General features: G+C 56.4%; 1 protein-coding gene across 1 annotated transcript; it reads left to right on the top strand.

Moving 5' to 3' along the window:
• Positions 1-31,323: 31,323 nt before the first annotated feature.
• CEP72 (centrosomal protein 72) lies at positions 31,324-66,437 on the top strand. Its single transcript, XM_069492868.1, has 13 exons — positions 31,324-31,405; positions 36,668-36,795; positions 37,634-37,826; positions 39,981-40,089; positions 49,878-50,056; positions 52,031-52,213; positions 53,574-53,876; positions 54,505-54,510; positions 54,887-55,003; positions 56,042-56,259; positions 59,281-59,407; positions 62,530-62,641; positions 66,007-66,437. The coding sequence occupies exons 1-13, from the start codon at positions 31,324-31,326 to the stop codon at positions 66,167-66,169; spliced, it is 1,920 nt and encodes a 639-aa protein (XP_069348969.1). The 3' UTR covers positions 66,170-66,437.
• The last annotated feature ends 3,135 nt before the right edge of the window (positions 66,438-69,572 follow it).

The raw sequence follows: 69,572 nt of genomic DNA, 5'->3' as shown, positions 1-69,572 counted from the left end.
CCGGCGCCGCGCACCTCTGACAGCCATGACAGTGGCTTCCACCAAGGTGCTGCCCGGCACCGACAGGCTGCCCTTGGAGCAGGCTGGGCCTGCCCCGGGGCTGCCGCTGCAGACGGTGGCCTCGAGGGCTGGCCGGGCCCCTCTGAGCCTGGGCTCCAGGGGGCGGGGGCCCCTCCTCACTGGGTCAGGGCTGCACCCCACACCCGGAGGCCCCCGCTTGTGTCCGTGGCCCGACCTCGGCCTGGGCTCTGGGTCCCCGCCTGGCAGCCCCTGGCTGCTCTCCACATGGTCCTCCCTCCAGGGCCAAATCCATCCCCTCCTCCCCCGCCCAGAAGCAGCCTCAGCCCACACCTTCCGTCCTCCCACCGACCTGCTGTCCAGGCTCAGCAGTGGCCTCCACGTGGCCACGTCCCAGGGCTGGCCCCTCGGCTCCTACCTCCCCTCCCTCCCCGGGTCCGGCAGCCTCAGTCCCGACTTCCTGGGCACTGTGTCTCCACCCCGGGGTCCTCCCTTCCTCGGGGGTCTCAGCTCAGAGTCACCTCCTCTGAGAAGCCCCCCAGCCTGCCCCATCCCTTTCCCCAAATGACATCACCCTCCTGGGCCCGCTGTCCCTCCCCTCCTCCAGGACCACTTTGAGGCCTCCCAGACCTGCCCAGTGGCCGAGTCTTCCCAAGAGCAGACGGTCTGCAGGACGGGCAGGGGAGGGAGAGACCCTGCTGGGGGGGTCGCCCCTGCCCCCCAGGCCCAGATGGGCTGCCCGAGCCCCAGTCAGGGGCTCTGTCTTCCGGGGGCCCTGCCCCCGCCCCGCCTCCCCCCGGAATAAGTCTCGTGGTCCTGGTGGGGCTGCTGGGTGGACCCCTGCGCTGCCCACCGAGGGGCTCACTGGTCCCTCTTGCAGGGCCAGCCTGGGGCATGCACCTGTTCACTCCCAGGCCCCCGCCAGGGCTGCGAGTCAGGGTTAGGGGTGGGGTCGAGGAGGGGGTGCCGCCCCCATCCCTGGGGGCAGGGTGTGCTTGGGCACCGGGGCTGTGCGAGGCTGAACCCGCAGTGTCTGCGTGCACACGGGCCAGTGCACACAAGGGCGCCCAGGGTGGGCCCCGCGGGGTGCGCACAGGACCCTGCGCGAGCTCGTGCCCCCGCCCTGGACCCAGCAGATGCCCCCAGGACCCCTCGCCGCCCTCCCCTGCCCAGTCCTGCTCCACCAGGGCCCTCAACCCATCGCAACCGTGGGGGCCGCGGGGGCCGGGCCTGGGCAGGTGGGCGCGGCCTGCAGGGCGGGGGCGGGGGGGGCCCCAGGCCGACCATCCCTGGCGTCACTGCCCACTGCAGGCAGGTGACTGAGGCCAAGGATGGAACCGCCCAGGTGCGACCATGCTGGAAACCGGGGCACGCTGCGTCAGTCGGGAGGCCTTCTCACTGTTCACTGCGTCGGTGCGGCTGCTGTGGCCTCACCGTGTCGGAGGGGCACAAGAGCAAGGGGCACTTTGGAAGTCTGGGTGGCCAGGCCTTCGCTCCCAGCCCCTGAGCAGACGGCCAAGGAGCCTCAGGGGTTGGGGCCACTCGATGCCGCCTCCGGCCCCTTCCCCACTGTGGCGTGGGGCTGCCCCGGCCGAGGCCGGTGACGTCTGCTCGCTGAGCCTGTGCAGCCAGCAGTGACGGCCCCCCTTTCCACGGGGGGCGGGGGTGGCACTGTCAGCCCCGGAGTCACACCTGCCCCCTGCCAGCCAGGCTGGGAGTCCCCGGCCCAGTCCCCACGGACAGGTCACACTGAGCTGTGCGGGGCCAGGAGGGCCCCGAAAGGCTGCTTCCCCTCATATCTGCTTGAATCCTTTCCTTTTCTTGAAGTTTTTTTTTTTTTTTTTTTTGGTCAACTAACAAAGGATGTTCCTGGACCTGCCTCAAGAGCCCTCGGCTGGCCCCAGATGTCCCCTGGGAGCACAGCCCCCGTGGTGGGTGTCCGCTCGCCGGCCCTGCTGGCCCTGCCCCTGCTGCAGGTGACCCTGGGGGGCGAGGCCCACCCGGCTCCAGCCCCACCCGGGCCCTCCGAGTTCGCAGCTGCACAGGTTCTCGGCCGGTGGACCTGGAGTCGGCCGTCTCCCCGGGGAGGGTCGGCATGTCGGCAGGGGAGTTCAAACCCGGGAGGCCTCGGGGTCTGGGTGCCCTCAGGTGGGAGCACCCCGAGCCCTCACGTGACACCCCAGCTCCTCCAGCCAAACTCCTGGACCCCAGAAAAGGCCAGAGGGGGCGGCTGTGTCACGACAGCGGCCCAGGGGGACGGGGCTGCAGGGACAGGACTGCTCAGTGCAGCGGGGCAGGGCCAGGGACCGGCAAAGGCAGGTGCCAGGTGCACCGGGCTCAGGCGTGACGCGACAGGGGCCGTGCGACCTGCACCCTCAGCACCGTGCGGCCGCCTGCGGGAGCCGGGTCGCGGGGTCGGGCGTGGCGCGATGTGCGCCCGAGCTGTCTTGTCAGGGGAGCAGGGCGAGCGCTGGGCAGGCGCGGAGGGTCTGCTGCCCGCGGACGTGAGGGCGACGGGGCCCCGAGAACAGGGAAAGTGGGGACCCCACGGAGCCCCACAGGCTCCTCCCGGTGTGGAGGCTGCCAGGGGGTGGCCCGGGAGCAGGACACACAGTTTGGGGCTTTCTGTTGAGGGTCCCTGAGCCCAGAACTCCAGGGACAGCAGGTCTGACTGATGCTCTCAGGGGACCCTGGAGCCCAGGGACGGCCCCGTGGCCACCGGCCCGTGCTGTCCTCCCAGGTGCGGGGGAGGGGCCCAGAGTCTGGGACTCCCGGCCCGCGGGTCCCGTGGGGGCTCTGAGGGGGCCCCCTGTCAGGCGCGCTGGGGCCGGGTCCTCATGCACAGGGGAGAAAGGACCGATGCCAGGAGCCGTCCCCAGAGCCTGGTCGGCCGTCAGGGCTCCGATGGGCCCAGAGGATCCTCGGATCATTTTACAGCCGTCACCTTTAGTCACCTGCTCGCTGGCAGGAGGTGAGGGGTTGAGGAAGCGTAAACAGCCGCGAACGGGAGCCGGGCGCTCCTGCCCGCGAGGCCGTGGGAGGGGCGGGTGCCTGGCACTTCCACTTTCGCAGCTGGTTTCATTTTTATGTGTTTTAACTCACGCAGTGGGCAGGGCGGGCGGCACCCGCGGCGGGGGGTCAGGTGCGGGCCTCCCACGTGGGGCCCTGCTGAGCGGCCTCTCCCCGGACCGGGAGCGGCAGAGGGCACCGCTGCTTCCCGCACACACGTCCTTGCCGCTGCCGGGGAGGGGCGGGGGCTGGGCCGGCCCCCCAGGAGGGCCCCCGGCAGCACACGCCACCCTGGAGGGTGTCCGGCCTCGGGTCCAGGCTGCAGGAGCCCCCCCTCCCAGGGCCCGGCCCAGCACGGAGCCCACAAGGGCCGGGACCACTCAGAGCTGGGGGGGCAGAGCGGGTGGGGACCCAGGGCCGCACCTGCTGGCCACGTCCGGCGCCCCTTCTGCGTCCCGCTCTGGGCAGAGAGAGTGTCCGTGGCCCTCGAGACTCCCCAAAGGCCTTGCATCTCAGGAGTGGCCAAGGAGACCCCGGGGAGCCGGGCCGGCGAGCACCTGCCCAGCGCACGGCCCTCATGGGCAGCCGCCTGCGCGTCACACAGCTGTGTGCCTGCTGGTGTGACAGAGGCCGTCCCACCTGGCCCGGCGTGTCAGCAGCCACACTGGCCTCGTCTGTTGGAAAGCCCTTCCCGCTGTCTGCCTGGTCTCCCGTCTGTGCCGGGGGCACCGAGGCCACGACTGGGTGGGCACTCCAGGCCCAGCTGAGTGGGCGGAGCCCGAGGTCAGAGGGCACTGAGGGCTGCGTTCTGTGGGGCCACCGGCTGCTGCGAGACCAAGACGTGACTTTCCTCGGGTCAGCCAGGCCTACCCAAGGGAGCGTGATGTCAGGGTGGGGAGGGGAGGCTCCTAACAGCCGATGGCCCCAGACCCGCTTGCGTGATGTGGGGGTGAGGGGGAGGGGTTGAGGGGAGAGAGGGCCTGGGCCGGTGGGGGCGGCTGGGCTCCCCCCAAGGGCTGTGGCACGTTGAGCCCGAGCTCCTCCGGCCATGCGGGGTCCCGTGTGCGCTGGGTGTCTGCGCCGTGGTTGGCACCGGGCATGCCTGGTATCCACGTGGGACCCCACCGCGGCGTCCTGGCCGGGGCCTTTCCTAACTGCTCGTTGGTCTGTTTCTGCAGCCCCTGCTGCCCCCACGTCCTTCAGGGGCTCCACTCCAGCGCCGTGGCGGGCGCCTCCGGCCCGTCCGCTCCAGCATCTCTTCTGGGGGTCCCAGAGCGCCCTGGCCCTCTCTGGGCCGGTGTCTGAGGACAGGGGGTCTCAAGCCTGGCACGCAGAGCCTGCCACAGCCCGCGTGGAGCCCGGCCGGCGCCTGTGCCTGGGCGGCAGCCATGCACCTACTTGGGCACGGCCGGGGCCTGGTGGCCCCAGGGTTGTGTCCCCTCTCGTCCTGCCTCTGTGGCCCTCGGTGGCTCAGGCAGCTCTGGGAAGGTACCGGGAAGCAGAAGGTCGGGGAAAGTGACTTTGTTCTGCCGTGGCCTGGAGCGGCTGCCAGGCCTTATCAGGAGGAAGGTCTGCCCGAGGTCACACCCGCCATGCTGACCCCAGCGTTGACATTGCGGGCCCCGGGGCATGCTGGGGGCTGTGCGCTCAAGCGTGGGCTCCCGGTAGGCCGAGGGCCTTGCGGCGCCTGTGTGCTGGCCCTCGGGGTCTTCCAGCAGCCTTTGCTGCCCTCTGCCCTTTACCTGGCCGGAGGCCAAGGCCTCAGTGTCTCATGCCCTGGACAGCCTGGCTCTGGCCTGGTACGCCACGCACTTGGTGCCAAACCAAGTTTAGGATAGGGGTGAGCGGGCCAGGAGATTGCCCCTCCTACCAATAAAGTCCTTAGCGTTACGGGGCTTGGACTTTGTGACATCCGAGTATTTCTGCCTCTCAGACCTGTGTGTGCACTTCCTGCTCCCGGGGAACTGAGGCAGGACGGGGACTCCCCAGCTCAGGCCTGGCTCTCTGGGTCCTGGGTCCTCCGGGGAGGCCAGTTCTATGGCCAGAGACTGGGGCTGGGGCCGGAAGCCTGCCGTAGCAAACTGTGGACCCAGAGGGCTGAGGGGCCCCTCAGGCGCACCTGGAGCCCCCAGGCAGGAGGAGGAACAAGCACAGGCTCCGGAGGTGGAGGGGAGAGTCCCTGTGGGTCTCCCAAAAGCCATGAGGACCTCGCCGGGCAAGGGGGCTCCTTCCTGTCCACCCCGCCCTGCGGGAGCAGAGCATCCTCAGGGCAGAACCGGTCAGCGCTGTGGACCCCTGCTCCTGAGACCCTGCCCCTCCTGCCCCCAGGACCCGCCCGACTGGGCAGGGTGCGAGCCACCTGCAGGAGGGGCTTCGAGCATTTCGTGGGACTGGACGTTTGAGTGGCGGATGTGGGGTTTTTGACAGCAGGAGCCACTTTCTGTCAGCACCCTGGGTCTCCCCTACGTCCCCAGGCTCAGCCCGAGGGGGACGTCCAGCGTCCACACCGGCCGGGAGGGGCCAGGCTCTCGCCCGCGGCAGCTCGAGTCTGTCAGCGGAGGGACAAGTCTGGGCTCTGGCCGGCGGGGGGATGTGCCAAGTGGCCCTGGCATCAGATCTGCCTTCAAGTGGCAGCAACAGCCCAGAGGTGGAGCCCTGTGCCCGGCGTTGCCAACATTGGCTCAGGCCGGCAGCAGGCTCCTTCCCGGGACCTGCACGACAGGCTGCCCCCCAAGGACCCAGGGGGTGCGGCTTGTCGGGGGGGGGGGGGGCGGCTGCAAGCTGTGAGACCCAGAAGCCACAGGCAGGATCCGCTGTGCCACAGCCCGGGGTTGGCCCAGGAGGTGAGCAGGGCCACAGGGGCCAGGTGGCCAGACCTGCGGGCTCAGGAGAGGCCTGGCCAGGACGCCCCTGGCCCTGCTGCCCGCACCCACCCTCCCTGCTGTGGCCTGGGGCTGCTGGCCCCGGGGGCCGGTGGGGCCTTCTCTGCTGGGCTTGCCTGAGGCCGAGGCTCCAGGAGGTCAGCAGCCCTGGCTCCGTGCTCACCCCGCGCCGACGGCTCCGCTGCCTGTGCCGGGCTGGTGTCCCGCCTGTCACCGAGACCGGGCCGGGAGCTCCTGTCCGGATTAGAGGGAGGGACGTGCTGGGCGGCCACAGGACAGACGCCTACGAGGGGTCTGTGCTGCATCCGCTGGGCGCGGCGGGCAGCCAGCTCTCTGCCCAGACAGGCCCCACCAGCCCCGGGGCAGGCCAGGCGCGGCGGGCCGCCCAGCTCTCTGCCCAGACAGGCCCCACCAGCCCCGGGGCAGGCCAGGCGCGGCGGGCCGCCCAGCTCTCTGCCCAGACAGGCCCCACCAGCCCCGGGGGCAGGCCAGGCGGGGCGACAGCCCGCGGTGTTCATTAGCAGTCAACGCACAGCGAGGAGGATTCCATTTATTCTGAGGAACAAATACCATGTTTTGTGACAACTTCAATGATGCCACCCAATAGTCCATCTTTGGATTGGGCTGCAGTTTACATGCAGCACCTTGGTACGATTAGGACTCTCTGACGCTTCCGGTGAGTTCAGATCTGACAGTTCTGAACCAGCAGACACAGCCTTGAAATCACCAATGCTGCCGTGAGCAGCCCTGGGGGCCAGAGGACCCTCTGCCTCCTCGCCAAGGGGCCTGTCTGCTGCGTGTGTTCAAGACACAGCCACACACCGGCACACGTCTGTGCCCGGAGACCGCCACGCCCGGCAAGGCCCTCTCCCTGCCAGGCAGCACCGGGTGCTGGCAGCGGCCAGGCGTCTGCCTTTGTGGGTACGGGAGGCACAGGGAGACACAGCGAGGTTCCTGCCCTGCGGAGCTCCCGATCAGGCCCCCGCGGTGCAGACACGTGTCAGCTCCCTGCGGGGCCCACCCAGGCTGTGGGCCCCTGTGGGGGAGGCCTGCTGGAGGGGGTGACGCTGGGGTGCGTCCTGGTGGTGGCTTAGCTGGCGAAGCAGCCGAGAAGGTGGCCTGGCCGTCCGCTGGTTTCAAACTGCTCATTTTCCGCCATGCACGCAGCGAAGGGAGGGGCCTGTGCCCCCAGCCCCCCAGGCCCCAGTGCCCAGCTGGGGTCACACACCCTCTGGTGTGATGGTCCCTTTCCCACAGACCGGCAGCACTGCCTCCACGCGGCCCGTCCCTGCGTAACCCGGTCCGTTTCTGGAATGAGCTGCCCCCCTCCACCTGGGGTCTTCCTTCACACCGCTCCAGTTTGGGCCACTTACCTGAAGTTCTACCGACTAAAATGGTCAATCATGCAAACCCAAAAGTGAAAATTTATACAGGGAAAGTGGCCGGACGAAGACGCAGGCAGGTCTTGCCGATGCTCTGGGCAGTGAGGTGCAGGGTGGGTTTCGCTTCGTGTCATTAACTTTCACTTTTCTGTGGCTCCCGCCTATTCCCATGCTGCACACACGTGGCACACAGACAGGTGAAAAGTCATTTTCACAGGTGGGCTGGCTTCCCCTTCCAGCCAGGATGGAGCAGCTGGGCCCAGACCCACCGTCTGCCCGACACAATAAACCACGGAAGTAACAGTGAAACAAAGGCTTTCAGGCCACTGGAGACCAGACAACACGGCACCGTCGTCCCTAAGCCAGGGGACGCGAGTGAGCACTGTGGGGTCATGTCACACGCAGAAAACACACGTGAGGGCTGGGAGAAGTGGCAGTGTGCTGTCGTGAAGACACAAAGATTTAACACAACACACACCACAAAGAATGGCCAGAAACTGAACAGAGAAGATAAAATGGACTCATAGAAAAATAGTCCAAAGAAAATAGAAAAAAAAAAGGGAGAAAGGGAACAAAGACCAGGTGGGAAAAATAGAGAACAAATAGAAAATGGTGTGTTTAAGCTGAGCCTGTCACTGATCAAATTAAACATAAATGGTCCAAATATCCCAATTAAAAAGCAAAGGTTGTCAGATTGGAGAAAACCAAGACCCAACTATGTGACCCTCCAAGAAATACACCTTAAATACAGAGACCAAAAAAAGCTGTAAATAAAAAGACTGGGAGAAAAATGCACACACTGACCCTGGTCAGTGAAAACTGCAGGGACTGAGGTGAAGGTCAAGGTTGGAAGCGACTCGGGCGTGCGCCAGCAGCTCTGGGACACGGCCCGGCGCATCCACACGCTGGCACACACCGAGCCCGAGGAAGGACACGGTGGCACACGCGAACACATACGACGCTCACAGTGATTGCTCGGAGTGAAGTCAGGCAGGCCATAAACAGGCAATAACGCCGCCTCATTACACTTCCATAAAAGTTCCAGAAAGTGCCAGCAATTGCTCCTGGCGGAAGGCAGCGCAGTGGCTGCGCGGAGACCGGGCGGAGGGAGGTTTGCGGGGGCAGGAGGGAAACGCCCCCGTGCTGTTTATGGTGGCGGTTTCGCCAGTGTGGGCTCGTGTCAAAGCACATCGAACTGACACTTCCAGCGGTTTATTGTCTGCCAGCTGCATCTCAGTAGAGCTGTTAAACACAGAGTGGACGAGTGAGACATTTTATGTCAGTTCTCGTAAAACAATGATCCCTAGATGATGCTCGGTTCTGAGTAAAGGCCCTTTGCGCCGGGCCTGGAGCCGGGCCCGCACCTGCCACCGTGAGAGGCAGGCCCAGCACCGGGCTCCCGCCGGAGGAATGAGGCCCCGTTGGGTGTGGGAGGGACCGCAGGGCGCCCGGCTCTCGCGGAAGCGCGCAGTGACGGCAGAGAAAACACTAGATGAGCAGAGAAGGTTTCTGGCCACAGCGGGTGAGATGCATCGGCCTGCGAACGCGAAAACGCTGCTGAATCCTGCGCTTCTAGCAGTTTCCTTTTTTGTCTGGGATCGCGTGAACAGTCTTTACAAAGTGCCTGTTTCACAGAAGGAGCCACAGGCAGGGGCCCTACGTGTTCAAAGGAAGCAGCAGAAATCAGATAACGGGGGGAACGTCAATGCCCGGCTCTGCCATGTCCAGCCCTTTCCTTGCCGGGTGCGGCTGGCAGGCAAGTCACCTGGCTGCCTCCCCAGGGCCCCCCAGGTGTTGTCACAAGCCTGCTGCCCGCCTGGCTCGCACCCAGCATGACACCAGCAGCTTTATGACCCGGGAGATAAACCAGCGCTACCTTTCACCAAATCACACTGCGTTTTATTCATTTAGGGTGCACACGCCTATCTATTTCCCAAAGGAATTTCGGGCCCATTATAAAACCATGCTCAACCTAGAATAAGACAACTAAAAATAGAAAATCAGCATGGAGCATTGCGCCCAGCTGGGCGGACCACGCAGATAAGCGCGAGGTGGGCTCCAGATTGCAGGCGGCTGCCTCAGGCCTGACCTTGCCCCGATCGCCTCACCTCTACATGGTGCAGCTTCCGCGTGTCCCGCCCGGGCCATGCCGCCTCTGGACGTGGCTGTCCTGCGGATAGTCTGTGCCCCAGCACAGCCGGGTCCCCTCCCCGCAGGGACCACGGCGTGGCCGGGCAGGACCAGCAGCCAACACCTTGAAGACGGTGCTCTTGGCGCTGGCTCTGCCCCTGCGGAGTCTGCACCTGCTGGCGGCCACGGCGGGCCCAGGCCCGGAGCCTCCCTGCAGCGCCGCACTGGAGGGACGTCCGGCCCCAGAGCACCCCGGGGACCTGCCCCGTCCGGCCCCCAGGTGGGGCCCCTCGAGCTCTCCCCAAAACCTCGGACCCCAGGACCTGACGGGGGACCCTGGGGACACACAGCAAGCACGGAGCCCATGACCATCCTCCCCGGATGGCCCGGAGGCGCACATGACTCTGTCAGGAAAGGAGACCAAAGCAGCATGACGTGGTCGCTGGGAACCATCCGGAAACCCACTGCTCCTCCTCCCCAGCCTGCCCCTCCTTCCCGCCCAGCTCCGCAGCAGAGAACTTCGCCGTCCCCCCCACTTTCCTCTGTCTTGGGGATGTATGTGCTCATTTGGCCTTTTCCTCTCTTTTTTAAAACGTAATTAGAAATGACAGGCAGCACTGCCGGATGGGACTTGATGTCTCTGTGGTCACCGCTTCTCTGCCGCAGAGGACAGCACAGTTCAGACCACCCTTGATGCCTGGGCCACCCACACCGCCCGGCCACAGCCCCACCCGGCCACAGCACAGCCCGGACCACACCACAGCCCGGACCACACCACAGCCCGGACCACAACACCCCGCACCACAGCGCCACCCGGACCACAGCCCCGCCCGGACCACAGCCCCGCCCGGACCACAGCACCCCGGACCACACCACAGCCAGGACCACAGCCCCGGCCGGACCACAACACCTCGGACCACAGCGCCGCCCGGACCACAGCACAGCCCGGACCACAGTGCCGCCCGGACCACAACACCCCGGACCACAGCCCCGCCCGGACCACAGCACAGCCCGGACCACGGTGCCGCCCGGACCACAACACCCCGGACCACAACACCCCGGACCACAACACCCCGGACCACAGCACAGCCTGGACCACAACACCCCTGACCACAGCGCCACCCGGACCACCCACACTTTGAAATGTGATAATTAATTCTATGAACTTCATTAAAAGGTCACTGGATTCTAATGAATCACTCCTAATTAGTTTTGTTTTTGTTTGGACATGTGGTCTGGCTCTGTGGCCAGGGCCAGTGTGCAGTGGCATCGTTACAGCTCACCGCCAGCTCACACAATCCTGCCTCAGCCTCCCGAGCAACTGGGCCTGCAGGCCTGTGCCCCCACACCTGGATGAGTCTTTTGTTTTTATGATTTTTTTTGTGGACACAGGGTCTCGCTGTTGCCCAAACTGGTCTCGAACTCCTGGGCTCAAAGTTCTTCCTCATCAGCCTCCCTAAGTGGTAGGATTACAGGCGTGAGCCGCTGCACTCGGCCTGAATCTGGTTTTATTGTATTTCTTCCTTCCGGGATTTTACTAATAGAAGAGAAGTAATTCTGCGTGTAGCAGATGCAGGAGCCCCCAGGCCCCGCACGATCCCAGCCACGCGTCCACAGGCCTGGAGGACAGAGGCTCTGCTGGCACCACCCCAGGGCCTGCTCTGCCGCCCGGGGTGTGAGACCGGGGTCCTGTCTCACCAAGAGCCAGAGAGGTGGGTGCCGAGGTCCCCGCCAGAGGGCAGCAGGGCCTCGGCTCTCCTGCCTTCGCACGCTGGGGGACGAGGCTGCACCTGACCCCACGGCCTGTGTCCGGAGCTCTGAGCCTGCAGGGGTTGGGGGTGAGCCCGGCAGACTTTAACTGCAGGGCTCCTCACCCGAGGGCTGGATTCCGGGGTCCCTCTGAGCCAAGTCTCATTGCAGAAGGAAGAAAATCTGCCAAATCACAGCATACCCCAAATGTCAAAAACTTTAGCTGTGACACATAAAAGAGTTCTAACAGGATCCCTCGCGAATTCCACACACAGAAGCCTCCGGGGAAGATTGGCCTCTTTATTCTTGAGCACACAGACATCTTTTTCCTTTTCTAAAAAGCTTCCATTTCACAGCGAAATTTCATGTATATTCGAGTAGTCAAACACCTCGTTGTAATACGGGGAAAGTCATCTCTGTCGCTCAAGGGGTGAGCGTCTCTGAAGGATGCTGAGAAGCCCATCAGCTCGGGTCCCCTCCTTGGACACAGCAGCAGGTATCCACCCTCTCGCCGCACCCTGGGGACGGCGGGGAGGGACCTTCACAGGTCTCAGAATGTGAATGGGGCCCAGCTCTCCCCGTGTTGTGCCACGGCCCCCTGCACTGGGGTCCACACCCCAACCAAACCACTCACTGGTGAATGTCACAGGAAGTGAGGAGTGAGACTAGAAATAGTCCAGGTGGGGCTTATCACCAGCGTTATGAACAATACTCCCGTGGATGTCACGTGTGGATGTCAGCACCGTGTGGATGTCAGAGCATGGGGTGGGGCGTGCGGCCCCTGCACGGAGTCTCCCCGCCCGCCAGAGGACATGGTCCCCGCGGGAAGAGCCAGCGGCTGCCGACCCAGGGGGCTGGAGCCCGTGGGTGTCCCTGCCCTGAGCCTGGTGCAGCAGGTAAGTCCAGGCCCCTCCCGGCCGGACAGGCCCAGCTTTCTGGGCCGTAGTGCACAGACGGACGCTGGCATGTGTGTGGTGTGTCCTGGCATGGGGGAAGTGCTGCGGCCCCGGCAGGGGAGACACAGGTGTGCCCACTCGCAGGCCTCTCTCCGTGGCCAAGGTCCCACCTCTGTCTCCTCACCTGCCCCTCGCCCCACCTGTGTGCTCACCTGAGGGCCAGCACCCTCCGTCTAGGACACGTGGCTCTTAGCGGTCAGGCAGCGCTAGAACTGAGTCCTCGGCCCCGATGCCTCCCGCTGCCAGCCAACGGGCCGCCCTGCTGGGCAGACACTGGAGCCATGGGACCGTCCCAGCCCAACCAGTCCTCCTCGTAGAAAGAGGTCATTGGAACCAGACATAATTATTGCAGCCTCTATTTTTTTCTTCACCTTAATCTGGTCACTTTGTGGGTGGTCAGTTCTCGATTTAATTTGATACTGTAGCCCCCAAATCTGACTTGCCCTGAGAGAGGACTTCGTTGTTCTGGGCAGTTTTATCTGGAGGCCGCGTGCTGGAGTGGGTGGTGGAGGTGCACGCGGCTGGCCGGGGTCTTTGCGTCTCAGTGTGAAAACCCAGACGCACGTCCCAAGAGCTGGGAGGAGAAAGCTAGTCCACCGTGCAGGGAGCACAACTCGCTCTCGGTCATCTGTGCATGGACGGAGGCCAGGCAGGGGCAGCGGCAGGGGCTCCCTCGGTGGGCGGCAGGGCCCAGGCGGTGTCTGAGTGGGCTCAGGCGGCCCCTTGCCCTCAAAGCCCCTCCAAAGCCCAACAGGCTTTGAGGCTCGGCCTCCTTCCTCCCGACTTTGCTGGGAGCCAGGAGGGCATCTGGGCCTCAGGGTGGCCCCTTTGCGGGCGGGAAGGACGGTGCCGACTTGAAGGCTATTTAGGACGCGCACCGAGCCACGGGACAGAACCAGGAAGCCCTGCTGGCCACGCGGCCACAGCCACTTGGGCAGGCTGCTCTGCAAACAAGGACAGAAACCTCAGACCGACACAGGTGCTTACCCAGGAGGGACGAGAGGGCCACCAGGGTCCACGAGGTGGTGAGGAGGGGATCCCGCACCGAGGGCCACTGCAGGCTGACCACAGGCACCCCGCTGCCGTTCCCGGGGGTGGCAGGCTCGGGCCCCAGGCCCCCGCTGACAAGGGGGTGCAGACGGGCAGTGCCCGTCAGCCAGGCCAGCAGCACGAGGGCGCACAGGCCCGACCCCCGAGCCCGCATGCTGGGGCACAGGCTCCTCACGAGGCTCTGAGGATCCACTCTGGGCTTTCTCTGCTCCGGGGACTTCGTCTGTGCAGGGAGCCACCGGTTGGTATCCAGTGACCCAGCAGGGACGGCCCCTCCCACCCCAGCCAGAACCTTTGCTTTGCTGCCCGGGTGCCCGCCGTGTCCTGTGACCCCCAGGCCGTGGCCAGATAAGCCCTCTGCGTGGCCAGAGGGCTTCCTGGGGCTGCCTCCCTCTCGCAGGAGTTCAAAGTCTTGGGCCGCTTCCCTGTGCTGGGAATATTAGCAGCCCGTCCAGCCCCTCCCCGAGATTAGGTCCTGCCTGTCACATAAAACAAAAGCAGATGAAGAAATGGGGTTTAATTGGTCCTTTATCGGGTGTTTCAGTCTTTGGAACTCTGCATGGGATGGGGAAACCGCGAGATCACACCAACGTGCCGCCGGCAAGCCCAGCTCCCGTGTGTGTGGTCCCCAGGTGGGGTCTGCAGTGAGGCACGAGCTTCACAAAGCCCCCATGGGCTTCCGCACGCCTGGGGCCCCCGTCCTGCCCCTCTGTGACCGGCGCTGCTGACCCTCATGTGTCCGTGCCCAGGTGACCTTGCCCACTGGGGCAGACCCTTGCCTCAGCCTCAGAGACCAGGGGCCTGGCGTGTGCCCTGCGGGCAGCTAGAGCCCAGGCAGGCGGGGGACAGGTGCCGTCTGCCCAAGCCAGACGGTGTCTCCCTGGGCAGTGGGAACCGGGTCGGCCACCTGCAGAGGGATCGACACGCAAATACGGTGAGGACCACGAGAGCCAGTTTCTTCCTGTCAGAGAAGGGAGTTTCAAATTTTGAAAAGAGAGAAAACTACATAAACTCTGACTTGGCTTGGAATTGGAGGCATCTGTGCAAACTTCTGATTTCCAAACAAACAGGCGAGTGTAGAAAGCTGCAGCCCAGCTCCTGTCCCTGCAGGTTCCGCATCTGCAGATCCAGCCCTCTGAGGATTGAAAATATTTTCTAAAAACAGCAATGCAACAATGCGAATACTACAGATATTATAAAATAGCAATGCCGTATGACACTTACATGGCACTCATGTTGTACCAGGTGTTCTGGGTGAGCCAGAGACGGCTGGAGTGTGAGGAGCACGCGTGCAGTTCTGTGTGGTGCTGCACGTCAGGGACCTGAGCACCTGCTGACACGGGCACTGCAGGGGTCCGGGCACCGAGCCCCAGAGGACACCAGGGACGACCACAGAGATGTAAATATGAACAACAGTCACATATTATAACCCGTGGGGTAAAACTGGAATTCATGAGCCCAGACTGACATAAATAGACAGAAAATTTTAAGAAGTTCTTTGCACAGCCTCAAAGAAACTCCCCACAAAATGCTTATTAATTGCACTGTGGTAAAAGAGTAGCTTTACTGTGAAAACACCTGAAATCACTACTTAATCCTTGTGAACCCGTGAACTTGGCCGCAGGGCAGAGGGGTGCACCGTGCCAGGCGCCCCAGGAAGCACAGGGACTGCGGCCTCCCCGGCCACACATTCTCGCAGGCGAACCCCAGGGGGGTCTTCCTGCAGATAAACGGTCTGCAGCCATCCGGGGCGAGCACAGGAGACGGCTAAAAGCAGCGTTTGGCTCCGCCTGGGCCGGAGCACACGTGGGGACCCTGGAGGAGCACCCTGGGCCTGAGGACGGGCGGGAAGGCCGGGGTCGGTTGTGTCCTGACCCTGACGCCCCAGGGATGAGGAGGCGTCTCGTTGGCGACTCACTCCCAGGTGCTCAGAGGAAAACCTTCCTGTGCTGCTCTTGCAACTTTTCTGGAAGGGTGAAAATTTAAAGAATATATTACTTAAGGCCAGAGCAGTGGCTCACGCCTGTAACCCTGGCACTTTGGGAGGCTGAGGTCAGGAGTTTGATACCAGCCTAAGAGTGAGATTCTGTATCTACAAAAAAAAAAAAAAAAAAGAAAGAAACTTATCCGGACACGGTGGCAAGCACCTGTAGTCCCAGCTACTTGGGAGGCTGAGGCAGGAGGATCTCGAGAGCCCAGCAATTGGAGGTTGCTGTGAGCTGTGCAGTGAGCTATGACGCCACCACACTCCAGCCAGGGTGACAGAGACACCCTGTCTCAAAAAAAAAAAAAAAAAAGAATGTATTACTTAAATGAATAAGAAAAATTACACACTTAACCTCCTCATCTAGCTACAATGTTGAAAGTCCCAAATGAGCATCTATTTTCACTGAACAGCCCAAATAAGGCAGTTAAGCTATAAATTCATAATTTCAAGAAGCCAGTCAGCAAGCGGAGGATGGTGGGAAGTGCGAGCCCCCCAAGGAGGCCGAGCAGCTGATCTCAGCCCTGAGGAGCCGGGCGGAGTCCACCGCCCTCGGGGGAAATAACAGAAAGCGGTCAATCTGAAACCCCCGTAAATAGAAACCCAAAGGAGAGGAGAGGAAATGGGGCAGAAGAAATACTTGAAAATAAAAAGGCAGGAGTTTCCCCGAGTCGGTGAGGAGGTCGATCACAGGTGCCAGAATCTGGAGAAGCTGAGCGGGAGGCGTCCATGGAGACCCACAGCCCTGGGTGCAGAGTCCGGCCCCCGACAGCCCGTGTCAAGAGAAAGCCTTAGAAGTGACCAGAGAGAAAAGACACGTCCCCCGCAGGGCCTGGCCGCGAGAATGTCCGCTGACGCTGCGGCAGAAACGGGCAGTCGGAAAGCCGGGCGACGTGGTCCACTGAGCGGACCAACACAAACCACGCACAAAACAAGCCCTGCAAACCCAGAACCTTATGCATAGCTAAAATATCCTCCCAACACGAAGGGTAAATAAAAATGTTGTCAGTCACTAAAAAGAATTTGTCAGCAAAGTCATGTGTTGAATCATGAAAGGAATTTTCAGGCTGAAAGAGAGTGTCCCCGCGTGGGGAACCGAGAAGTGGGGGACAGAGGGGGCGGAGCCAGGAAGGGCAGCGGTGTGGGCGAATGTCAGCACTCGGTGGCCGGCTGGCCAGCGTCACGGCAGCAGCACGGTGGGTTCGGTGACGTCTGCGTGACGCCAACAGCACAACACAGTAAAGCGGAGAACAGTGTGAACGGGGAACCCTCCGGGACCCCGAGGCCCCTTTGAATAGTGTCTCGAAGCCTCCGCGGGTCTCGCCCTTGGGGTCTGGACTCGCCGCCTCATTGCCCTGAGCGGACTCCGACTAGACCTGGTGTGGATGGGGAGCGCTGTCATGGCCCAAAACACGGTAGTCTGTTTTCTTTGATTTTTTTTTTTTTTACCAGTGACTCGGAAGGTGTCACTTTCTTGACCGACAAGAATGCACGTCTGAGTCTCTCTGAAGGGCGGAGGAGCGTAGGTGTGACCCGCGCTCGGCAGGATGGCGGTCGGCGGACCCCCCGTCCACAGCTGGGACGCCGGGACAGAGGCGCGGCCATCGCCGGGACAGAGGCGCGGCCATCGCCGGGACAGACGGGCGGCCATCGCCGGGACAGAGGCGCCGCCATCGCCGGGACAGACGCGCGGCCAACGCCGGGACAGAGGCGCCGCCATCGCCGGGACAGAGGCGCCGCCATCGCCGGGACAGAGGCGCCGCCATCGCCGGGACAGACGCGCGGCCATCGCCGGGACAGACGGGCGGCCATCGCCGGGACAGACGGGCGGCCATCGCCGGGACAGACGCGCGGCCATCGCCGGGACAGACGGGCGGCCATCGCCGGGACAGACGCGCGGCCATCGCCGGGACAGACGCGCGGCCATCGCCGGGACAGACGCGCCGCCATCGCCGGGACAGACGCGCGGCCAACGCCGGGACAGACGCGCCGCCAACGCCGGGACAGACGGGCGGCCATCGCCGGGACAGACGCGCGGCCATCGCCGGGACAGACGCGCCGCCATCGCCGGGACAGACGGGCGGCCATCGCCGGGACAGACGCGCGGCCATCGCCGGGACAGACGCGCGGCCATCGCCGGGACAGACGCGCGGCCAACGCCGGGACAGACGCGCCGCCAACGCCGGGACAGACGGGCGGCCATCGCCGGGACAGACGCGCGGCCATCGCCGGGACAGACGCGCCGCCATCGCCGGGACAGACGCGCGGCCATCGCCGGGACAGACGCGCGGCCAACGCCGGGACAGACGCGCGGCCAACGCCGGGACAGACGCGCGGCCATCGCCGGGACAGACGCGCGGCCAACGCCGGGACAGAGGCGCCGCCAACGCCGGGACAGAGGCGCGGCCAACGCCGGGACAGAGGCGCCGCCAACGCCGGGACAGACGGGCGGCCAACGCCGGGACAGACGGGCGGCCATCGCCGGGACAGACGCAGACGCCAACGCCGGGACAGACGCAGACGCGGCGGCGGGAGGTGCTGGACCCCCGCTGAGGGAGGCGGAACTGAACACGGAGACCCCGGGGAGAAGGAGCCGCCACCCGAGCTGCCCCGCACACCTGCCAGGGCGCGGGAGGAGTCAGGGGCTGGAGAAGGACGGGCGACACCCCCAAAGGAGACAGCCCTGGGCCCAGGGGCCCCGACCCCCTGCACAAACCCCGGCCCGTTCCCCCTCCGCCTCCCGACCTGCGCACGCCGGGTGCGGGGTGCGGGGTGCGGGGTGCGACCCACAGGGCGGAGAGAACCGCGCCGACCGCCCCGCGCAGACGGTGCGCACCGCAGGGCAGCGCCCAGGACGTGCAGAGCAACAGGCAGGCGCGACCCGCCGCTAAAAGAAAAAGCGGTCTGTGGAAATCTACCTCAGGATAACGGAAGGTGATAAAATTAGAAGACAAGGACTTCAGTATGTTCAGGGAATTAAAGAAAAAAAGTTATAATGAATAAACAGTTGGGGAATCTCAGCAGAGAAAGGGAAATTGTTTTCAGAAAGAACCAAATGGAAATTCTAGAACTGAAAAGTACTGCAGATCATATGCTGGGCCATAAAATAAGCTTAAAATATTTTCAACAATTGAAATGTTACAAGAAGACGTTCTCTGACCACGGAGGAGTTAAATTCGAAATAAAAGTAATAATCCGTCTGGGGAAAACACAAACACTTGCAGATTTAAGAGCATACTTCTGAATAGTCTATAGGTCAGAGCATCACAAAGGAAACTGGAAAATATTCCAAACTGAAGGACAATGAGTATAAGCGTGAAAATCTGTAAGATGAGCTGAAGATGAGCACAGAGGGGAATTACAGCTCTAAATGGCAACATTAGAAAAAGAGAAAAATTTCAAAGACATGATCAAAGATTCCACTTTAAGAAGGTTAGAAAAGGTGAGCAAATTAAATCCAAATTCAGGAGAAGGAAGTAGAGGAAGAAAATCATAAAGATAGGAAGCCAGTGATCTATAAGACTAACAGAAGTCAACAGAGAAAAAGTTGTCGTTTGGAAAGATTAATAAAACTGACAAAACCCTGACAAGACTGATTGAAGGACAAATATAACCGTAAATTTCCAATCTCAGGAACAGATGAGAGGCTTTCACCACAAACTGGACTTTACTGGGAAATAGCTGAACATTATGAGCAATTTTGTGCTGATAAATTTGACAGCTTATGTAATAAATATTTTGAAAACACAACCAAAATCAACAAAAGGTAGAATAGAAAATTTGAACAGTCCTGTATCTATTAGAGAAATTGAATTTCTTATCAAAAACATTTCAAAAATGAAAACCCCAGAGCTACATGATTTCAGTGGTGAATTCTACCAAATACTCAGTAAAGATATGTGCCAATATTTGCTGAAATATTTGAAACCTGGAGAGAAGGGAGCCTTTCCTGGCTTGTTTACGACGCCAGCAGAACTCTGGGGTCAAAACCTGGTAAAGACATCTCAGGATGTGAAAATAGATCCAGACATTGTGAACTAAGGACTACTAGCAAACTGGATCTAGCAACCTATAAAGAAGTTAATGCGTCATAACAAAGTTTGCATTTCCCACAATGCAAGATCAATTTGGTGCTTGAAAATCAAACCAACATAATTCACCACATTGAAAAAATAAAGAAAAAGCCACACACAATCTCAATAAAAGCAAAAACAGTATTTAATGAAATTCAAAATCCAAACAAAATATTAATAAAATCAAAGCCATCAGCATAAAACTGACAACCATCCTCACTTTAGTGATAAAGTTTTCGGTGCTTCTCTAAGACCAGGAACAAGACAGCTTGAAAATGGGAAATTCAAATGGTTCAGGTCACACTAGCATCAAAACGATAAAATACTTACGACTAAATTTAATAAAAGGTATCTATAAAAAGTCGCTGAGAGAAATTAAAGACCTGAGTAAGTGGAGAAATACTCTTCACCGACCGGAACATTCACTGGTGTTAAGATGTCACTTCCACCCAGGTCGGCCACAGGCCGCCAGTCCCACGCGCAGTCCGGCAGGTCTGACACGGGTCTGGGGCCAGGTCCCGGAAGGGCAGCGTCGGGCGGCGGAGTTGGGGGTGGGGCCTGGATCGGAAAACGTCAGTCTTTTCATAGCAAGAGCCGGCTCCCGCCTGGCACTGCTCTCACTGTCACCCTCACACAGGAAAACCGAGGCACAGAGAGGGTGTGTGACCCGGCCAGAGTCACACAGCCGGAGCTGGCTGCGACTTGGCGCGAAGGTCTGTGCTCTTACGTCATAGGTTCAAACGTTGTCCACACTTACATTTTTATTCCCTTATCATCACCTTGTTCCTCAAAGGATTTTTTTTTTTTTTTTTTTTTGGAGACAGAGTCTCACTCTGTTGCCCGGGCTAGAGTGAGTGCCGTGGCATCAGCCTAGCTCACAGCAACCTCAAACTCCTGGGCTCAAGCGATCCTCCTGCCTCAGCCTCCCGAGTAGCTGGGACTACAGGCATGTGCCACCATGCCCGGCTAATTTTTTCCATATGTAGTATTTTTAGTTGTCCAATTAATTTCTTTCTATTTTTAGTAGAGACGGGGTCTTGCTCTCGCTCAGGCTGGTCTCGAACTCCTGACCTTGAGCGATCCGCCCACCTCGGCCTCCCAGAGTGCTAGGATTACAAGCGTGAGTCACCTCTCCCGGCCTCCTCAGAGGATTTAAGGAGGCTTAAAATATTTTTGGCAGGCAACTATTTTTGGGATTTCTCTCTGAATTCTCGGGTTAAGAAGGGCTGTTCCTGGCCTGGGCCCTCACCTTGAAGAGCTGGGGTCCGGGGGGCTGCAGTGGCTGCGGAAGTGGGTGGTCTGACGGTCAGGCTTTGGTTCTGCTGGGGGCGGTGCTGGAGCTCCCACCCACAGCCCTCTTTCCGGCTGTGTTCCCACCCTCCCTGTCTGGGTTTGGCCCCATCCTCCAGGGCCATCAATGGCAACATCTGACCCAGTGACCTCTGAGTCTCTCCCTGCCCTAAGACCTTGGTCCTGGTGAGCTCTGCACCCCCCTGCCATTCCGACTGGCCCCGACTGCGCCCCCCAAGCTCCCAGAGCTCCTCTGGCTCCCTTGTGCCTGGCACCGGGCAGGGACGTAGGAAATACAGCGGCTGCTCTTGCTTCACTTTGCAGGACGAGAATCTCCGGCAAAGCCTCAGCCCGCCGAGAGGGCCGGGCAGGTGAGCGAACCAGCCCCAGCCCACAGAGAGGCCGGGCAGGGGCTCGTGGTGGGCAGGTGAGCGAACTCAGGAGTCAATGGAGCAAATGAGCAAATATTGCATCCTTTTCACATAATCCTTAAATTGGTGGGCAGAATTTCCTCTCGGATAAGCTCTGCCTTGTTTTGAATTTCATCCGGTCTCATTATGTGTGTGCTAAAGATTTCTTTACATTGGCTCTGCCCTGGTAAGGCATTCACGAGACACCAAGCATAGGTGTTCCCTTCTTTACTCTTCATTTGTGAAGTTCTGCTGGTACTTGATATTTTTAATTCCTGAACCTTCACACGGGTATCTCCCTAACCCCGGTCAGATTCCTGTATGTTCCCGCTTGCCACAGAGTTGGAAATGCAGGAGGAGCAGGGATAAAGCGATGCTCGAGCCCCGAGTCGCAGCGGCAGGTGTGACATCCAGCCCTTCCGGACCGTGGTGGAGCAGCGGGTGGGCTGTGCACAGACGGGGGGGTCCCGTCTGCAGTTGTCATTTCTCAGCACTTTTACTCCCAGCCATCTTGTGTGCGTTTCCTCTCGGGAGGCCACCTTTTTTGGTTTTTGTTTTGTTTTGTTTGAGACAGAGTCTCACTCTGTCACCCCAGCTAGAGTGCTGTGGCGCGATCCTAGCTCACAGCAACCTCAAACTCTGGGCTCAAGCGATCCTCCTGCCTCAGCCTCCCCAGTAGCTGGGACTACAGGTGCCACTACACTGGGCTAGTTTTTCTATTTTTGTAGAGACAGAGTCTTGCTCTTCCCCTGGCTGGGCTGGAACTCCTGACCTCAAGCTGTCCTCTTGCCTCGGCCTCCCAGAGTGCTGGGAGTACAGGCGTGAGCCACCGCACACGGCCAGCACGTCTGTTTTTAAAGGTGAAATTTCAAGCTGCTGATTGGATTTATTTGACATTTTGTTGTTGGAGCAGGGGGTGGAGTCACAGGCAGCTGGGGTTCAAGGGCTGGACTCTGCGGGTTCAGCTTGTGAGGACAGTGAGCTGTGGTAAGGGTCATGGGGCTCAGCGCAAAAGAAAAAGGGAAACCAACGCACACACTTGCGATTTCCGGGAGGAGCGACGTGACCTCGGGGCGTCCCGGCCATAGCTGGGCACTGCAGTGACACAGCTGCCACTGGAGGACTTTCTAGAAACAGGAACTGAGGTTTCCCGAAGGCAGGGGATGGCCGGTCTACTTTTTGTTTTCTGTCCATACTTCTCTGAGCCAAGCAAGCAGAGCTGCCGTCCTAGCAAGTGCTAACGCCATGGATGCCGGTGGGCTGGTTACAGAAGCCAGCGGGGTGGGATGTGCCTGGGACTTGGTCGTGTGTGACAGTGGCTTTGGGTCACGAGGAAACCGGCCTCATTTTGTAGAAACGCCTGCTGGATGCCGAGGGCAAATATCGCGGTGTCTGTGGGTCGACCCAAACCCCCGACCAGAGCAACAGATCCAGCACCGGCGGCAAACCGTGAACGCTGTTGAATTAAAGTGAGGGGGTCTGGGTGTCTGTCACAGCAGCCCCTCTGCCTTTGCTCGTGTTAAAACGTTTTCGTAACTGAAACTTTCTTCCCGTCCCTGTGGTGCTGCCCGGCCGGCAGGCGCTGACGCTCCCCCGGGCCGCGGGGCGGCACCTACCGCATGATTCGGCAACCCCTGCCTAGACGTTTACCACCGAAAAACGAAAACTGTTTCATGGGAAAATCTTTATATGACGCTTTATAGCAGGTTCACTTCGAGAACTAGAAAATGAACCACGTAAATTAATCCAACTAATAGTCACCGAGGTTAATAAACCAACTTACGAATGTGTAAACAACAAAGTTGAGACCTAGTAAAAACTAAAGGACACTTGCGTACAGGCAGGTGTCAGGGAGCGAGGCCCCGGGCTCAAAGGACCAGGCGTGTGAAGACGGAGTGTGGCCGGGGAGGTGCAAGTCCCCTGGGTGACGGCCCTGTCGGCCGTGTCAGGGTCGTGCTTCTCTGGGGTGACCTGCTGTGTGCGAGGCGTGACCCCAGGCCTTCTCTCCACGCGTTCTCACGCTTGACGCCAGCGCAGGCCGTGCCACGCACCCCACTCGGGGGGCCAACAGGTACGTGTGACAGATTAAAAGCCAATTTCTAAACATCCTGGGAAGCTGGTGGGAAGTCAGGTGTGTGCGGCGGCCCCACCTGTGTGCTGGGTGTGGCTCGGACTTCAAAGGTCCCTGGGCAGGAAAGAGGCTTCAGGCAGCAAATAGGTGAGTCAGGCCCATTGTTCCGTATCTGAAAAATCAATCGGGTCCAAAGTAAAAGTATTTATTTAATGAGCAAAAATGGTGGCTACTTGGCTCTTGGAAGGATGTTGCTTCCTGCTCCTCCACACTGAGCAGGGGCCTTCGAGAGACTCCTTTGCAGGGACTGGGTTCTGAAAACGGCCGCGTGCGGTTAAACGAGCACAGAAAACGCACAACCGCCTCCCCCGGGGGTGCCGAGGGCCGTGCACACCTTGGGAAGCAGGATGGCGGGGGCAGCTCCGTGCACCACACGCGGACGCTCGAGTCGTCCCGGGCCCTGCGTGGACTGGGGCCTCGGTTCCTCCCGTCTCCAGGCCGGGAGCCGGCGTCTGGGTTAGGCCCATGTGTGACTCCAGCCACCCGGCCCCGAAGCCCCAGCACGAGAGCGTGACCCCTGCCCCTGGGACTCCCCGTGGCTGTCAACCGAGATGACATCCTCGCCGTGCCTGCCACCTAGATGCACACACGCGACACGGAAGCTTCCATGGCCACAGTCTCTCTGGAACATTCCTCAAACCCACGGGCTCTGGAAGCCCAGGGTGCATTTTGTGGGTTTCCTGTCAGTGTTTGGGGACCAGGTGGCCTGAGCTGGCACTTGAGGGTGTGGCACTGCGAGGCCTTCTCGCGTGGGTCTCCGCCCAGCTCCCTGCAGACGTCCAGACCTTGCTGAGTGTTGACAAACGATTTTCTAAAATCCACATAATCTATGTTTGGAACGTCTCCCAGCCTGTGCCCGAGGGGGGGGCGGCTTCCCGGCCAGCCTGGGGAGGAGCAAGCAGGACGGCGGCGCAGGGGCGGGCGCTGCCTCCGCAGACCTCAGAAGTGGCCGCTGCGCCCCGGGCCCAGGCATGTGGGCTGATGCCTGCGCAGGCCTCCCAGGTGGCCGGAACCCCAATTCTTATCTTCTCCAGGGTGACCCCCTCCCGCCACGCGGTCCTGGATGCCTCACCGCCCCCTCGGGACACGACCCTCCTCTTAGGGTGACCTCACTGGGCCAGTCGGTGTCCCCGACACTGCCCCTGGGTGGGCGGAAGGCGGAGCTGGGCCTCGGGGCGCGTCCCTGGCCCTGCCAGGCGCAGGCCGTGGCAGCCCCAGGTGGAGGGGGACCCCGCTCTCGACTGGTCGCCGGAGCTGCTCGCGGGCCTGCGGACCGGGTCTCTGCAGGGCAGGGCCGGCAACCGGAACACGACCCGGCTAACCCCCTCGGAACTTTGCACAAGAACCGAACATCTGCGAACATCAGTTTTCCGTGTGGGGGCTTGATCAAGATGACTCCCGACATCTTCTTGTGTTTTGATCGTTACCAGATTTGGAATGTGTGTGTCCTGGTGTCCTGTGGCTGCTCTGACAAATCACCACAGACTCAGTGGCTTAAAACAACACACTCACTCTCGCAGTTCTGGAGCCAGAGCCTAGCATGGAGGTGTGGGCAGGGCTGGGTCCTCCCGCCTCTCCCGGCTCCCGGCGGCTGGACGCCTCCGCCCGTCTGCCCTTCTCCTGGGAGGACGCAGGACTGCGTTCAGGGCCGCCCGGAGAATCCGGATAAACTCCTCTCGAGATCCCAGAGTTAATCGCGTCCTTAGCCACGTGAGGTCACAGTCGGAGGTGCCAGGGCGTTCATGCAGGTTTTGGGGGGAGTCTCAGTCAGTGCTGGCTGCCATTACAGAACGCCACAGGCGGGCGGCTCGAATTTCCCATGGTTTTGAGGCCGGGCAAGTCCAAGATCCAGGGGACAGCGGGTCTGTTCCGAGCGAGGCTCCCCCGGCCCTCTCCACCCCCACGACCCGGGCACTCCCAAAGCCATCGCATCTGCAGTCGGGGCTTCAGCGTGGATTCGGGGGGACACAGACACGCAGTTCAATGAGGGGCGTTCTCTGGTCTCACGAACATGGTCACAGACAGCCCTTTACGCACACGCTGTCCCGCAGGCCGTGCGCTTCTGGGAGGCGAAGCTCACCCTTCACTTCCATCGTAGTTCCCTGGGTAGGACTTGAGGGACGAGTCCAGAGTCGGCTCAGGTGCCAGGGTTCCGTCACCAGCTGCTCATTTCAACCAGTGACAATGCTACGAGAGGAAGTGCAGGCGGCCTTGGTGCAGCCACCAGAATTCTCACTGGCCTTGCGGTCGGGAAGCCGGTTATTTCTGTGTGTGCCCCTCGCTGACGGTTCCTCCACCCACACAGACTGTCCTGGCTCTGGCAGAGGCAGGGACACGCCCCGGCGCTGCCCCCTCTGAGCCTTGGACCCCGACTCCTGCTGGCCCTGTCACCCCCACCCCCACGTGGAGAGGGGTCCCCTCCCCTGGGCTGGCACCATCTTCCCCCCATGACGTCTTATACTTGCATGTCCTGTGAGTGTTTTCCCTGCACCCTGGCCACGTGGCACAGTCTGTGCCAAGCACCTTGTGCCTACCAGCTCGGCAGACCCCACGGTACTCCCCCCGGTGGGAGTGCCTTTGGCTGCAGCAACGGCTGCTCAACATTCGTGTTTTCTCTCCACGTAGCCGGAGTCAAGACGTAGCAGGCAGCAGCACTGGTTTGAAGCCCTGGTTGGGCACCGGTGTGATACCAATGGTTTTCCTCATCATCCCATGGTGGCTGCTGCAGCTCCAGGCATCACAGCTGTGTGTAAGGCAAGGAGGAGGACGACATGGCATGTGCCATTCACACTGTTCCTTCTTCCAGAAGATCAAAACTTTACCAAAAATGCCACTGTAGCCCAGTGCTTACTTCTCACTGGTCAGAGCTGGCTGCCCACGTATGCAGGAGCCGGGCGGCCATGGTCTGTGCTACAAACAGGCAAGACTGAAGAGGGCTGGGGCCATCAGCCTCCTCAAGGGCCCCTTTATTTTTATAGATGAGAAAACTGGGGTTTGGAGATTGGCCAGGGAGCCTGCCCCCAGCACCCTGGCACCCAGGCTGAGCTGCCCAGCCACGGTTCCTGCCTCCAGCCTGCTCAGAAGGAGACCCGCGCCTCAGCATCCCATCCTGTGTGGGGCGTGGACACAGTCACCGAGGGCAGGTGGACGGCTGCGCCAGGCCCTGTGATGCTGAGTCTGGCCACGTGACAGCCCTGAGCCTGGCCCCCAGCACCTGGGCTGGAACCTGCAGAGAGAGCGGGCCCAGTTCACATGGCTGGGCGTGGCCAGTGACCAGGGTCAGGGCACGTAGGGCTGGTTGGCCGACCAGAGGCCTGTGGGGAAGGTGAGTTTCGAGGGAGGGTTGCAGGACTGGCGTGGGTGGGGCAGGTCCTGGGAGAAGTCCTGCTTGGACGGGGCCTCAGGCTGGTCACCCTGGGCCACACTCTGCCCTGTCCAAGGGACCCTGAGGCTGAGCCCTCTGAAGCCTCGGAGGTGAGGGCAGGCGCTGCAGGTCCCCAGGCAGGGCGGCGGTGGCCCTGTCCTCAGAGGGGCCTGGGACTGAGGGCTGGGCCCAGGTCCCGAGGGGGCCGCCTGGGAGCAGATGGTGGAAGGAGGGGGTGGGGCGGGGTGGTGCCCACGCCACGTGCCGGGGCGGAAGGGCAGACACGGGTGTTCACCGGGTGCAGTGCACCAGGGGCAGCCCTCGACACCACAAAGGTGTCGAGCACTTTGAGGGGCTGCCCCCACAGGGCAGTTAAGACGAGGCTCCGGATGGTGGCAGTGCCCTGCCCGCCTGTCCTTCCCTGGGGTGAGGGTCACAGCTCAGATGCCGGGGGACGGGCGGGACCGTCCGAATGGAGCGCGGCTGCCCGTGGTTGCCAAGCTCTGCCCCTCGCTGCTGTGGTGCAGAGACGCGGGCACTTTCAGAAAGGCAGCAACCGAGACCTCCCTGAGAGGCACTGGCAGCCGCAGGGAGCAGCCCAGCCTCTGTTTCCCCTCCTGGTGGCCAGAGTTTGTTCAGGAACCCCCGACCCTGTAGGCCACGTGCATGGGGCGACCATGGCCCCACCCGGGAGTGGCCCTGGAGTGCGGGCTCTGGCCCCGGCCTACAGGCGTGTGGAAGCTCCGCAGGGCCCCTGGCAGAGTGCGGAAGCCGGGCCTCTCGCTGGACGCAGGCCACAGCCGAGTCCTGGGACGGCACAGCTGCCCCCCTGCCTCGGGGCCTCCAGTGCTTCCCTGCGGTCAGGCCAGCGTCACGGGGCTTCACTTGCACCCTCAGTGCTGCCTCACTGCACTGAAAGGTTCACACACTGAGTGTGGTCGTGCCCTGCGTCAGGGTTTGGAAAGACCCATTTCCTGGTAGCCCAGGGGGGTGGGTGCTGTGACTGCCCACGGTTACGGGGGCTCCTGCCTACAGCGCCAGGGCCCCTTCCCCGGGGACCCCCTGGCCTGCAGCTAGTGGTCCCCGGACGCTGCTGGCTCCGGCAAGCGGAAGGCCTGGGACCCCCATTCTGAAACCTTACCTTTCCACGTGCGGTGGAGGTGTTTACCAAATGCGCTGACGTCACGGCCGGATCAGACGCTCAGACTTCCTCCCCCACCACACAGAGGGCCACAGGCACAGGGCCACCCCTGCCTGCCCACCCCCGCCTGCCCACCTCCTGCACGCCACTCACAAACGCACACGGGGAGGCGTCACTTTGGACGAAGCCTTCCCCCTCATTAAGATGTTCAGATGTAGGGGACCCCCAAGCCCACCCTCCATTGTGGTTGCCTTAAACCAGCCCCAGAGAGGGCCTTGCATGCCATCGTATTTCACACTTTGGAAAAAGATTAGTTGGCAAAATGCTGTATTGACAATTCACAAATATCGATGTTGATCTTAACTAGTAGAGATACAGCTAGGGAAAAGAGTTCTTTTGTTCACCATTTATGAATGAATGAGCACGAGAAGGAAATGTAACCACAGCACAGAGAGCAGCTGGCCCCTGCCCCGGGGAGCCGCGGGGCGGGGGTGGCCCCCTTCCCTCCAACTCGCCTTCTCCGGAAGGACGCGGCCGCCGCCGGGACCATCGCTCTTCCCTGCGAGGTGCATCTGTGCGTGGCCCACGTCTTCACCCAGCTCGCAGGGCCCCTGCACTGGCCCTGGAGGGCTTCTCCGTTAGAGTGGGCGCCCCCGGCTGTGTGCTGGCACCAGGGGTGTGTGAGAGACTGTGGAGGTGCCTGTGAGTGATGCACGCGCCAACGTGAGTGTGCACAGGACGAGTGCGAGTGTGCGGGACCGTGCATGTGGGCCGACTGTGTGTGCACTGTGGCCGAGTGCAGGCGTGTGTGGGTGCGACCTGTGAGCACGTGCATGTGGCCTGAGCAAGGGTGAGGATTGGAGAGCGTGTGCGTGTGTGTTTCCAGTGTCTCCCGCCGGCAGGCATGGCTGTGCGGGACTCCTGTTTGGTCTTGGGAGTTCCAGGGTCCACAGCGCTGCTGACTCCCAGCCCAGCCACACCAATGGCCCCTGTGTGTCTGTCTGCATCCTCGCCGGCTCCAGCACTGGGTGGAGGGACGTGTTGCTCAAGCACCAGGTGCCAGTTGGGCTGACGGGCCAGCAGACCCCGCGGCAGCTGCTCTGCATGGCTCTGATGGGGACGCTGGGGGCTGAGGGGCTGGGATGAGCTCCCGTCTCTGGGATGGGCCCCCATCCCTCTAGAGCACCCCATTACACTGTGAAGCCGCCTCCCACCCCAGCCTTCTCGCGGTTTAGAGGAAGTGCAGACCCCTCAAGCCACCAGCCCTGCCCCTGTCCTGCCCTCGCTGACCTGTGTGGGTGCCCTGTCTCCTCCCTCTGGCCAGGTCTTTTTAGGGACAACTGATCCTGCAGTTTGGTGCCCACAGGCTTGGCAATTGAGGTGGGAAGGGGACCTGGGAGACTCCCTGTAATATTCTAGAAAGCTCCAGACTTTAACATGGCGGGGGTCAGGGCTGTGGGAGGACCTGGGAGACTGGGGAGGGGCCTGCCTGCTTCGGGGGCAGCAGGAATAGCCACGGTGTTCTCAGATCACTCCTCTCCTCGGTACTGCTAGTCGCGGGAGCGTGGGCTGGGGAGGCAGGTTAAGTTCCTCCACTTTGCTCCTGGGTCCCTTCAACCCTGGCTCAGACCATCAAACTCCCAGTTCAGGAAATCCAACCCCACTCGATCCAACACCATTGCATCCAGAGAACATCCTGGACCGACATAAGTCCATCTAGATTTACCACTGTGAAAAAGTGGAAAGAGATGAAATGGCCAGCAACAGAAGATTGGCTAAATAAATCTGGGTTTAGCTCATGATCTAATGTGACCATTAAAAATGACATTTTGGCCGGGCGCGGTGGCTCACGCCTGTAATCCTAGCACTCTGGGAGGCCGAGGTGGGCGGATCGTTTGAGCTCAGGAGTTCGAGACCAGCCTGAGCAAGAGCGAGACCCCATCTCTACTAAAAATAGAAAGAAATTATATGGACAGCTAAAAATATATATATATATAAAAAAAAAAATTAGCCGGGCATGGTGGTGCATGCATGTAGTCCCAGCTACTCGGGAGGCTGAGACAGGAGGATCCCTTGAGCTCAGGAGTTTGAGGTTGCTGTGAGCTAGGTTGACGCCACGGCACTCACTCTAGCCTGGGCAACAGAGTGAGACTCTGTCTCAAAAAAAAAAAAAAAAAAAAGACATTTAATAAATGATGTTAAAGAATAGTGACAGGTATACATACGACAATGCTTTGCATAATCTCATCTTGTAAAATATGTGGAGGCTTGTAACAACCCCTTGAAGGGTATGTGTGGAAATGTTGGTGTTGGTTACCTCTGTGTGCCGGCATGTCGAATCTCTGTTCTCGTCTGTATTTTCTACCGTGAGATGCAATACCCTAGTAAGCAGAAAACCTCACTTTTGCAGTTTCCATTGGCGCTTCCATCACAGTAGAGCAGCTGACCCCATGTGGCTCTGTCCCCAATGGACACCTGGCCCGACCTGAGCTGCCCTTGGCTGGGGACCTGCCCAGGAGGAGGGAGCACATGTTTAGAGTTTGGGTTGTGTCCTGAAAAGCTACTTCTCCTGGGCGGAGGCCCACGGAAGCCTTTTGTGTGCCTTTGTTTGCTTCTGAAAAGCGGGATATTTGTTCACTGTTTCTAGTTTCCTGGCTGCACAGTTCCACTCGCTGGGTACCAGGTGTAGTGACCGGACTGGCCTCCGCTGTGCCCAAACACTGTCAGTCTCGTAGGAAGGGAACAGGGTACAGCGTCCGGGTTTGGGATCTTCGCGAGAGTTACGAGACACTCTTTACTCAAAGTAGCACTGGGTGTTGGATGCATCTCGGCACAAGGGCTGCGGTGTCAGCCGGGAGGGCCGTCAGCCCCCACAGCTCCGGAGTCTAAATTCAGGGTCACAGTGGGACCCCCTTGGCGTCCTCCTGGATTGTCGGTGAAGACACATCTGTCCTCGCATGCGGCAGGCAGCCCGACTCCCACGGGGTCATGGGCCTTGCGGTGTTGCACACCCAGAGCCAGCACAGGAGGCCCCTCTGGGGCGGGCAGGTGCTCAGGGGTGACGCTGGGCTCTGCTCAGGGACATTCCCAGACCCTGCGTCCCCCACCGCCGCCCTGCACACACCCTCTGCTGCACCACCTAACTGCTCCTCCGCCGCACCCACTCGCACCCCACCGGGACACCGCCCCGTCACCACCCAGGCTGTGACACGCAGTGGCCGTTACCGGCAGGCCCATCTAATCTGGGGTGGGGGGACCCGGGGGCTCCTAGACACCAGGAGAAAGGCTACGAGGGGCATCCCTGGGGCCCTGGGCTCACACCCCCAGGCCTGTGCAGGCTGGGCCACCTGTCACCTGGAGACCCTGCTACACCAGTAACTGTTGCGTCCCCGAGAGAGCCGGTCGGGGCCCTCAAAAGGAAAGACACGACACGTGGACCTCAGGACGTGGTGGGTGGAGCAGCCACCGCCTTGGGACCGAGAGGGAAGGCCCCGGGCCAGTGCCTGGCTCAGGGAGAGAGCTCGGAACCGAGGTACCGGGCGGGTGGGGGCTGGAGAGAAGGGGCGGGACCCCGAGGGCGGGGTCCGCAGAGGTCAGAAGGGGAAGGGAGGGCGGCTGGGTCCCCGGCGCCACCGACGCCCGCTCGGGCCTTCGCAGCGCCCGCCCCGCCGCGGAGCAGGCGGTTGGCCCCGCCCACTCGGGCCCGCCCAGGCCCCGCCCGCCGCGCAGGCGCCGCAGCGTCGTGTTTGAGACCATGGCGTCGGCGACCCGGAAGCTGGTGCTGAGCGAGGAGACGGTCCGGGCGAAGAGCGGCCTGGCGCCTCACCGCGACCTGGGTGCGCGGGGCAGGGGGGCGGCACGGAGCTCGCCTGCCTGGGGGCCCTGGCCGGTGGCGGGGGTGCCTCTGCGGGGCCAGAGGTGCGGCCCGGGTGCGGCGTCTGAGGTACCGCCCAGGTGCGGCGTCTGAGGTGCGGCGTCTGAGGTGCGGCGTCTGAGGTGCGGCGTCTGAGGTGCGGCGTCTGAGGTACCGCCCAGGGGCGGTGTCTGAAGTGCGGCGTCTGAGGTGCCGCCCAGGTGTGGCATCTGAGGTGCGGCGTCTGAAGTGCGGCGTCTGAGGTGCCGCCCAGGTGCGGCGTCTGAGGTGCGGCGTCCGAGGTGCGGCATCTGAGGTACCGCCCAGGTGCGGCGTCTGAGGTGCGGCGTCTGAGGTACCGCCCAGGTGCGGCGTCTGAGGTGCGGCGTCCGAGATGCGGCGTCTGAGGTACCGCCCAGGTGCGGCGTCTGAGGTGCGGCGTCTGACCGCCGTGCAGGGAGCGCGGGCACCTGCCGCTTGGCTCTACTCCGGGAAGAGCGTGTGGGTTTTAGGAGCCGGAGCATTATTAGACTGATGGAAAAATACCAAACTATCCTTGCATTCCTGGAAGACCGTCCACTGCCCTCCTGCCGGGGAATCCTGCTCTCTAGCCTGGATTCTCTGTGGTCCCACTGCCCTGGTGATTTTTCTCTCTGTGTTCATGAGGGATGTTGGTAGCTAGTTTTATTTTTTATTTTTTGTACTGTTTTTGGCATCAGAGTGAAGCTGAGCTCATAACCTTTGTTGAGAAGCGTTGCCTTTTTTTGTGGTGTTTAAGGGGTTGTGTAGAATTCATGCTAATTCTTTGAAAGGTTCGCAGAATTTTCCTCTGAAACCATATGGGCCTATAAATGTCTGTTTTTGAAATTTTCAAGTTACAAGTTGTATATCTCTGGTTGCTTAAAACTGTTCATGTTATTAGTTTCATCTTGAGTGAGTTTTCACTGGGGGTTTTGTGAATTAAGTTGTCAGATTCACGTGTATGGAGCTGTTTATGGTATTCTGTTTCTAGCCTGTTACGTGATTTGTGATTTTGTGATTTCTCTAACGGCTGCAGGATCTGTAGGGATATCTCTTCTTCCATTCATAATATTGATAATCTGTGTCTTTTCTCTTTTTTTAGTCTTGCTAGAGGTTTGTGAATGTTATTGGTCATTCCAAAGAGCTAACTTTCGGTTTGATTCATTTTTTCCAGGGCTTTTCTGTTTTCAAATTTTGTTGATTTGTGCTCTTTATTATTTCCTTCTTTCTGCTTATTTTGTTCTTCTTTTTCTAGATTCTTGAGGTAGAAACTTAGATTATTGATTTGAGACTTTACTTTCTAATACAAATATTTAGTATTATAAATTTCCCTCCAGTTTAGCTGCATCCATAAGTGTTGTTATGTCATGTTTTTGTTTTCATGCAGTTCAGTGTATTTTAAGAATTTCCCTTGAGACGTCCAGTTTGATGATGGATTATTTGGGAGTGTGTTTTTAAGGCTCCGTGTGTTTGAAGATTTTCCTGTTATTTCTCTGTTTGTTATTGCTTCTAGTATGATTCCATTCTGGGCAGAGAACATACTCTGTCTAATTTTAATTGTTTTAAATTGTCAAGGTTTGTTTTATGACCCAAGATCTGGTCTATGTTGTTGAATGGTCCAAGCGCACTTGAGTGTATTCTGCGGTTGAGTGGAGTGTTGTGTGTCAGGTAGGCCCTCTTGGCTGGTGGCGCTGTTCAGTTTTTCTGTGTCCTTGCTGATTTTCTGCCCAGTGATCCTATTAATGAGGAAGGGGTATTGAAACCCCTAGCCAAAACTGTAAATTTGTCTGTTTCTCTTTTCACTTCATGTGCTTTGAAGCCATGTCATTTGATGGAATACGTATTTATGATTTTTGTGTTTTCTTTGTAGACTGACCTTTTTAGCATATGTACTATTCCTCTTTGCAGCGGTAAGTTTCTTTGTGGAGACATCTACTTTATTTGTCATTAGCGTAGCTACTCTAGCTTTCTTTAGATTGGTGTTTGTATGGCATTATCTTTTCCCATCTATTTATTTTGACCTTTTAACCCACCTCTATACTTATATTTGTAATTAGTTTCTTGGTTCATTATTTTTATCCCCTTTGCTAATCTCTGTCTTGTATTAATAGTAGTGCATTGGACTATTTACATTTGATGTAGTTATTAGTATATTAGAACTTAAATGTGCCATTTTATTGTTTTTTTATTGTTCCCTTAATTTTTTCTTCTTTTATTTCCCTTTTCCTGCGTTTCTGTAGTTTACTTCAATATTTTTAGTATCCCATTTTGATTTATCTCTTAAGTTTTGGAGTATATTTCTTTGCATGGTTTTTATAGTGGTTGCTCTACAAATTATAGTATATTCATGTAATTCAACACAATTTACTTGTGTGAGCATTTGACCACTTCCAAGTGAAATGTAGAAACCTTACTACCACGTAGAATTTAGTTGTCTTAACTATTTCCTTTACATACTTCATAACTACATTAATGATGTGATTTTTTACAACATTTAAAATTTAAAAACTTAAACATTTAAAAACTTGGGGAGACATTTATCCACGTTTACCTGTTTTATGATTGTTTCTTCATTCCTGATGTTCCAGGTTTCCTCCTTTTGTCTTTCCTTCTAATTATCTTCAGGTGGGTCTGCTGATGACAGGCTCTCTTCATTTTTCTTTGAGAATATCTTTACTTTGCCTTCAATCCCAAAGGGATATAGATTTCTGGGTTGAAAGTTCTTTTTTTTCAGCACTTGGATATGTTGTGCTGTTCCTTCAGGCCTCCATGGTTTCTGAAGAGTAATTGCTGCCCTGTGATTGGTTTTCCCCTTTACGTAACGCACCTTTTCTCCCTGCTTGCTTTCGGAATTTTTTCATTGTCTTTAGTTTTCACAAGTTTGATTCTGATGGGTGTGGGCATGGCATTTTTGGGTTTATTCTATTTGTGATTTTCTAAGTTTCTTTAATATTTGGGTTTATGCCTTTTACCAAATTTGGAAGTTTTCAGCCATTATTTCTTCAACTAAAAAAATCTTGACTTGCAGCCACACTGTCTTTCTTTTCTCTTTGGAACTCTGAAATTTCGTGGGAGCTCCCAGTGGCATGAGTGAATGTTAGATCTCTTTGTCGTCTCCCACGGGTCCCTGAGGCTGTTCGTGTCTTTCCTTCAGCCTGTGTTTTCCCTGCTGATCAGACTGCACAGTTCAGGCCACTGGGTCTTTGTGCTCACTCTTCCACTCTGCTTTGCGCTGCTCCTGGGATTGTTTTCTTCTCGTTCCAGTTACTGTGGTTTTCATTTTTGAAACTTCTGTTTGTTTCTTCTTTAAATCTTCTGTTTCTTTGCTAAGAGTTTCTGTTTTTTCATTTGTTTCAAGAGTATTCATAATTTCTCACTGAAGTATTTTTTATGACAATTGCTTTAAAATCCTTGTTAGGTAATTGTGACTTCTTTGTTATCTTATTGTTGGTGTCTCTGTTGATTGTGTTTTCTCATTCAAATGGAGAATTTTCTGGGTTTTGATAATTTTTTATTATATTTTGGACATTGGGGTATTATTTTGTGAGGCACTGCTTCCTGTTTAAAGATCCGTGCTCATTCCTAGCACCTGCTGGGTGCTGGCTTGGGGTGGTAGCTGGGCTCCTGTGTCGCACACAGCCCCTGGCAGACGCCTGCGGGCCAGGAGGTGACAGGCACCCGCTTGCCACAGCCAGGCCTGGGCAGTGCTCAGGATCCACTCACGTAGTCCTGGTGCCGGCCCCTGCACAAAACCAGGTGTATGACGTACCTTTTTTTTTGGTGTGTGGTTGGGGTAGGGTTGATGATGTCAAAGGAGTCTGTCCTGCAAGGTCCCCCTCCTGGTCCTTTGACTGAAAAAAGCAGGCCCACCTTGTGTTTCGGTCCGTGTCTGCTGGTGTTTCTGCGTTGCCAGCTTCTCTGGCCCTCAGACTGGGATGTGCAGTAGACGAGCAAACCCAGAGTCAGCCCAGGGAACTCACTGCCAGGTCGTTTCTTGAGACCTGAGGTCCCTGGACAGTAGGCCTCTGTTCCCTCCTTCCAGAGTCTTCCGGGGCTTGTTTCCTGTGTTTTCCCGGATGTTTAAGTGTGGTAGGTGGAGAGGAGCAGGTGGAATGTGTCTGTCTTGTCTGGAACTGGAAACGCTCAGACCAAACTGTAAACTTAACACATATTTTGAAACGTAGATGTTCCTGGGAAAGTATGGGTGCATTCGGATCCACACTGTCTTTTTGGTTACGGAAACTTTTATTTTTGTGGTTTCATTGATCATCCAATGGTTGCTGTCGAGTGTGCAAAGCCTGCCCGCAGGTGTGCTGGGGACAGTGTGGCCGGGTGGACTGTGGGTTTCGGGAGGTGGTCCCTGTGCGAGGCCACGCGGGGCGAGGGGTGAGCAGCCGGAGTGGGAGTCGGGGTCAGTTAGCAGGGGCTTCCTGGTGAGGGGTCTGGAGGAGGCGCCGTCAAGGGCAGGGTGGGCGCGGGCGTGGACACCTGGAGAGAAGCCTGAGCTGGAACGCGGAACGCAGGCCTCACTCTCGGTGTCCACGTTCAAATCTTGGACGAGTTACGTTCTTTTTCTAAGCGACACTTTCAGATTATGAGGTTAGTGTACTGCTCCCTAGGAAAACTTGGAAAATCCAGAAATGCATGAGGAGGAGGATAAAGGGATTTATTCCATGGTGGGCTAAATGCATTAAATTTATCTTTTGCTTCATCCTTCTTATGTGTGTTGCTAAAGAAAAATGTTTTAAGTGGTGCTTGTTAAAGCGGGTAAGGAAGACTTGACCCAGGGTCGTCACTGCAGGTTCAGGGACAAGAAAACGGGGCCTTGCCGTGGGAGAGCGACCGGGCTCAGCTCTCCACAGCGAGGACAGGTGGGCAGAAAGCTCACTGCAGGCAGGTGGGGGGCTCCGGCTGAACTGACCCAGCAGGGCGGCGCGGAGGGCAGGCCAGGGCAGCGGACAGCACCTGGGGGGCTGGCCGTGAGGAGTCTGCCCAGGTGTTGAGGGTGGGGTTCTTGCTAAACTGACGTGGCTGCGCTTCTGCTAAAACTGGATTGCATAAGGAAGTGTGCAGGTGGCCTAGGAGAAGATTCGGGTCCTGGGTAAAGTTTGGTCAAAGAGTCTTTGTCAGTATCTGCTGTATTTCCAAAACCTAAGAATTTGGACTTTTGTTATAATATTTTTTTGATAAAAAAGACTAAAATCTCGTAATTTTTTATTCTTAGCTGAGCTTCAGTCTTTATCTATTCCTGGAACTTACCAAGAGAAGATTACTCACCTAGGAAATTCTTTGATGAATTTAACAGGTCTGAAATCTTTAGATCTCTCTCGCAACTCCTTGGTTAGCCTGGAGGTAAGTTTCGGGTTTGTTTCTTACAAGACAATGTATTGCCATCACTGTCAGTGGAAGGTACTTTTAGGGTAAAATACAATCTTTTGTAACTGTGCTTGTCATACTTGTAAACTGTACGATTGGAACTATCCTAGTCCTTCTAGCACTGCTCTTAGTGCCTCTGATCTGCAACGATCGGCAGTCTCACGTTGCCGTTCTTGTGTTTACTGCGAGCTGATCTCTCGCACGTCACATCGCCTCTTGCCCTCGTTCTCCGATGAAGAAAGAGAGGACCCCAAAGACCAGCCTGTGGGTCTGCCCTGTCTCCCCTCCCAGCCCAGCTCTTCAGACGGCCTCGACGGGCGGTGCAGCCAGCTCGGGCTGTTGCCGTGTGCCCAGCAGGGGCAGGCGCTCGTCCTCGTGGGAGGTCATGGGGGGTGGCGGAGGGACTCTGTGTAAACCCTGCTCATGGCGTGAACTCCTGCGCTGGAACGTGGTGCTGTGTAGACAGCACGTCTGACACAGGGCCTAGGAGGGGCTCCCAGTCACATGCAGGCTGCAGCCCACGTCTGTCCCCCGCCCAGGCCTTGCTTGCTAACCTGTGTGGTAGCACTGGCCGCTCTTACCCTGCAAGGTTGAGTGCAGGTGAGAAGAGACCGTGTGTGTAACTCATTAGCTTAACGACGGTGGGAGACATGGCATTTCACATTTGCCTGCATGGTCGTTTCACCGTGTGAAGCACCGAGAACTTCACAGGTGAGAACACGGCTCATTTCTGAGCCGTTCTGGGGAACAGCAGGTGTGCGTTGCGAGCGCATTCGTTAGGTTGCGTGGCCTGATCGCGTGTCTGCTCTGCCAGGGCATCCAGTACCTGACGGGGCTGCAGACCCTCAGCCTCTACTACAACTGCATTGCCTCGCTGGCGGAAGTCTTCCGGCTGCACCCGCTAGCCCAGCTCGCAGACGTGGACCTCCGGCTGAACCCTGTAGTGAAGAAGGAGTCTGATTACCGCCTCTTTGTCGTGCACTTGCTCCCCAAGCTCCGACAGCTGGGTAGGCTGGGGGGGCGGGGAGGGCGGCGCGCTGTGTGCTGCTCTGTGCCGCCGTGGCGGGCGCCTTGTGCTCTTGGCTGGGTCACTCTGATTCCTACTGGATAGGAAAGCTGACCTTCCGTGTTGATGGCTGGAGTCCCCGCAGACCACAGCTCTAGCGGCCCTGCGTCTTTGCAGGACGGGGCAGCAGGGCCGTGGCCAGGCTGCCTGTCCTGAGCCGGCCCTCCCCCCTCGAGCCGGTTGACCTGGCTCCTGAGAGTCCCCAGCCCTCCTTGCGCAGCCGCTGGGCGTCCTCCCAGGCTCAGCTGGACAGCTGGGCTCCACCTGGCTTTGCATCACCTGGAAGGACACAGGACGAGCATTTCATTGTCCCCCCGGGTGGCAGGGCTGAGAAGAGACAAAGTGCAGTGGCCGTTTGGCTTCACAGCCTTGTGTTCCTGAAAGACGTGGGTCTGCAGCAGTCTTGCAGGCAGAGCTTCCAGGCCCCGCAGCCGCCCCCCGTAGAGAGGGTCCTGGGGTTGGGGCGGCCACAAGTCAGCTTCCGTTGCCGTGAGCACTGCGGCAGTATCTCTGCCGATCCCAGCCCGAGTCACACACCCAGGGAGAGAGCCAGGCCTCAGCCCGAGGGCACACCGCCCGGGGGTCCGTGGGGAAGGAGAGGGTTTGGGGTCTCTTACCCTCAGTCTGCACGTGAAGGGGTGGTCAGAATGCCAAAGTCACAGGGTTGTGGTGAGGAGACCTGGGGTTAGTGTCTGTGGGTTCACGGGACAGCGCCCGGCAGGACCCAGGGCCCCTGACGTTGCAGGTGTCTGTTCCTAGCGGCAGACCTGCCACGCGCGCTGTCAGAACCGAGCCCGCCTTCTGAACCCAGCCAGGTAGCGAGAATTAAGAATCGACAGAGGACAAAACACTTCCCCTCACTGGACATGCCCGGCACGAGCTTGTCCTCTGCAGCTGTGGGGAGCATTCCATTGCTTTCCGAGAACTGAGCTTTGGGTGTCGGTGTTGAGTGAGCAGCGGGAGGAGGCTGATGCGGCCTGGGTGGGTGCCGGCTGTCCGTGCGTGAGTCTGCGTGGCCTTGTGCGCTGACAGCTGTGGGCTGGTCAGGACTTTTTGGTGCCCATGAGATAAAGGTGGGGTCGGCCTCACCTTTCAACCACGTCCGTCTGTGTGACGCTGGGCAAAGGCTGTGCACACCTGGCCTCGCCTGTCCTTTCGCAGCCCCGGGAGCGGGGAACTGCCGCGGCCCCTCCCCTAGGTGAGAGCAGGTCGCGGAGCAGCTGAGAGCCCCAGTGAGGGACGCTGAGCCGGGGCCCGGCCAGGCTGCCCGGGGCTGTTGTGCTTGGAGTTGGCAGTTCTATCACCGAGGGGCCTGGGAAGTTTTGACCATGGAGTGATCCCCCGTGTGTCTGTATGCGGCAGTCTAGCATTTCACACTGCATTCCTTCGTACCTCGGACAGGTTTCTGGAGACGGAAGAGAACTGTCTGTCAAAAATGAGTGCAGAGGGCCCTTCTGTTTCAGGCCTGTTTTGTAACAGCACAGGTTGGAGATGTTAGAATCCTCTTAAAGAAGTGCCGTGGCGAGAATGCCACAGCCTGACCATTGCCAGGAGACCACTTGTTTAATAACTGTCAAAGCAGTTTTCTCCAAGTTTCTGAAAGTGATTCGAGGAACTAACAGAGGAGCTCGCGTCCCGGCTGGGCTTCCCTGGGCTGGGCAGGTTCGTGTCCGCAGGTGCTCAGCTGCCCAGAACAGCCGGGGCTGGGGTAGTGGTGGTGCCGAGTGTCTGGCAGGGCTGGGGGCCCGTCTGTGCCCACCTGTGATGACAGCATGTCCTGTGTCCCACGGGGCGGTCACTGCTTGGCAGGGGCTGGCAGGACAGTCGGGGGCTCTGTGGCCCAGTGTGCGCACTGAAGGGGGCACGTGTGGCCCTTGCTGGCGTGCTGTGTTTCCTGCTCTGGGAGGGCCGGTGGCCTCGGCGTCACGCTGGCATCTCTGGGAAACCACGTGTACCCCAAAGCCCAGTATTCCTGTCCTGGGCCCGTGGGGCAGGCTCAGCTCTGAGGGGACGGACGCCCTGCCCTGTCGGCGTGCGCCAGGGTGGAAGACGGCGCCGCCGCCTGCCCGCCGCAGCCCTGGGTGTTCTCTCCTAGATGACCGTCCCGTGAGAGAGAGCGAGAGGAAGGCGTCCCGGCTGCATTTTGCTTCGGAGGACTCACTCGGCTCAGGGGAGAGCGCGTCTGCCGCTCTGACAGTTGGAAGGTAGGAACAGACGTGTGGAGCTGGGAGAAGCCGGCAGGCTGCCTGCGGGTGGGACGGGGGCCCAGCCCTGCGGCTTCTGCGCCCGTCACGCTCCAAGGGCGGGTGCCCACGGGAGGGAAGAGCGATGGCCAGGGCTCTCGCCCCATTTTCCACTGTCTAAAAGTTAGTGTTTAGCATTTGAAGTGGTTGCTAAAGCAGCGCGTGTAAGCCCCAGGGGACGGAGGCGTCACAGGGAGGAACAGCGGCCGCCCCCACTCGGCTGCTCTTCGAGGCGACTGTGGCTGCAGCCGCCTCCAGGTCTGTCCGAGCTGCTTCCTCAGGTCCTCACGCAGCCAGATCCCCTTGTGGGATGTGAGCACTTTAACGCCTGCGGGACGGGCAGGATTCAGTCTTACTGCACACGCCCTCCTTCCCCACCCCGTCCGAGGCCCCGAGACCGAGACCCTTGCGGGATGGGCCCTTCCCGTCTCCCCTTCCTGGTGGGAGAGCCTGCGCCTGCCCACGCTGCCCCCTGCCCACGCTGCCCCCTGCACCTTTCGCTTGCCCCCTGCCCACGCTGCCCCCAGTGCCCCCTGCCCACGCTGCCCCCAGTGCCTGCCCCCTGTCCCCTGCGCCTTCCGCCTGCCCCCTGCCCACACTGCCCCCAGTGCCTGCCCCCTGTGCCTGCCCCTTGTGCCTGCCTCCTGCCCCCTGTCCCCTGCACCTTCCACCTGCCCCCTGCCCACGCTGCCCCCTGTCCCCTGCACCTGCCCACGCCGCCCCCTGCCCCCTGTGCCTGCCTCCTGCCCCCTGAGCCTACCCACGCTGCCCCCTGCCCCCTGTGCCTGCCCCCTGCCCCCTGTGCCTGCCCCCTGCCCCCTGTGCCTGCCCACTGCCCCCTGCCTACACTGCCCCCTGCGCCTGCCCCCAGCTTTTTTTGTAAAGGACCAGAGAGAAGGTTTCAGGCTCTGTGGGCCATACAATCTCTGTCTCAGCATCCAGCTCTCCTTTTGTGCTGTGGCAGCAGCCATAACAATAGGTAAACGAATGACAGTGTTCCAATAAAACTTTACTTACAAAAACAGCAGTGGGCCAGATTTGGCCGCAGGCCATTATTTGCTGACTTCTGATGTCTCAGGAATGGTTCCAAATCCTCGAGCTCTCCTGTCCCTCAGATGCCACCTTCCCCTGCCATTTCAAACCAGACTAACTGCTGTGTAGACAGCTGCACCTAGTACCCTGCTATTTCTGCTCACTGTCTTGGCTGCTGTGTCATTTGGCTGGCGCACAGGATTTTGCAGAGAGCGCTGACATGTGTCCCACCAGCATTCTGGCCTGAGCCTGTGGTTCACGGAGGAGCAACTTGGAGGCCGAGAAGTGGCACAGTGCACAGGGGCCCTTTGTGCTCTCTGCCTGCAGATTGGACCCGGGACAGACCCCTCTGCACGGCCCTTTGTCATCGTGGGGCTGCCGTGAGGGGCTGGGGTATGTTGGGCTCCAGGGAGGGGTGCCAGGGCCTTGCTGCCCTCTGGATCGACCGTAACTCCCGCGGAACGGCTGAGCTTGTGGCTTGCTCGATGAAAGCGAACTTCAGACAGCTTCCCAAGGCGAAGCGTGACGTGTGTCTTAGTCCTCACACCCGACGTGGGGAATTCCAGGTTGGGAGTCTTTCTACAGTCAGTAGGTGTCTTCGCTTGGACTGCTGTGACAATGTGCCAGAGGCCGCGTGGCTTACAAAAACAGACTGTTCCTCACAGTTCTGGAGGCTGAAATCTGAGGCCAGGGTGCAGCAGGGTCTGTCTGATGTGGGCCGATTCCGGGTTGCAGACTGTCAAGTTTTCGCTTTGTCCTCACACGAGAGGGTGAGGGGCTCTCTGGGGTCCCTTTTATAAGGGCACGAATCCCACTTGTGAGGCCCCACCCCTGTGACTGATCGCCTCCCCACACCATGTTGGGGGTGAGGATTTCAACTTAGGAATTTGGGGGGACGCACACATTCAGTGCATTGCAATAGGCTTATCTTTCAGAGCAGTTTGAGGTTTATAGAAAAACTGAGCAGAAAGCATAGAGAATTCCCACGCACCCCCACCCTCAGCCCTTTCCCTTGTTGCTAACATCTGCGTAAGTGTTGCGATCAACGAGCCAGTTGGTGCGTTGTTACTGTGTCCTGTGTTCTCCTGATGTCACATGTCCACCCTCACAGTGTCACACAGAGTGGCTTCACTGCCCTCAGCTGCGCTGTACCTGTTCAGTCCTCTCTGCCCGAAACCAAACCTCTCACCTTTCTTACCGTGTGTGTGCTTCTGAGTGTTCCAGAACGCCCCGTAGTTGGGATCGTACAGTACGTAGCCTTTCCAGGTCGGCTTTTCTCGCACAGTCATACATGTTTAAGGCTCCTCCATGTTTGTTCGTGTCATGGTAGCGCGTTTCTTTGTATCTCTGAATAATGTCCTGTTGTCTGTGTGCAGCACCGTTTATCTGTTCACCTACTGATGCAGGTAGGAATGAAGCTGCTCTGAACATCCATGTGCAAGGTTCTGTGTGGACGTAAGTTTTCAGTGCATCTGCACAAATACCAAAGAGCTTGATGCTGGATTGTGTGGCCATGGTATGTTTAGAGTTGCAGGAAACTGCCGGACTGTCTTGCAAAATGACTGTGCCGTGTTGTGTTCCCAGCCCTGGGGGGTGGGAGTCCCCTCGCTGTGCACCCTCACCAGCATTCGGTGCTGTCCGTCTTCTGGATTTCGGCCGCTCTGACAGGTGTGTGGTGGTGTCTCACTGCCATTTCAGTCTGCGCTTCCTAAAGACACGTGGTGGCACCTTTTCCTGGGCCTGTTTGCCACCTGTGTATCTTCTTTGGCGAGACGTCTGTTTAGCTCCTGTGCACATTTTCATCCGGTTGTTCATTTTCTTACTTAGTTTTAAGAGTCCTTTGTATGTGTGGGTAACAGTTCTTTGTCAGGTACGTGTTTTACAAACGTGTTCTCCCAGTCTGTGGCTCTTCTCATTCTAGCAGCAGTGTCTTTCACGGAGCGGGTTTTGATTTCAGCGAGGTCCGACTTACCAACTTTTTCTTGCATGAATGTGCTCTAGAAAGTCATCACCAAACCCAAGGTCACTTAGGTTTCCTCCCATGTGATCTTCTAGGAGTTTTATAGTTTTGCATTTCATATGTAGGTCCATGATCCATTTTGAGGTAAGTTTTGTGAAAGTTGAAAGATCTGTGTCTAGATTTTTTTTCTATTATTTTTTGCACGTGGATGTCCACTTATTCAGCATGACTTGGAGAAAAGACTGTCCTCTCTCCATTGAATTTCCTTTGCTCCTTTGTCCGAGATCAGTTAACCGTTTGGTGTGGGTCTGTCCTGTGCCTCAGCCTGCCTGTCCCCTCCTCACCAGTGCCACACTGTCCTGCTCACCGCAGCTGTGCAGGACGTCCCGCACTCAGGCGGCCTCCAGCCCTGACTGTGCTCTTCTACCTCAGCATCCCCCGGCCGTCCTGGGCTCGCGCCTCTCTCGGTGAAGTGTGGGATCGGTGTGCAGATGGCCACAAGATAACTTGCCAGGATTTGGATTAGGATTACATTAAATCAAATTGGGAAAAATTAACGATGATTCTGAGCCTTCCTATTCATGAACATGGAATATCTCTCAATCTAGTTCTTCTTTTATGTCTTTCATGAGTTTCCCAGTTTTCCTCATACAGATCTCGTATATATTTTGTTATACTTTTACCTATTTCATTTTCCCATACGCATGTAAGTGGTATTGTGTTTTGAAGTTCAAATTCCGATTGTTCATTGCGGCCATCTAAGACAGCAGTTGCCTCTTACTTACTAACCTTGTTTGCTGGGTTCCTGGGGCCGACGTAACCAAGTGGCACAGACTGGGTTGCCCAAAGCAGCTGAGTGTATCGTTCCACAGTCTGAGCTGCAGGCCCGAGATGGAGGCGCGGGCAGGTTGGATCCTGCCGAGGGCCGCGAGGCGAATCCGCTCCTGCTTTGCCCTGGACTCTGGTGTCCTCGGCTGGTGGACACCTCACTCCAGCCCCTACTTCCACGCGGCCGTGTCCCCCTGTGCATGTCTGTCCTCTGTGTCCAGATTTCTCCTTTTTATAAGGACACCAGTGATGGAGGCTTAGGGCTCACCCTAATGGCCTCATATTAATTTGAAAATCTCTCTAAGGCCCTGTTTCCAAATAAGGTCACATTCTGGGGTCCCAGGGGCAAGGACTTCAGTGTATCTTTTGATGGGACAGGGCGCACCTCGTAGCACCTGTATCCTGCAGCCTTGCTGTGATCACTTATGAGTTCCACAAGGTTTTTTTGCCAATTCTTTGGGACCTTTTACATGGACAGTCATGTCATGTGTAAACAGTTTTATTTCTTCCTGCAAATCTATATACCTTCCATATCGTTTCTGGTCTCATTGCATTATCTAGGACTTCCAGTGCGATGCTAAAAGGCCCGATGGGGGTCATGCCTGCCTTGTCCCTGACCTTAGCGGGAAAGCACCTGTTTCTCACCATCAGGTGTGATGTTAGCTGTGAGTTTTTGCAGATGTTCTTTGTCAAGTTAAGGAAGCTCCTCTCTGTTCCTACTTTGGTGAAAGTTTTTATCATGGATGACTTTTTTCAAATGCTGTTTTTTGTCTTTTTTTTTTAATCTGTTGATATGATCATGTGATTTGTCCTTCGTCAGCCTGTTGCTGTGAAGGGCCACAGTGATTGATTTTCAGCTGTTGAATCAGCCTCGCATACGTGGAATAAATCCTGCCTGACGGTGGCATGTACTTCTGTTGAGATCGTTGGATTCGATTTGCTAATATTTTGTTGGGGACTTTTGCATCTGTGTTGGTTAGAGATTCTGTCTGTAGTTTTCTTGTCTTTGTCTGGTTTGGGCAGTAGGTGGCGCTGGCCGCGTCGAGCGAGGTGGAAGTCATCTCTCTGCTTCCCTCCTCTGGCAGAAGCTGGAGGGAATCAGCATGATGTCTTCAGTGACTGGTAGCGTTCACCAAGAACCCGTCTGGGCCTGTGCTCTTTGTTTTGGAAGGTTATTCATTACTGATTTGATTTCTCTAATTGATGGAGACCTGCACAGATTGTCTGTTTTTTCTTGTGTGAGTTTTGACAGATTGTGTCTTTAAAGTAACTGGTGCATTTAATCTGGATTATCAATTTTGTGGGCATAGAGTAGTTCATAATATTTCTTTATTGTCCTTTTAATGTCTATAGGATGTGTAGTGATAATCTTTCATTTCTGTTATTAATTTGTGTCTTCTCTATTTTTTCTTAGCTAACCTGGCTTAGAGATTTATTAGGTTGGTGCAAAAGTAATTGACGTTTTAGCATTGTTGAAATTTGCCATTTGATACAGGAACACATTCTTAAATGAATGTGGTTATGTTATGCATCATTTTAAAATGCATATTTCTCACTTTATTTTTTTGCTAATGACTTATTACTTGCTGTTTATTTTATATTTATTTTAGACTATGGAAATTATGTTGGACAAAAAGCAAATTTGAGCGATTTTCTTTTTTTCTTTTTTTATAATTAGTAATAATTTATTGTGTTTCCAAATAACTAGAACAGAAGATCTGAAATGTTCCCAACACAAATATTTGAGGTGACAGATATCCTAAATGCCTTGATTTGATCATTACACATTATAATATCAATATGCAATATCAAAATACACATGTACCCAATAAATATGTATAATTATTACATATCAATTATAAAACAAAAAAATACTTTGTTGCTAAAAAATGCTTATGTTCATCCAAGCCTTAGGTGTGTTGCAATCTTTTTGCTGGTGGAGGGTCTTGCCTTGAATATTGATGGCTGCTGACAGATCAAAGTCGTGGTTGCTGAAGTTTGGGGTGGCTGTAGCAATTTCTTAAAATAAGACAATGAAGTTTGCTACATCAATTAACTCTTCTTTTCACAAAAGACCTCTCTGTAGCATGCCACATGTTTGATAGCATTTTGAGTACAGTACAACTTCTTTCAAATTTTGAAACAATGCTCTCAAACCCTGCCAATGCTTTGTCAACTAAATTTATGTGATAGTCTATTTATGTGACATCCTTTGTTGTAATTTCAACAGTGTTCACAGTGTTTTCACCAGAAGTAGATTTCATCTCAAGAGACTACTTTCTTTGCTCATCCATAAGAAGTAACTCCTCATCCGTTAAACTTCGATTTTGAGATTGCAGCAATTCAGTCACATCTTCAGGCTCCACTTCTAACTCTAGTTCTCTTGCTATTTCCCCCACATCTGCAGTGACTTACTCCACTTAAGTCTTAACTTGGCATAATTCTTGTTTTTTTTTAAATTTTTTTATTTCAGCATATTAGGGGGGTACAAATGTTTAGGTTACATATATTGCCTTTGCCCCACCCGAGTCAGAGCTTCAAGTGTGTCCATTCCCCCAGATGGTGCGCACTACACCCATTAGGTGTGTATATATCCATCCCCCCTCCCCTCTCCCAGCTGCCCAACCCGATGAATGTTACTACCATATTTAAGTATGGTAGTAAGCACTTAAGTATTGATCAGTTAATACCAATTTGATGGTGAGTACATGTGGTGCTTGTTTTTCCATTCTTGCGATGCTTTACTTGCTGGAATGGGATCCAGCTCTAGCCAGGATAATACAAGAGGTGCTATATCACCATGGTGTTTTGTAGCTGAGTAGAACTCCATGGTATACATATACTACATTTTATTGATCCACTCATGTATTGATGGGCACTTGGGTTGTGAATTGTGAATTGTGCTGCTATAAATATTCTAGTGCAGATGTGTTTTTTATAGAATGTCATTTGTTCCTTTGGGTAGAGGCCCAAGTCCTAGCCAGAGCGATCAGACAAGAGAAGCAAATCAAGAGCATCCAAATGGGGGCAGAAGAGGTCAAACTATCTCTGTTTGCTGACGATATGATCTTATACCTAGAAAACCCCAAAGATTCTGCCATGAGACTGATGGAATTGATAAGCAAATTCAGCAAAGTCTCAGGTTACAAAATCAATGTACAGAAATCAGTAGCATTCCTATGTGCCAACAACAGTCAAACTGAGAACCAAATCAAAGGCTCAATACCCTTCACAATAGCAACAAAGAAAGTAAAATGCCTAGAAATATATTTAACTAAGGAGGTAAAAGACCTCTACAGGGAGAATTACAAAACACTGAGGAAGGAAATAGAGGATGTAAATAGGTGGAAAACTGTACCATGCTCATGGGTCGCAGAATCAACATTGTTAAAATGTCTATACTGCCCAAAGTGATCTATAGATTCAATGAAATCCCTATTAAAATACCAAAATCATTTTTTGCAGACCTAGAAAAAATAATTCTGCTCTTCCTTTGGAACCAGAGAAGACCCCGTATGGCAAAAGCCATCTTAAGCAAAAAGAGAAAACTGGGAGGCATCAGTTTAGCAGACTTTAGGCTATACTACAAGGCTATAGTAATTAAAACAGCTTGGTATTGGCACAAGAACAGAGACATAGACCAGTGGAACAGAACTGAGAACCCAGACATAAAACCATCCTCATGTAGACATCTAATCTTTGACAAAGCAGACAAAAACATACACTGGGGAAAAGAATTCTTATTCAAAAATGGTGCTGGAAGAACTGGATAGCCACATGTAGAAGACTGCAACAGGATCCGTGCCTTTCACCTCTCCCAAAAATCAACTCATAGTAAATAACAGACTTAAACCTAAGGCATGAAACTATGAGAATTCTAGAAGAAAATGTTGGAAAAACTGTTATAGACATTGGCCTAGGCAAAGAATTTATGAAGAGGACCCCAAAGGCAATCACAACAACAACAAAAATAAATAAATGGTACCTGATCAAATTAAAAAACTTCTGCACAGCCAAGGAAACTGTCAAGAGAGCAAACAGACAACCTACAGAATGGGAGAAAATATTCTCATGCTACACATCCAATAAAGAACTGATAACCAGAATCTACATAGAACTCAGGAACATCAGCAAGAAAAAATCAAACAAGTGTTTTAGAGTTTGTGTTTTTCCAGATTTTGGATTATTTGCATTATACTTGCCGGTTGAACATCCCTAATCCAAAAATCTGAAATCCAAAATGCTCCAATGAGCATTTCCTTTGAGCTCAAAAGCATCAGTGCTCAAAAAGTTTCAGATTTTGGAACATTTCAGATTTGGGGAATTGGGTTAAGGATGCTCAACGTGCACCTCAAATCTGGCTGTCACTTCGCAGCTGCTGCAGGGCTGGAGCAGGGTCAGACGGGGCAGGTCCAAGCACCACAGAGTCACTGTCCTCCCCGGCAGCTGCTCCCGGGTAACCGCGACCTGGGTGTGTAAGTCTTTGGTTAATTTCCAGAGAGATCCAAAAATGTCGTTTCTGACATCCCCTTCCTGATCCTGCTCTTGTTTTTTAGTTGCTTTCATGGAGATGCTGAATTTGGAGTAACTTTCTTTGCCACTTCTGCTGAATACATTTTTAATATTCTGATTTATAAGAATGGTTTCAGATTTTTTCTCTTTTGTCATTGTATTAATACATGTGAGAAATAAACTAGGCATTTTCACTCAGCGTGGTTGGGAATGCTGTGTTCTAGTCAACAGATCTCTTATTAATATCTTACTGTATTTTCTAGATTCACATATTTAAGAACCTTACAATAATATTTCATTATTGTAAATGTTGCAAACATCACAGAAATTATTTTTTAAGAAGTGAGTAAAAGTCTCTTCCCCTCCCCGGTTCACCCTCCGTGTGACCGTAACCAGTTTTCCATTTTTTCTGCAGTGCACATACAAACACGTGGAGTGCCACCCTATGTAAAGTTACTCCTCATACCATACGCAGTTTCTAATATCTGGATAATCTGAATAGAGTATGCTTAATATCAAAGTGACACTAAACACTTTAGTGACTAAGATCCCGCAGGACTGTCTCTGTGATCAACCGTTGCCGTGTGTTGCCATGCAGCAGCTTTAGCTGTGGGTCCCCAGCACTGCCTGTCTGATAGTCTCAAGACTGAATCGCCACAGAGATTTGAGTCCAGGGACCTAACGATGGCCTGGGCCAGGGTCCTTCCCACCCAGGGGCGACAGTGCACCCTCTGAGCTGTGCTCGGGCGGCAGGTTTCGGGGGGAAGAGCCAGCCCCAGAACCCAGGTCCCCTTCTTGGGGCAGCGCTCTGGGGCCTGCCAGTCCTCGGCTGGGTGCGGAGCGGGACCGGCCCCCTCGGTGGGTCAGGGGTCGTCCACACGCGCCGCCTCGTGAAAGCAGCATTGGCGGTGGGTGCAGAGCGGCCGCTCAAACTGCCTTTGTAGGAGACGAGGCCCCTGCGAGTGCGTTCACCTTCGCGTAGAGGGTCCCTTGGCGAGGCGTGTCGAGTCAGCGTGGACATAGTTTCTTTCCCTTAACGTAAAAACAGACGTTGGGACATGATGTCCTCTATCTCAATGACATGTATCTGATTGAGGAGGTACTAGGAAAAGAGCAAGCTGAATTTTAACGTGCTGGAAGATTGCAGAACAGAACTCCACGAACTGTTGCTTTGGGCCCGTTGGGGGGGGGGCGGGGCGGTGCTGGCATCACGTGACCTTGCTGTCCCTCGCCCGCTGTCCCTCGCCCGCTGTCCCTCGCCCGCTGTCCGGGGAGCAGGGTAACGAGGTCCCTTGAGGTCCCTTGCGCCGCAGCTGCCCCAGCTCCTCCTCCTCGGCGACCTGGGGTGGTCCCGGGAGCTGAGCGGCGGGGCGCAGCGCTGGCGCAGGGAGGCTGACGCACCCGCTTCTCCTTGCAGACCTCGCCGCCCCAGAGCCGCGGGCGCCGGCCCGCCAGCCAGGACGCGCTGGGCCGTGGACGCGGACGACGAGGCGGTGCTGAGCCTCATCGCTGAGTGCGCGTGGGACCTGCGCGGGCCTCCCGGGGGCGCAGGCTCCGGCCAGCAGAGGCACGAGGCGGACTCGCGCGGCTCCCAAGGTGTGCGGCTCCGCCCCGCTGGGCCTGGGGGGCGCGGGCACGGGCCTCGGCACGCACAGGTGCACGCACAGGTGCGCCTCTTAGGAGACCCACCTGCAAGGACGGGCTCTTCGTGAAGTGTTCGTGTGCTTTTGAATGCCAGCAATTTGGACTGCAGAATTACAAGAGGAAAAGTTAATGTATTTGAGTCAAGCATAGTGATAGTGCGTGGTTACTTAAATTTTATTCTTCTCAGATCACGGGAAAAGGTAAACCGTGTAAAAAAAACGAGAGGGTCAGGTGTCCATGGCTAGCAGAGCTGCCACCCACGTCAGCCACGGGGCGACGTGGCTGCTCTCAGCACACACCAAGCCCAGGCTGCCCCGTGTAGACCTGCGGGCCGACCAGGACGTGGACTTCCCACTCGGGCCGCGGACTTGGTGTGCTCGGCCCAGGGACTCTGCTTTCCACGGGGGCTTGTTCACGAGCTTTGGCTTCCTTTGTTCCTGCACCATCACGAGTTTCTGAGAGCTTCTCATGAAACCAACAGCAGGTTGAGATGTGAGTTTTGGGCTGAAATCCCAGATTCACCTGTGGCCTGAGCCATCTCCCTGCCGGCGCTCCCTAAACCACGGGTGTCATGGTTTAATTTGTGTTTTCCTGGAGACTTGACGTTGGAATACTGGCCGTTTGTTCATCTTTTGTGACACCTCTGCCCACCCCCTTTTGAGTGGGGTTGTTCCCTTTCTTGGTGTTGAGTTGTGAGAGTCCTTTGTGGGTTTTGAAAACAGGCCCTTTCTCAGACGTAAGTACTGCGGATTTTCTCCTGTTCTGTGGCCTTTTCATTTCCTTACCAATGCTTCAAAGACCAGAAGTTTTAATTTTGATGAAGGCCTGTTTATGAGTTGTTTCCTTTAATGGTTTGGGCCTTTTGTGTCCCGTGAAGAGCTCTTTGTCCCCCTGTGCTCCTGAGCCTGCTGCAGACGCCCTGTCGTCTTAGTGTCCGGGCAGTTCACTGTTTGGGGTTAGTTTTTGTGTGTGATTTGGTGGGTCAGGACCCCCCACGTATGGTTGGTCCTTTTATCCACTGGTTTTGCGTCCAGAGAGTCCCATCAACCACGGGTGGGAAATATTTGAAACATATTAATACAACAATAAAAATACAAACAAAAATAATACAGTATAACAGCTATTTACATGGCATTTTAACTTTTTTTACTTATGTTTATTCTTAATTTTTTTATGCGCGGGGGTCTTGCCATGTTGCACAGGCTGGATTCCAAGTCCTGGGCTCAGGCGACGCCCCCTCTCAGCGCCCCCGCGCCCGCTGCACGGCGTGTCCGTTGTGTTGGGCGTTACAAGTGACGTGGAGATGACGTGGAGCGTGTCGAGGACGCACACAGGTTACGTCATGCGCTTCGGTGTCCTTGGACTTTGGTGTCCTTGGGGGGGTCCTGGAACCCCTCCCCCGTGGACACCGAGGGACGGCTGTGTATCTGCTTGTTCTAATGACATTTGTTGGAAAGACTTCTTCCTCGTTTAATTATTAATACCTCCACACACGTGTTGGAATCAGTTATCTGAGTCTGTTTCTAGATTCTCTCTTCTGTGGGGGGATCGCCTGTCTTTGCACCCCCCCCGCCCCCCCACGGCCTGGTGGCTGCAGCTCTGCCGTCGGTCGTGTGCTGGACGGCGTCTGCCCCAGCTCTGGTCTGTCCCTCGGGAGCTTGTGGAGCAATAATGTTGGCTGGTGCGCGACTGACCCACTCAGCTGTCTTGTTCTTATTTAGTCGATTTAAGGAAAATGCAGTTAATAGATGTTGTATACTCTCAGATGCTTAAAATGTAATTTTTAGTGTAATAGCCCACTTAGTTGTCTTGTTCTTATTTAGTCCTTTTAAGGAAAATACAGTTAATAGATGTCGTACACTCTCAGATGCTTACAGTGCAATTTTTAGTGAAATAACACTGTTGGAATGTTCTTTAATAAATTAGAATCCAGACATCTGCTGAGCCCTCGGTCGGCGCGGCACCAGTGTGGGGACTCCGCACAGCAGGGCCAGGAGCGGAGGGGCCGGCCCCGGGGCTGCTGTGTGGAGAAGCAGCCGCCACCGCACGGAGCTGCGCCGGAGGCTCCCTGCACCTGCGGGCCCCACGCCCACTTCCCCCCACACTCAGGTAACCACACGTGTGTGTGTGTGTGTGTGTGTGTGTGTATGTGTGTGTTTTCTGCTGCTACAGCAGAATGCCAGGGATTGGGTGCTGACAAAGAACAGACGTTTGTGTGGCTCACGGTTCTGGAGGCTGGGAGGTCCGGGGCAGGCGGCAGCACCTGGTGAGAGCCGGTCCGTGGTGGCAGGCAGCAGCAAACGCCAGAGACAGACGTTAGACGGGGCCAACTCACCCTGTCATCAGGAGCACCCTCCCATGATGGCAGCAGAGCCTTGTGACCGGATCGCCACTTAAAGGCCCCACCTCGTAATGCTGTCACCCACCTCGTAATGCTGTCACCATGGCAACTGCATTTCCAGCACTGAGCTTGGGGGCACATTCGCGCCGTGGCAGCCCTGCCAGTTCCTCCCCGTCACTTCCTTTGTAAGCACCTAAATATTTCTCGCAATGTCTGCCATTATTATAAAATTTCTCCTGCCCTCCTTTTTTGTATTTGTTTGTGGAATTGTCTAAAATGTCTTAGCAAAGCGTGTAGTACATAGAAATTTACAGTCCATCCCTGTTTGAGATTCATGGTCTGTAAAAACAGGTGCTCTTTCTCTGCACACGTGGGCACACGCACACTTTCTCCCTCCCCACCCTTTGCTCTCTCTCACTCTCCACTCACTTTCTTGTAAACACATGGCCCAGCTTGGGGAGTAAGGTGAGGAAGACCACACGCTAAGTTAACTGAGAGCATCACGTGCATCTGCGGCGAAAGTAGCAGGAAGCCCCCGGCATGAGTGAGCGGCACCTCCCAGAGGCTCGTTTGCACCCGTGGTCAGAGGGAGAACGGCCAGGTGGTGACCTGCCAGCCCCCGTGGGCTGTGGCACGGTCACCTGGAGCTCGGGCTGTGGCCGAGGCCAGGGTCACCCTCGTGCTTTCATCGGCCTTCCCCAGTCCAGGCCCCTCTCGCCCTGTCTCCCACGCCTCCTCGGGCACAGTGGTCCGCAGGGCCACAGAGTGGCGTGGGGATCTCACCCCTCACCGCTCTTCAACAACGTATCGGTGCTTGACGTTGCTCGGGGCTCTTCACCGAGGCACAGGCCACGCGAAGTGTCTGGGTGCGCACACGTGCGGAGAAGCGGTGGCAGCAGAACAGGACGCTTCATGGCTGCTTCCTGCAGACTCCGCACGTTCACGCCCTTCCCGTCGCCCCCACCCGCAGGTGCAGGTGTATGGCTGTGTGTGTGTGCGTGCACACCGTGCGTGTGCACACGCCTGTGCACATGTGCGCACACGTACATACCTTCTAAAAATTATGATGCTGGCCCCTGAGCCCAGAGAATTTGGTCTCACGAGGGCTTGGTCCTCTCTGTGTTACAGACTCCATGGATGTTGAGGACTCAGCCTCTTCTCAGAAGTCAAGTTTGTCAGGACAGGAGGTGCTATGTGCTTTGCCTGGCCCTGAAAAGTACAGGAAGCGAAGAATGCCTGGCGGGAGGTTCCAGGGGCCCTCGGACCAGGAATGTCTGAGCTGCCTGGAGAGGACGGATGGGCCCTCCAGCCCCGCGGAGAGTCTGAGCAGACAGAACGGCTCGGAAGGCAGGAGCGAGAGGACCTTTTCATCAGGAACGGAAGAGCCGCAGTCTCAGGGCGCGACTGATGCCGGAGAGGTGAGCCAGGGACGCAGACACCCCTAGCGCCGCTCAGCCACACGGGACTGTGTGCTCTCAGTGTCGACCGTGTCCCAGGATGAGCGTCACTCTTAGCGGTGCTCTTCCTCTGTGCTGCTGCCTCTGTTCTGGCAGAAGCTGGCCGTGCGCCGCACCCCTCCTGCACGTTGTCTGAGGCGGAGGCACGGAAACAGCTGGGTGGGGACTCGCCCAACTAGCTGTTGCTCTGGGCCGGCTGCCCTTGGCCACCCTTTCATGAGGGGAGAGTCCTGGAAACGCGTCCATGGTTTTCCAGAGAGTTCTCCCCCTCAGAGGGACCCGAGGCCGCATGGACAGCCCCTCTGTTGCCTCTGCCACCCGCCCTGCTGGACACGTAGAGCTGCTGTGGACGTGGTGAGGGCCACCTGGGGGAGACCGGCCGGAGGCTGGTGACTCGGCGCTCGCTAGACAGGCAGACTCGGGCGGCAGAGGAGTGCGCAGCTCGGGTGGAGGCCGGGAGGGAAGGCTGGGGCCTCCCTGTGGCAGGACGGGGGTGTCTCTGACTTCCATGGTTGGTCCTGAGCTGGAGGCACAAACCGAGTGGTGGCTGCTTGGGTTGCACCATTCAGGGCTGCTGCCTGGCTTCCTAGACCACTGCGTAGGCCACTGTCTGGCGTCCCATGAGCCTGGCAGGAGAGAGCAAGCAGACTGTGGGCAGAGCTGTGTGTTGCCGTGTGGCCTGGCCTGGTCTGTGTGTGTCCTGTCTCACTGGACTGAGGGAAGGGGCAAGGGCCCAGCTTGAGCTTGTGCTGGGGCAGCCCTGTCCTGTCCTCTTCCCTGACCCCACGCAAGCGCCAGGGGCTGTGGGACAGGTGCTGCCGAGGTGCGCCTCCTGCGGGCACCGGGCAGCAGCCTCACAGCCCCTCTGCGCCTACCAGCAGGCACACCTGGGGGGTGTACACTGGTGTCAGAGACCTCGTTTGGTGGAGGAACCTGCTGGTGTCACGATTTTGTTTCCACAGTTGTCGCCCAAATTGCGCTCAGCAGCTGTGCCTGGGGACAAGGCTGCCTTGGAGGTGGCGCTCCTGGAGGCGCTCCTAGACCTGGTGGACAGGTACTGGGAAGGCCGCAGGTCCCTGCACAGCCACGAGGTGTTCCTCGGTGAGTCGGGATGCGAGGCGGCTCAGCCCCAGGAAGCATCCGAGCCCTGGGGTCTGCGTGTGCACCACGTGGGGCTCCAAGCATGGTGTTGTCGTCCTGGCACCGGGTCCCTGACGTCTCCTCTGCCTCCACCGCAGCAGGGGCCCTGGGGCTGGTGGGGGTAGCTTGTCATCTCAGTTGGCTGCGGGTGCTGCCTGCAGGTGCTTGGTTTCCACGTGGGGATTTGCTGCTGCGCCTTCTCCCTGGCGTCGTGCGCAGCACCCTGGGCTTGTGCAGCTTTGGTGGGGGCAACTTGGAGCCTGGGAGGACGGTCCCCCCAGAGGGGCCTTGACTCCGCCTCTGTCAGGCACGCAGGTGTCGGAACACAGCAGGGTCTGCATCCCGGGTCGAGCTGCGAGACCAGGAGCCGCTGCGTCCTGGGCAGTTGCCTCTGTCTGTCCTGCAGCCTGGGTGTGGCCACTAGTGTCCCTTGGGGGCCGGGCCTCGCCAGCTCACTGGTCCTGGCACAGCCTGGGCACTGCCCCGGGCGCTCCTGACCACTCCATACGTGCTGTGGCCCCACAGCTCCTGGTATTGGGACGCCCTGAGAAGCTGCAGCCCCGGATCCTAGCCCATAAGTCTACAAATCTCCACCCTCTCGCGAGGGCAGGGTCGTGGAGGGGCTTCCTGAGCTGGTTCTAGCTGGTGGTGGCAGCGGGGCTGGCCTGTTGTCCAGCCACGGTCCCCGTGTGGCGCTGCCAGCTGTGGTTGGCACACCAGGGCCCAGGCCAGGTGCCCTCCGTGCCTACTGAGGGTGCGGCATCCGGGCCTTCCAGACACGGCTGAGCCTGATCCGCAGCCGTGGCTCCCTGGTCACTTTTATCTTCCGGAGCGAAAGCCATTTCCTCTGTTCTCCACCCTGCCCACAACTGGACCTGCACGTACCGGAGCGAGGTGGTTTTGTGGCATAGTCTGTGCAATTCAGAATGTATTGAACGTGCTTTGTTTATGTTTCATCCTTTGAATATTAGTGCTATGATATTTGATTTTTACTCCTAGCTCAGGCAAGACACATTTTGTCCTCCGTTCAAGAATTTACAGCCGCTCAGGACAATTTGGCGGTTGTGAATGAAGAAGTCAGCTACCTGACTCTTGAGAACGAGTCTCTGCAAAGCCACCTTGCCAGCCAGCAGCAGTGGTACACTGCAAAGATGGGCGAGGTGACGGCAAAGATGGGCGAGGTGACGGCGGAGCTCAGCCGCACTCGCAAGGAGATGGTGAGCCTCGCTCGTGCTGCTCCCGCGTGTCCACGGGACGAGGGGACGTGCTCTCGACTCCACGGGACGAGGGCGACCCCTTGACTCGGCGCCGCCCCCCAGCTGCCCTCAGCCGCGGCGCCTCGTGTCCCTCCCTGCGGGGCTCTGGCTGCCCCTGGGGCACCACCTGCCTCTGTGTCACTCCCAGGCCCCGCGGACGCTTGGCCGGACGCTGGCGGGGTTGCTGGGCGGCTGCCTTCTCCTCCTGGTGGGCGGGGCTGAGGCCGGGGCGGGGCTGAGGCCGGGGCGGGGCTGGGGAGATGGGCGGGGCTGAGGCCGGGGCGGGGCTGAGGCTGGGGCGGGGCTGGGGAGATGGGCGGGGCTGAGGCCGGGGCGGGGCTGGGGGCAGGGCTGAGGCCAGGGAGACAGGCGGGGCTGAGGCCGGGCGGGGCTGAGGCCGGGGCGGGGCTGAGGCCGGGGCGGGGCTGGGGGCAGGGCTGAGGCCGGGGAGACGGGTGGGGCTGAGGCGGGGCGGGGCTGAGGCCGGGGCGGGGCTGGGGAGATGGGCGGGGCTGAGGCCGGGGCGGGGCTGGGGAGATGGGCGGGGCTGAGGCCGGGGCGGGGCTGAGGCCGGGGAGACGGGCGGGGCTGAGGCCGGGGCGGGGCTGAGGTCGGGGCGGGCCCTCGCTGCGTCCTGCCCTGGGCTGCGAGGACATTGCTCTGTGTGACCTGAGGGCTCTCCCCGCCAGGTGGCACCCAAGGGCAAGCTGGGGCCTGGGCTGAGCCTGGACGGGTTTTATGGTATTTCAGACCATTGAGATGTTCTCCTTTTAAAAAGTCAGTATTTTAAAAAGCCAGCGTCCCCCAGTGGAGCGGCTCAGCTGTGGGGCTGCCAGCCAGGCCACTGGGCAAGGCACTTGTCCCCCGGGCAGGTTATTCATCGCTGCAGAACAGATCACCCCAAAACGAGTGGCCTGAAGCCGCGTGCACTTGGCGTCTCAGGGTCTGCAGGTCTGGGCCGCGGGCCTGGCCGCAGTCTCGTCTGGGTGGGGGCTGTCTCCCCAGGCTCCCTCGAGGGAGGTCTGGGCTGGCCCTTGGCCCCTCGCTGGCTGCGCAGGGCATGGGGCCGGGGGCCAGCGAGAGCCAGGGCTCGCCCATCCTTGGAGCCCCTCCGCGAGGGGAGGCTTGCGAGGCCGGCAGGCCAGGGAGGGTCGCCGGGCCGTGTACACTGCCTGCCTGGCCCCTGCGTCAGCCCCTCATCCCTGCAGTGGAATGGAGACGGCCACCGTGGCTGGGACTTCTGGATTGTCTGCAGTCACTTGCTGCCTTTATTTCGTGAGAACCTACCTTTCCGAGATCCCACACAAAGCTCCATTTTTAGAGAAAAAGGAAGGCAGTGAGAGGATACAGTCCCAGATGCACACATGGCTTCTGCATCTGCAAAGCAAGCCTGGACCGGCGTTGCCATGAGAACATCTTTTCCGCAGGGGTGTCGACCGTGGGACACGCGTGGCCTGTGGATGGCGAGGCAGGGGGTGGTGCCTGCTGGGGTGGGTGCAGACGCCCCTGACCCGCTGCACTTGGCCCCAGCTGGATCCAGACAGACGGAGCCCAAGAGTCCGCTTTGTGCTGTCCAGTGTGGACGTCGTGCGTGGACGTGGCCCAGTGGATGCCCCTTCATCCTCCGCACAGTCTCAGGCCCCAGGATGGGAGTGGCCCAGGGTTCCCTGTCCGGGCGGGTGATCCGGAACACTCTAGCAGCCCCAAGCCCTGCTGGTGCTTCGGGTCCACCCGTCGACCCCATCCTAGGGAAGTGGTGGTCAGCAGAGCGTGGCCAGGATTCCTGTGGTGGCACAGCCCGAGATGGCTGGAGCTCGGGGCAGGAGCGCTGTAGGCTGGCAGGCGCTGCTCTCCAGGGAGACGCCTCTGTCGTTCCAGAAGGTCTGCCAAGCTCAAGGTCTGTAGGCGAAGACGTCACGCTGTGGTCGCGAGAACCCAGGTGGCATCTCCTGCAGCGAAAGTGGAGGCCCCGGCCTCTGAGGCAGACGTGCCCGGTCCACCCACTGCCACCTACGCTCGTCACGGCCTAGACTTTAATTGAGAGAGGGAAGCCCAGGCCCTGCATCACAAAGCTCGCCCCCGCAGAGTTGGGAGTGCTGCACGGGCGGCGGGGTGTGGAGGGAGCAGTGTGGGGAGGAGACCCTGGGGCGGAGGAGCTGAAAGGTGAGCCCGAGAGAAATGACCTCAGACCAGCCACCAGCTCTCACCACGTACACCGAGGGCCTGGCAGGCGACTTGCCAGGTGAAGAACAGAGGTTCCTGAATGTGCGTGCTTGTGCCTCATGGAGACTCGGGTGCTGGCTCCCCTGGCGGAGGCAGGTGGGGTCTTCCCAGAGCCCCGGACCCTGGATGTGCCCGCTGGTCCCCGGGGAGTGCAGCCTGCTGGCCCTCCGAGGGGCCCTGGCTGCAGCTGCAGGCAGCATGGATGGCTCCCTTGTCGCCAGGACTCGGGTGCAGGAGGGTCACCAGAGAGGGGCTGGGAGTGCCATGGCAGGTGCCGCTGTGTGGCTGGCTCGGACAGTGGCCCTGGCGCCCTCCCCTGCTCTTGAGCATCTCGTCGTGTGCTCAGTGCCTTCTCCACACCCTGAGGACTGTAAAGGGGCCCAGCCACAGTTCCCCTCTGTGACGGGGGTGGCTGAGGAGCCCAAACAGAAAGGAACCTGCGGTGACCATGGGGCTGTTGGAAGTGGCAGGGCCGGCAGCTGCACACACGCCTGGCAGGGGGACTCGGGGTGTGGTGTGTCCGCAGACCTGGGACCCGCCCCGCCCTCTCTGCCTCCCACCCCGAAAGTCCAAGGCGCCGCAGTGCTGGGCAGGGACGTCCCGCTGGCGGGAGCTGCGCGGTGAAGCGTGGTTATTGCTCTCACGTTGCAATTCAAACTTACGGAAAAGAAAACAAACTCTGAGGATTATCAAAAGGTTTCGTTTTATTTTCTACATGCATTTTACTGAATTTGAGTTGTGTATTTTATGTGTCCTTAGGATGACTTGAGGCAACATTTAGACAAATCTTTGGAGGAGAATAGTAGCTTGAAATCTCTTTTGTTCAGCATGAACAAAGAAGTTAAAAATGCAGATGCTTCAGCCACATTAAGTTTGCAGATCACTGGTAAGTTCGTAGTTTATTTGGTAACCTCACTTTGTGAAATTTAAGTTTTCCGACATGGATACGTAGTCTTCATTTTAAATAGACAGCGATCAGACACAGCAGATACTGCTTCTGGGCGGGGATCGAGCCCCTCCCTGCGCCGTTGCTGCGAAGGCTGCCTTGGTGCGTGTTTGTGGAGCACACCCTGGGCCGGGTGTGGACAGAGAGCTGAGCAGAAAGGAGCAGTGACCCCGTCCTTGGCACGCCTGCCACCTCTGTCCCAGGTGACGACACTGGCCCCGTGCAGGTCTGCAGGGTGGCCCGGTCACCACGTGGGTTTACTGCTCATGGTCGTTTTTGACTTTTCTTAGAGACTTCCTCGGGTACCTTCCTGTGGCCGTGGTGCTGTGGGACTGGTGAGGGGCCTGTCGTTAGAGATTCGGGTTTCGTTGCTACTCAGCCTGTGTCTCTCCCAGCAGGTGTCCTGTGGCTTTTTCTCTTGGTCACTGTTTCTTCCAGATCCAGACAATGTTCATTTCCCTCACTTCACTTTCTTGGGTTCTGTTTTGCCATGTTTACAAAAGTGTATTGAGTATTTCAAGTTCAGGCACCTGGGTTTTGGACAAGGAAGTATCGATGGTGTTGTCTGCTTTCCCTGGTAGCCGCCTCTGGTGTGATGTAGAGTCTCCTGAAAGATGCCGTCTGCGCCTCACTGAGGACGGCAGGTCGAGCCTCTTCCTACTCTCATCTCCCAGGGGTCCCAGGACTTCCTTCCAGGGCCTGGTGCAAATATTTCAGGGCTCGTGGGCCTCACGGGCTCAGTCCCGACTCACTGCGCCTTCGTAACACAAGAGCAGCCGCAGATGAGACAAAGTGTCTGCTCCAATCTTTTGTCCATTTGTTTTTATTGTTTTATTGAGTGGTAAGGGTTCTTTATCATTTTTTTATTTGCATAGTTTTTCCTTTCATCTTACATTTCTTTAAGGCATGACATCATTTTGTTCAATGTTGTTTTGTTATAAAGTTGATGAGAAAAAAATCGATTCCCCACCAGAACCACTGTGTGGAGTTTGCATGTTCTCCCCACGTGTGGGGGGGTTTTCTTCAGGTACTCGGTTCCTCTCACATCCAGAGGCTGTGCACGTCAGGGTCGCTGGCCTGCCTAGACTGTCCTCATACGAGAGATGCGGGTGCGAGCGCATCCTGCCCAGGGCTGGTGCCTGCCTTGTGCCCTGAGCTGCCAGCCACAGCCCTGAACTGGAGTAACTTAGTATCTTGTCTATATTAATCTGTGTTAAATGTATCAGTAGCTCACATTTACTTCAATGGCTATTAGAAGTGTTTTGATCTTTATCTAGAAATTCAGTGATGTTTTTGTGACTAGAAATAGGCTGTAGAAACGTGGCTCTCGCTTGTATCCGTAAGCCTGCGGTAAAGCTGGTTTCCATGTTCGTAGCGTCACGTAAAGCAGTTTGCAGGAGCCCGTCAGCCACGCTGCGTGAGGACTCACTCTACTTTCTCTTGGGTTCCTTCTAGCTTGGGCGTCCTTTCTAGTGTGAATTTTTTCTTTTGTTGCTAATCTTTCCCAAGTTTAGTCACCTCTTTCCTGACATTTTCTGATTCTGTTCTTTCATGTCTTTTATCATTTCCTTTTTGTCTTTATCTTGTTTTAAAATAGTGGGTTGTGGTTTGCTCTGTTCTGTGGGCGTGGCTTCTCTTGTCGCAGGGAGGCCGTCGTGCTCTTACCCTTTGTCTTATAAAAATATGGGAGATTTGACTTTAATACCTTTTTGTTGTTCATTTTCACCTGAAATTTGTTCTCTTGAAATTCTAGAAGGAGGCAGGGTCAGGACAGCCTTTCTGATCTCATGGATCAAAAATCTGGCAGCCTTCTTTGGGGGATTTTCAGGTCCTGTTCCCTCCCCAACCTTCTCTCTGGTGGCCTTGACCTTGACCCTGCACCAGCGGGCCCTGTTCTTGAAGGGACTGGGCCGGTCAGCTTTGAGGGGTCACAGGGTTACCCCAGCCCCTCCAGACTGCACAGGACGCCCTGGTCTCACCCTCACTAGAGGAGCGGGGCTGTGGTTGCCAGGGAAACAGGACACTTGGGGGTTCTCCCGTTCTCGGATCTGTCAGCTGCCCCGCTGTGGACTGCTGCTTCATCCCCATAAATGTGGACACCTTGCGTGACTTGTGGGTGTCGGGGGTTTGTCCCAGCCTCTGACGTTTGCGATCTTGAGGCTTTCTTGTCACCGGGGGGCTGTAATGTTGTCCGTGAGGTTCTGGTTTTGGCATTCAATACTCCTGGTTTGACTAACGTGAGGCTTCTGGAAGATCTCGAACCCATGCTGTTACTGCCCAAAACCCCTTCGTGCCCTCCAGCGGATGTGTTAGTAGAGGTGGATTCTGAGTGGGGCTGTCTGAACACTAGTGGGTGCTCTTCCACTGCTGTGGGACTTGATGAGGAGAATCTGCCATCCGTGTCAGTAGCCATAAGCTGCCTACGCCGGCTTTCTGCTGGTCTCTGGCATTGTGTAGTTTTGCAGTGGTGTTTCTAAATGTGGGTTTACTTGTATCCCATGTTTGGATTTGGGGAGCCCATAAGTAATTTATCTCTTCCCCTCTTGAGTTAGAAACCCAGAAGGAGACGGAAGTTGTGTCAGTGGAAACCAATGACGTGCTCCCTCACTGAGGGGTGTGAAATCAGAGGGCATGTCAGACGGGCGGCCACCGCGGGTTCCTCAGTGCTTTGCCCCAAAGCCACAGGCCCTCCCCTCAGGAGCAGCGTTTGTTTCCTGGTGGAAGAGAGGCCCAGCCCGCCGGCAGATCCTGGGGAGCTGCCAGCCGGTGTCAGGACCCTCTGCGCAGGGATGTGGCTCTTCCGGGTTTCTGGAGAGCAGAATCCCACAGTGTCCACCCCAAGGAGGGCAGCCAGACGTGGGCCCTGGGGTAGAAATGATCAGACATGTCGGGTGAGGCCTTGCATTTGTGTTCACCCTTTCTTTGAGTCTCATAAAAATGGATGTTTTTCCAGCGATATTTTTTTCTTATAACCTAGATCCAACTTAAATCTAGAATTGATTTTGTTTTCAAAACGTATGAATAAGTTTCAGCAAATAAAGCTATACTTTGTTCTCTGTCAGGACTTCAAACAAGTGTGAAGAGGCTCTCTGGGGAGATTGTGGAGTTAAAGCAGCATCTGGAGCACTATGATAAGATCCAGGAACTCACCCACATGCTGCAGGAGACCCACAGGTGCCGGCCCGGGGGGCCTGGGTGGGAGCAGCTGAGGGCAGGAGACCCGGCACAGGCGGGTGGGGCTGGCCTGCGTCACGCCAGGAAGGCACTGGGGGGCCGCAGATGGGGAGTCTTGGCGGTTGCCATCCAGGACCCAGGTGCATCATATGTTGACTTGAAAATTCCACGAACTTCCCTCTCTCAGTGAAAAGTAAGGCCCTTCCTGTAGTAGTGTTCTGTGAGGTGTGACCTATGAGGTGTGACTCGTGAGGTATGGATCCGTGAAGTGTGGGCCAAGAGATGTGACCTGTGAAGTACAGACCTGTGAAGTGTGGCTATGAGGTGTGACCTGTGAAATGTTGACTGTGAGGTGTGGACCCATGAGGTGTGCACTTGTGAGATGTGACCTGTGAAATACGGACTTTGAGGTGAGACCTGTTAAGTGTGACCTATGAGATGTGACCATGAGGTATAAGTGTGAAGTGTGACCTATAAGATGTGAGCGTGAAGTGTGACCTGTAAGATGTGAGCATGAAGTGTGACCTGTGAGGTGTGACCTGTGAAGTGTGGACTATGAAGTGTGACTTGTTTGTGAGGTATAATCTGTGAAGTGTAGACTATGAGGTGTGACCTGTGAGATGTGACCGGGAGGTGTAACCTGTGAAGTGTGGACTGTGAAGTGTAGACTGTGAGGTGTGATGGTGATGTGTGACCTGTGAAGTGTGACTTGTGAGGTGTGACCTGTGAGGTGTGAAGTGTGGATGGATCATGAGGTGTGACCTTTGAAGTGTTACCTGTGAGATGTGACCATGAGGTGTGAGCGTGAAGTGTGACCTGTGAGGTGTGAACATGAGGTGTGACCTGTGAAGTGTGGGCTGTGAAGTGTGACTTGTGAGGTATAATCTGTGAAGTGTGGACTGTGAGATGTGACCATGAGGTGTGACCTGTGAAGTGTGGACTGTGAGGTGTGACCATAAGGTGTGATCTGTGAAGTGGGGACTGTGAGGTGTGATCTGCGAAGTGTGGACTATAAGGTATGATCTGTGAAGTGTGGACTGTGAGATGTGACCATGAGGTATGACCTGTGAAGTATGAATTGTGAGATGTGACCATGAGGTGTGACCTGTGAAGTGTGGCTGTGAGGTGTGACTTGTGAGGTGTGATCTCTGTGAAGTGTGGACCATGAGGTGTGACCTGTGAAGTGTGGACTGTGAGGTGTGACCATGAGGTGTGACCTGTGAAGTATGAATTGTGAGATGTGACTGTGAGGTGTGACTTGTGAGGTGTGACCTGTGAAGTGGGGCTGTGAGGTGTGACTTGTGAGGTATGGATCTGCGAAGTGTGGACCATGAGGTGTGACCTGTGAAGTGTGGACTATGAGGTGTGACCATGAGGTGTGACCTGTGAAGTGTGGACTATGAGGTGTGACCATGAGGTGTGACCTGTGAAGTGTGGACTCTGAGGTGTGACCATAAGGTGTGATCTGTGAAGTGGGGACTGTGAGGTGTGACTTGTGAGGTGTGATCTGCGAAGTGTGGACTATGAGGTATGATCTGTGAAGTGTGGACTGTGAGGTGTGACCATGAGGTGTGACCTGTGAAGTATGAATTGTGAGATGTGACTGTGAGGTGTGACTTGTGAGGTGTGACCTGTGAAGTGTGGCTGTGAGGTGTGACTTGTGAGGTATGGATCTGCGAAGTGTGGACCATGAGGTGTGACCTGTGAAGTGTGGACCATGGGGTGTGACCTGTGAAGTGTGGACTATGAGGTGTGACCATGAGGTGTGACCTGTGAAGTGTGACCTGTGAGATGTGACCTGTGAAGTGTGACTTGTGAGGTGTGAAGTGTAAGTGTAGACTGAGATGTGACCTGTGAAGTGTGGACTGCGAGGTGTGATCTGTGAAGTGTGGGCTGTGGGGTATGACTGTGAGGTGTGGCCAGGGGAGATGAGGGGCACGTGTAAGATGGTGAGACGTGGGTAGAGTGTCCCCCGCCTGGGCCATGTGCCTGCTGCCTGTACCTTCCCTGCACTTCCTGGCTGTCCACTTAGAACATGGAGCTTCTGCCTTCACTCCCTGGTGTAGGGGTGGTGAGGAGTGTACTGGGTGCTGGGACCATCAAGGCAGAAGCTCAGCTTCTGTTCAGAGACTCGCGTGATGGGAAGTGGGTGGAGGCTGTGCAGAGAGGATGTTGGCCTCGGCAAGGAGGTGAGCTGCCAAGGCAAGGACAGGTCACTGTGAGCCGAGTGGTGCAGCTGTGTGCGCCATGTGCTGTCGCCCCAGTAGGAAAGGCAGCCCATGGCCAGTGGCCTCGCCTCCTCTCGGCCCTCATCGGCCCTCCTGCCATCCTCTTCTCTCGCTCCCACTCTTTGGGCAGAGGCTGGCACGCCCCCTGGGTTTTGGTGCAGTCTGGTCGTAGGTGCAGCCCCTGTTCAGGCTGAAGGCCACAGACCCCCAGGGGCCCGTCACAGGCATAAATTATAGAGAGGAAGGGGCTTCTGAAAGGTGAGATTGAACTGAGACCAGATGGGGAAGAGCAGAAGGAAGGAGAGTGTGACAGCCACAGGGGCAGGGCAGTCACGGCAGGGACTGATCAGCCTGGTACCTGGCGGCCCGTCTGTGGCAGGTCCAGGTGCTGGTGTGCTGCTCTCTGAGCACTGTGGCCGAAATGGGAACAAGGCGGGGGCATAGCCTCCCAACGCCCCTGGGGTTCCTGCTGACTGTCCAGTCGGAGCTCTGCCCAGCCGGCGTCCGTTATGGTGGTCCAAGCAAACGGAGCCAGCGCCTGCGTGTGGGTTTGTCATCTTTGTGGCTAAAATGACTGAGCTCAGTGTGCCCTGCTTTGTATAATGCTTGTGACACTCCAAATGTCCTTAAGTCACTGCTGACTGGGGATGACAGAGTTGGTAAAAGGCAGCAGCACTTTCTTTCTAAAAATCCCTTCTGAAATAAAAATGGTTAATGGTATTGAAAATCACAAATTTTCTATTACACTATTACTGTGTCAGAATTACTGTATTTGGGAATTAGAAATAGTTCAGTCTCAGCACGTTGTTTTGCTAGCCATAAAGGTTATCATCATCTTCTCAAGAAAACTGTGCAGGCTGGAATGGGCGCAGCCATTTGTTGCTCGTTGCCTGGTCAGCTCATTCACGCATTCTTGCAGGGCGGCCCCGGCCCCACCCGGCCTAGAGGGAAGAGGTGGGCAGCAGCCAGCAGGACAGCTGGGTGGGCCTGCCACGGCCTGGTGGTGGGACGAGCCTGGCCATGTGCAGGGGTCGGGTGCCAGTGGGCTGAGGGGGGCAGGCCCGGCCAGGTGAGGGCTGCTGGGGAGGAAGCAGAGCCAGGGCCCGGCAAGGGCTGACATGGCCTGTCCTCCTCCAGCTCCCTGGTCAGCACCAATGAGCACCTGCTGCAGGAGCTGAGCCAGGCACGGGCACGGCACAGGGCAGAAGTGGAGCACATGCACTGGAGCTACCAGGAGCTCAAAAAGACCATGACCCTGCGTCCCCACAATGGCACCAGCCGTGGCGGCTGCCTGTCCTGACTCCTGTTGAGAAGTTACGTGGTTTGTACCTGTGTGTTTCTTCCTAGTGTACTTGCTGGTGAGCGCTATCTCTTCTTCGTGTAATTACTGCTGATTTTTGAACTGTATTTTTGTATCCCTGTTTTCTAAATTATCTTCAAATGATAGGATTAATCCAAGCCCTTTGTGTATTTTGAGACAAAACACACTGAAAAGTTTTGAGAAAACAGACCATTAATTTTTCATCAAATATCCTAAGATGAAGTAAATGCAGTGTTTTTCTGCCTAATGTAAAAGAGAGCTATGTGTGACAAAGAAAGTAATTTTTGTGGAACAAGTAATTCTTATCCAATGTAATGTATTGTTCTGAAAAGCTAACTTTTCAAGTGGCTCTTTATGGAATATAACTGAGTTTCTCATTGAATTCTTTTATAAAAAAGGCTACACACCATGGTAGGTGAGCAGGAATAAATAGGTGCAAAGACATAATACAAGTAACATTTATAGATTTGGGAAACATTTAAAATAGTTTTATCATACTAACATAACGTAGTAAAAACATCTCCCCAAGCCCCAGCTGTCTCTTTTGCTTGTAATGTATTTCTTAAAATTATGTCATGATAGGACATAAAACTAGATTTTTGGAAACTTCACCTTTTATGTAATGTTTGCTCTGATTGATAAAACAAGGCAATTTTTTGAGACAGTGTTTAATTGATTTAGGACCAGTGAGCAGGCCCTAAGAAGCAAGTGCTCTCTGCCATGTGTGTGTGGGTGAGGGTGTGAGGGCAAGGGTGTGAGGGCGAGGGTGTGAGAGAGGGTGTGTGAGGGTGTGAGGGTGTGTGTGTGAGAGGGTGTGTGGGTGAGGGCGTGTGGATGAGGGTGTGTGTGAGGGTATGAGAGAGGGCGTGTGGGTGAGGGTGTGTGTGAGGGTGTGAGAGGGTGTGTGGGTGAGGGTGTGTGTGAGGGTATGAGAGAGGGCATGTGGGTGAGGGTGTGGGTGAGGGTGTGTGTGAGGGTATGAGAGAGGGTGTGTGGGTGAGGGTGTGGGTGAGGGTGTGTGTGAGGGTATGAGAGAGGGCATGTGGGTGAGGGTGTGTGTGAGGGTGTGAGAGAGGGTGTGTGGGTGAGGGTGTGTGTGAGGGTGTGAGAGAGGGTGTGTGGGTGAGGGTGTGTGTGAGGGTATGAGAGAGGGCGTGTGGGTGAGGGTGTGTGTGAGGGTGTGAGAGAGGGTGTGTGGGTGAGGGTGTGTGAGGGTGTGAGAGAGGGTGGGTGAGGGTGTGTGAGTGAGGGTGTGTGTGAGGGTGTGAGAGAGGGTGTGTGGGTGAGGGTGTGTGAGGGTGTGAGAGAGGGTGGGTGAGGGTGTGTGAGTGAGGGTGTGTGTGAGGGTGTGAGAGAGGGTGTGTGGGTGAGGGTGTGTGAGGGTGTGAGAGAGGGTGGGTGAGGGTGTGTGAGTGAGGGTGTGTGTGAGGGTGTGAGAGAGGGTGTGTGGGTGAGGGTGTGTGAGGGTGTGAGAGAGGGTGGGTGAGGGTGTGTGAGGGTGTGAGAGAGGGTGTGTGGGTGAGGGTGTGAGAGAGGGTGTGTGGGTGAGGGTGTGTGAGGGTGTGAGAGAGGGTGTGTGGGTGAGGGTGTGTGAGGGTGTCTCTGCGAGAGGGTGTGTGGGTGAGGGTGTCTCTGTGAGAGGGTGTGTGGGTGAGGGTGTGTGTGGGTGAGGGTGTGTGTGGGTGTGTGTGCGAGAGGGTGTGTGGGTGAGGGTGTGTGAGGATTAGTGCTCTCTCCCTCAGAGGAGGAATCGCTGGGCTCCCTCCTGTCCCCTTCTGTGACCTCTGTGTCTGGTTGTGGCTGTGTCCAGCAGCACCGGCTTCTGTGACTCAGCAGGAAAATGTGTCATACCACATTTATTTTTTGCAGGGTGGGAGTAGGGTTCTTTCATCATCAGATCATTTAAAGATATTAAAAGATTTAAATACTTATCCATTTTAAGCTTATAGAAAAGGATCACGCGCTGTTTATGTTTGTCTTGTTTGGGTTTCATTGAGCTTCTTGGAGCTGTGAGTTTATATTTTTCATCAAATTTGGAAAAGTTTTGGCCACTATTTCTTCATTTCTTATCTGATCCAGTCTCTCTCTTGCTCCTTCTCCTCCCCCCCATCCTCTTTGCCCTCCATCTGGGACTCCAGTTGCACTTATGTTTGACCTTGATACTGTCCCACAGGTCACTAAATGCAAGTTGGGTTTTTCCATCCTTTGTTCTCTCAGTGCTTCACTTGAGATTATTTTATTGCCCTGTTGCGAAGTTTACTGATCTTTTCTTCCACATGCCTAATTTGAATTATGCCTGTGTAGTGAATTTTTAATATCAAAAATTATATATATTTTTAGTTCTAAACTTCCATTTGGTTCTTTTCATCAAGGTTTTATTTCCCATTATATTCATGTTTCCTTTAATTCCTTAACCATATTTAAATAGCTCTAGTAGGTAATTCCAAACTGTTTTCCAAAGTAGATGTGCCAACTAACCCTGCCTCTCACTGTGTATGAGAATGTCTGTTGGTCCGTGGTTTCAGCACTCACCATCAAGGTTGTCGGTGTCTTCGTTCTAGAAGATGGTAACGCGTGGCTTCCACCTGCCCTCCCCTCCCCAGTCAGTGCCTTTCAGGTGTTGTGTTCACGGGTCATGTGTTTCCTTTTGTAAAGTGCTTGTCAAGTCTTCTCCCCATTTTCCCATTGGATAGTCTGTCTCTTATTTATTTGCGGGAGTTATTGATAATTTTGAGGAGTGTGCGCTGTGGGTGACATTTGCAAATAGCTTTTTCTTTTCACTTTTTAATGGTGTCTTTTGATTAAGAGGAATTTGAAACTTTAATATAGCCCAATGTATCAAGATTTTTCTTTATGAATAAAGCAGTTTGGATTTTAATTTTTAAAAATCTTTCCCTTTTCATGGTCATGAAGATATTCTACTGTGTTACCTTCCAACAGAATTTATGTTTTTGTTTATTTTGTATTTTAGATATATATTCTACCCAGAATTGATTTGTGCATGTTTGAAGGTTAAGGATCCAGATTCCCCGTTTGCCTGTGTAAGCCCCATCCCCCGAGGAGCCTCCTTTGCCCTCGTGGTCCATGTGTCCTCCCACCTCAGGCCCAGGGTGTCTCGGCCATTGCTGACACACTGCACTTCATACACTTCGCTTTAGAACTAGCTGGTTAAGTTGGGATTTTGTGTGAGATTACATTCGCTCTGCAGTTCAGTTTGGAAAGAGTTGACATATGTGTAATACTGGTGTCTTGCTCCTTTTATTAGTTGTCCTTTAATGTATGCTCATATAACTTTATACTTTCTCCACAGTGGTCTCGTACATCTTTTGTTATATTTATTGCTAGGTTCTTATTTTGTGATGTTATTTTTTAAAAATGTGTT

The sequence above is a fragment of the Eulemur rufifrons genome, chromosome 17 (genome assembly GCF_041146395.1).
Source record: "Eulemur rufifrons isolate Redbay chromosome 17, OSU_ERuf_1, whole genome shotgun sequence".
In the NCBI taxonomy this organism is placed as follows: domain Eukaryota; kingdom Metazoa; phylum Chordata; class Mammalia; order Primates; family Lemuridae; genus Eulemur; species Eulemur rufifrons.
The sequence above is the reverse complement of the archived record's forward strand: the minus strand, read 5'-3'. Positions and strand labels throughout refer to the sequence as shown.

Bases quoted from the DNA above. Each gene is read 5' to 3' on its own strand.
- CEP72 (XM_069492868.1), top strand. From the start codon at position 31,324: ATGGCGTCGGCGACCCGGAAGCTGGTGCTGAGCGAGGAGACGGTCCGG. The intron at 31,406-36,667 runs GTGCGCGGGGCA...TTTTATTCTTAG, and splicing joins GGCGCCTCACCGCGACCTGG to CTGAGCTTCAGTCTTTATCT. The intron at 36,796-37,633 runs GTAAGTTTCGGG...CTGCTCTGCCAG, and splicing joins ACTCCTTGGTTAGCCTGGAG to GGCATCCAGTACCTGACGGG.